Below are 72,089 nucleotides of genomic sequence, written 5' to 3'. Positions count from 1 at the left end.
GTTGCCTTTTAGTTTTGCTGATTGTTTCCTTTGCTGTGCAGATTTTTATTTTGATATAGTCTCTATAGTTTATTTTTGTTTTTGTTTGCATTGCTTCTGGAGACCTATCTAGAAAAAAGTTGTTATATGGCTGGCTGATGTAAGAGAAATTACTGCCTGTGCTTTCTTCTAGGATTTTTATCAGTTCAGGTCTCATATTTAGGTTCTTTTCTTAAAATTTTTTTTTAATGTTTATTTTTGAGAGAGAGAGAGAGAGAGAGAGAGATGGAGTGTGAGCAGGGGAGGGGCAGAGAAAGAGGGAGACACAGAACTCAAAACAGGCTCTAGGCTCTGAGCCGTCAGCACAGAGCCCAGTGAGGGGCTTGGACTCACGAACTGCGAAATCATGACCAGAGCCGAAGTTGGATGCTTAACCGACTGAGCCACCCAGGCGCCCCACATATTTAGGTTCTTAATCCATTTTGATTTTATTTCTGTGTCTTATATAAGAACGTGGTCCAGTTTCATTCTTTCACATATTTCTGACCAGTTTTCCCAAAGCCATTTGTTGAGGACACTGTCTTTTTCCCATTGCATATTCTTGTCTCATTTGTCAAAGATTAATTGACCATAGGGGCGCCTGTGTGGCTCAATCGGTTGAGCCTCCGACTTCAGCTCAGGTCATGATCTCATGGTTCGTGAGTTCTAGCCCCGCATCAGGCTCTGTGCTGACGGCTCCCTGGAGCCTGCTTTGGATTCTGTGTCTCCCTCTCTCTCTGCCCCTCCCCCACTCATATTCTGTCTCTCTCTCTCTCAAAAAAGTAAATAAACATTTAAAAAAGTTTAAAAAAAAAGATTAATTGACCATATAATTACAGGTTTATTTCTGGGCTTTCTGGTCTGTTCTGTTGATCTGTGTGTCTATTTTTGTGCTATTACCATACTGTTTTGATGACTACAGCTTTATAATATAATGTGAAATCTGGAATCATGATACCTACAGCTTTGTTTTTCTTTTTCAAAATTGCTTTTTCTATTCAGGGTCTTTTGTAGTTCCATGAAAAATTTAGGATTGTTTCTTCTAATTCTGTGAAAAATGCTATTTGTATTTTGATAGGGATTACATTAAATCTGTAGATTGCTTTGGATACTATGGACATTTAAAAATATTTGTTCATCCAATCCATGAGCATGGAACATCTTCAGTTTCTTTCCTAAATGTTTTATAGTTTTCAGAATCCAGGTCTTTCACCTCCTTGGTTAAGTTTATTCTTAGGTATGTTATTATTTTTGGTGCAATTAGAAATGAGATTGCTTTCTTAATTTCTTTCTGCTGCTTCATTATTAGTGTATAGAAATGCAAGGATTTCTGTACATTGATTTTGTATCCTGTGACCTTACTAAATTTGTTTATCAGTTCTAGTAGTTATTTGGTGGAGTCTTTGGTTTTCTATTTACAGTGTCATGTCAAAGAGTGAAAGTTTTATTTTTTCCTTACCGATATGGATGAGTTTTATTTCTTTTTGTCATCTGATTGCTGTGGGTAGGACTTCCAGTACTATGTTGAATAAAACTGATGAGAATGGACATCCTTGTCTTATTCCTGACTTGAGGGGAAAAGCTCTCAGTTTTTCACTACTGAGGATGATGTTAGCTGTGAGTTTTTCATATATGGCCTTTATTTAGTTGAGGTATGTTCCCTCTAAACCTACTTTGTTGAGGGTTTTTATCATGAATGGATGTTGTACTTTGTGAAATGCTTTTTTCTCTATCTATTGAAATGATCATATAGTTCTTATTGTTTCTCTTTTTGATGTAAATTGTCACACTGATTGATTTGCAAATATTGAACTACCCTTACTTCCTGGGAATAAATCCCATTTGATCCTGGTGAGTGATTTTTTTAGATGTATTGTTGGATTCAGTTTGCTAATATTTTGTTGAGGATTTTTGCATCTTTGTTCATCAGAAATATTGGCCTCTAGTTCTCTTTTTTGTAGTGTCTTTTCTGGTTTTGGTATCAGAGTAATGCTGGTCTCATAGAATAAATTTGGAAGCTTTCTGTCCTCTTTGAGTTTTTGGAATAATTTGAGAAGAATAGGTATTAACTCTTCTTTAAATGGTTGGTTGAATTCACCTGTGAAGCTGTCTGGTCCTGGAGTTTTGTTTGTTAGTATTACTGATTCAATTCAATTACTGCTGGTAATTGGTCTGTTCAAATTTCCTATTTATTTCTGATTGAGTTTTTGGAAGTTATATGTTTCTAGGAATTTATCCATTTCTTCTAGTTGTCCAATCTTTGTGGCATATAATTTTTCACAATATTCTGTTACAATCCTTTGTATTTCTGTGGTGTCAGTTGTTATTTCTCCTTTTTCATTCCTGATTTGGTTTATTTGAGTCTTCTCAATGTTTTTGTTTTTGATTTTTTTTTACAAGTCTGGCCTAAGGTTTATCAATTCTGTTGATCTTTTCAAAGAATCAGCTCCTAGTTTCATTAATCTATTCTATTCTTTTTTTAGTATCTATTTTGTTTATTTCTGCTCTAATCTTTATTATTTTCTTCCTTCTACTGGTTTGGGGTTTTGTTTGTTCTTTTTGTTAGCTCCTTAAATGTAAGGTTAAGTCGTTTGAGATTTTTCTTGCTTCTTGAGATAGGATGCATTGCTATAAACTTTCCTCTTAGAAACACTTTTGCTGTATCCCAAAGATTTTGGACCATTGTGTTTTCATTTTCATTTGTCTCCATATATTTTTTTTTCCTCTTTGATTTATTGGTTAACCCATTCATTGTTTGGCAGTGTATTATTTAACCTCCATATGTTTCTGTTCTTTCTAGATTTTTTCTTGTGGTTGATTTCTAGGTTCATAATATGTGGTCAGAAAAGATGCATATTTCAATCTTTTTGAGTTTGTTGAGACTTGTTTTGTGGCCTAATATGTGATCTATTCTGGAGAAAGTTCCATGTACACTTAAAAGAATATGCATTCTATTTTAGGATGAAATATTCTGAATATATCTGTTAAGGCCCATCTGGCCCAATGTGTCATTCAAAGCAACCGTTTCCTTGTTGATTTTCTGCTTGGATTATCTGTCCATTGATGTAAGTGGTGTATTATAGCCACCTATTATTATTGTATTACTGTTGATTACTTCCTTTATGTTTGTTATTAACTGTCTTTGTATTTGGGTTCTTCCATGTTGGGTGCATAAATATTTATTCTTATGTCTTCTTGTTGGATTGTTCCCTTTATGATTATATAATGTCCTTATTTGTCTCTTGTTGCAGTCTTTGTTTTAAAGTCTATCTTGTCTGATGTAAGTATTGCCACTTCTGGCTTTCTTTTTACATTTATTTGCATGCTAAATGTTTCTTTATCCCTTCACTTTCAGTCTGCATGTGTCTTTAGGTCTGAATTGAGTCTCTTGTAGGCAACATATAGATGAGTCTTGTGTTTTTATCCATTGCATCATCCTATGTCCTTTGATTGAAGCATTTACTCCATTACATTCAAAGTAATTATTTATAGGTATGTACTTATTGCCATTTTGTTACTTGTTTTGTGGTTGTATTTGTAGTTCTTCTGTGTTGCATATTGGATTTTCTTTGCCTACTTTCAATTCTTGTTTACAAATCCTTTTTACTTACTCATTTCTTTAGAATTTAAAAATTTGTTTCATGTTCACTTTGTATTTCATTAAGGCATTCTGTTGTGCTAATTCACTCCTGTGTTCCTTCTAATTTAGTCTTTGTTTTGAAATAAGTTTTGTTATTTTATTTCTAATTCTTTTTTGAATTATCACTTCATTTTGAATTTCTCTGATCTAAATTATATTGTTCTTTCATTTTGTGTTAATTAATTTCTTTTAGATCGTTTTTGAATCTCTTCTGCAAACATGTCTTTCTTTTATGCAATGCTTTCATTGTTTGTAGGGAAGCTATTCTGTTTTTATTCTCTTTCCTTTAATAATTTCGTATGGGACTTGACATCAATACTTTCCTGTTTTTTAGTTTTTCCAGATTTTTAAAAGGAAGAATGATTCACTCTAGCTTTTATAACTTCAGAAAGCTCTATTTTCTTTCTTTCTTTTTTTTATATACAGTTCAAAAATATTGTGGCTCACTTTTTGAACTCTGTTTCCCTTCCCCACCTTTATATGAACCTTTTTTTTCTTCATCTTTATCATCTCTATTCTATTTTGCTCTGATGTCACTCCCAATAGTTACTACTCAGAATAGGGCCCTGTTCTGGGAGGGACCATGAGGCTCCATTTTGAAGGTTCATGGGGACTAGGCTTCTCCAGCCCTCTGACAGTGGGCTTTTGTGATTACCTTCTGATTGAGTGGGCACTGTCATCCCAGTTTCAGCTGCTGTTTTCCATTTGGCCTTCTATATGCTGCAGTGATTTAGTCCTCTTAGCTATTTGGTGGTTCTCTTATTCTCATATCTGAGAGATACCTGTTGCATGCCTCTTATTCCTCTAGCACAGAGTTGACATCATGCAGATTTTTTTAAATTTTATTATTATTATTATTATTTTTTAAATGTTTATTTATTTTTGAGAGAGAGAGAGAGAGGCAGAGCACGAGCAGGGGAGGGACAGAGAGAGAGAGGGAGACACAGAATCCGAAGCAGGCTCCAGGCTCTAAGCTGTCAGCACAGAGCCCGACGCAGGGCTCAAACCCATGAACTGCAAGATCATGACCTGAGCTGAAGTCAGACGCCTAACTGACTGAGCCACCCAGGTGCACCTGACATCATGCAGATTTATGCCTATTGGTAGTCTGCCTTCCTCTGTGGTCTGCTGGGCAGTGCAGTATCTGGGTTTTGTGTGTGTGTGTGTGTGTGTGTGTGTGTGTGTGTGTGTTTGGTAAATGTTATTTGTGAGCACTATATAGTTGCTCTATTTGTTTGGATGTGGAGATTTGGAAAGATTCAAAAAGCATGCTGCTCAACTTCCCAAAATGAACGATGAATTCCTGAATCATATTGAACATAAAATTTTCCAAAATTTATTGTTTCTCTTAATAAATCTCTTTCAAAAGGAAGTTTCCTTTGATTTTCCAAGCTATCTTTTTTTTAACGGTGTTTTTAAAATATTGTATTTTATTTGGGAGTAGGGACAGCAGGAGAGTGTCACAGAGGGAGAGAGAGAATCTTAAGTGTAGGGCTTAATCCCATAACTCTTGGATCATAACCCGAACCGAAATCAAGAGTCAGATACTTAACCAACTGAGCCACCCATGTGCCCCTTAACAGTGTTAAAAAAACATGGTGGCTTGCGTTTTGAATTCTCCTCCACCTTTATGTAAACATTTTCTTACATATAGACATTATCTTTACATAGATTCCTATGATTTTTAATCATCTCACCCTCCCTCCCTTACTTTTTTTCCCTCTTAAACCAAAACGAAAACTAACAAAAGGGTTGTGCTTTCTGATTATTGGCTTGTATCCAAGAGGAATTGCAGCATAGGGTGTCTGAGCCCCACCTTTATTCCTTACCCTCAGCCACTTTTGTGGACATTGCCCAACTTCCAATTGCTGACACCTGTATTTCATTGCTTACAAGCTTTCCCTGACCACCAGAGTCTGGTTGGTTTCCCTGAGCAGCAGGCTAGAAATGCTAATGCCCCTCTTGGGAGCAGTCTTTAATGACTGATAAGAGCATACGTATATAATTGGACAATGGCCCACTCAACGATGTCCACATCCTAATCCCCTAAATCTACAAATATGTTACCTTTACTTGGCAAAAGTTATTCTGTAGAAGTGACTATGTTCATGATCTTTAGAAGGAAGATTATCCTGAATTATCCAGGTGTGGCCAGTTTTACCACATAATCCTTACAACCGAAAGAAGGAAGTCACAGAGAGCAATTTGTAGATCCTATGCTGCTGGCTTTAAAGATGGAGGAAGGGGACACTAGCCAAGGGATACAGGTCATGTTTAGAAGATGAAAAGGCAAGGAAACAAACTCTCCTCTAGAACCTCCAGATGCAGCCCAGCTGTCTCCATGATTTTAGCCTAGTCTGATCTGTTTTTTACTTTTGACCTTCAGAACTGTAAAATAATAAATTTGTATTATTTTAAGCCACCATGTTTGTTATAGTAGCAATAGGAAACTAATAAAATGGTTAAATGCCCCAACTTCCTCAGTCCTTGAGTGGGATGACTGAGGCATCCATTCATTGTTGGCTTTCAGCGTTCCTGAGGTGAGGATTAAGTATGTTATTCACAGCAATAACTTGCTAGAAAGCACACTACCTATTAGCCTTCTTCTCCTTCCTGTGTTCTTCACTCCCCTACTGTATTGGGAACATCTCAAAATAAACTGCTTGCACTCGAGTCCTTGAATTGGGGTTTGCTTTAGGGGGAACCCATCTAAAATGGAACTTGAGATGGCTTTGGTAAAAGACTGATATAGGTACTTCTTCAAATTCTTCAAGTTTGAATTGAAGGAGTAGAGAGTTCTATATTTATCATAAATTTTCATCAGTTCCAAGATGCAGTAATGCAGAGGCCTTGCAAAGTGGGGTGGAAGCCTGAAACTCAAGTGGTCACAAAACATAGTCCCTATATTTGTTACAAAGCTTTTTTTTTTCTTTCTTTTTTTTTTTTTTTTCCTTTTTGGACATGATCATTGTGTGGTTCCTTAGTACTTAGTGTAAGACTCTGCTTTCTGAGTCTCCAGAAATGACTTCTAGGGCCTCCACTGCCACCAGGGAATGTGAATCTAGAGAAGTTTGAGGCAGATACTGCATATTGGTTCATTCTACACCAGAATTTCTCAATCTTAGCACCATTGACATTTTGAGCTGGATAATTCTTTGTTATGAGTTCTGTCCTGTGCATTGTAGGATGTTGAGCCACATGTCTGGCCTCTACCCACTAGATGCTACTATGTTGGACAATTGAGAATCACAATTGACCCTTGGACAACATGGGTTTGAATTGAGCAGGTTCACTTACACATGTTGGTTTTTTTTGTTTTTTGTTTTTTTTTTTCAATAAATATCTTGGAAAATGTTTTGGAGATTTGCAACAATTTGAAGAACTTCTCAGATGAACCCCATAGCCTAGAAGTATAGAAAAAATTAGGAAAAAGGTATGTCATAAATGCATAGATACTAGTCTAGTTTATTATTTACTACCATAAAATGTACACTTATATACATAAAATACACACAAAATATAGAAAGTTAAAATTTATCAAATCTCACAAACACAAACACTTAATGGACTATATATGGTGGCATGCACAGTTGAGAGAAATGTAAACAACCATAGATCTAGTATTAAATTGTAACTTCATAAAATGTACCATAGTATATACTGTAGTGTTGTAGTAATTTCATAGCCACCTGCTATTGCTACTGCAGTGACCTTGAGTGTCGCCAGTATCCACTTAAAATGCCCTGTGAGATTAATCATCTCTTGTGTGAGCAGTTCCTTTCTACAGCAAATTGTAGATCACAGTAAAAAGTGATCTCTCCTGGCTCTCACTATTAATACTTAAGTTTTGAGAGCGTCAAAAGTTATGTTCAGATTTTGACTGTGTGGGGGAGTCGGGGCCTCTAACCCTCATGTTGTTCAAGGGTCAGCTGTGTAATTTGGATTTATTAACACTGACTAATCAATATTAAAGGGATAAGCAACTGAAAGGTAGTCAGTTACCATTGGCACAGCTCTACCAGACATTAAAATATGAATGCTGCACTTCCAGACCAGTTGGTGAATGGCAACTAGTTGCTATCCTGAGCCCTCAAGTAGTCCCTGCTTACCTGACTTCCTGGGACCCTTCCTTGGGGTCTCTCAATTTGGATCTCCTAATTATTGACCAAGTAAGATCACTGGCACATTTAGGGCCTTCAGAAAGCTTTTCTAGCTCTGTGGCCAGCATGTGATCTGACTGGTACCATACTGGTTATTAAATGTGTATATATTTCATTTCAGGACAACTTCTTCCAAATTATTTCTTTAACCTTACTCCAAACCAAGCTAACTCCATTGTGTTTTGTTTCAAATTACAGTTCACTTCATCTGCATTTTTTTCTCCTCATAAAGCCATATAAATAAGAAGAGGACTCTGCCGTGAAGACAAATGTGAGTGAGCATGAGCGGTGAAGCTCTGAAAAAGCCTTTCACTTTTTTTGGTCAAATTCCCACAGTTAAAATACTGTGACTTTTCCATGTTTCTATCTCTTTTCTCTGCCTGTGTTTTCACTATTTTCTCCATGATTTGGCTGATCTTTACAGTTTCTCCCAAATTGACTAATTTAATCCTGGTATTTTTACTAACTAGCTGTCATGCCTTCCTACCCTCTAAAAAAAAATTTCCCCCTATGAAGATTACTACCCACTGAACAAGAGGAAAGGGGAAGCAAGATAAGAAATTGTATAGTCTATGTTGTTGTAACTCTGAAAAATTAACGTGTTAGACTGGGTTCTCCAAATGCAGGCTCCAAACTGTGCAAGGATTAGATTAGGAGAAATGCCTGTGAGAAAAAGTGGGGAGGTATGAGAGAAAAATGGGGAGATGGGAGAAAGACCACAAAGCAACCCTGATCCATAGTGATGGGGAGCAGGAAGTAGGTTAGGGGGAAGTATCCTAAACTAATATGAACTCTAATGAAGGTTTGGCAAGGCTATAACGGAGTTCTTAAGCCAAAGTCTGTCATTAGAGGAGTCCTGTGTCTCAGAAATGGACCTGCCTTGGTATCTGCATTTTCTTTAGTCACTGGCTAAAAAGCATGGCCTCTTTCACAAAGTGGATGATGGATTTGGGGGCACAGAACCTGGGGCTCCTGGTCCTTTATACTGCTTGTAACTGGAAATCTATAAGGTATGCCACCCTTCTTTTCCATGTAGCCCCCATAATTCCTCCTGAAAGAACAAGTTCATGGCGTCAGACTCTAACATTTTGCGGAGACCTGAAGCTGCAAATACATCAAAGCATGTACACATCCACAAAAGTAAAAGATAAAAAACAATTTGTAAAGCTATGATGCATCCAAAGCTATGGATGCAAACATAGTTGGTTTCATGAGGAAAGCAATGCGATAAACATACACAATAGCACAAAAGTATAGTACAAGTAAGTACTATAAACACATACAAATTTGGTACACACAGGTGCATAGGATATAAGAGAAGTCAACTTTATGTCCGTATCTGAATGGGAAGAAAGAAAGGAAAATGCATTTGTCAGGATCCTAGTTTTGAGTAAGGCACTGTGGTAGGTGGTTTCATGTATAGTAACTTAAAATATATAGTACTATTTAAGCCCCTTATTGAACACTTATAGCAACCCTTCAGTAGGTGTTATTATTCCTGAGGTAATAGATTCAAAGTTAAGTAATTGTCTAAGGCCACACATCTAGTAAATGATAGAACAAGAATACACTTCAAGTCTGCCAGTAGGGAAGTAAGGGGAGAAGGGCATTCTTGGGCATTCTCTGTGTATACATCTGCCTGCCCAAAGCATCTTCAGTCTTCTAAGTTTTGCAGCTGAGGGTATTTTATACCATGTTTTGGGTCAACCTTCTCCACCTCATAGTGTGGGACCAATCCTTTCACCCAAGGGATACTTTAAGGAGCAAAGGAGAAGGGCTCAATATCAAATTGGCCTCTTTGCCCGTCTTGGGGTGTGGATCCTTTTTTTGTATCCCAGCCCTCTAGTTCTACTGTGATAGCACACCTGCTTTGACTCCTTCCAGTCTTATATATGGTTGGAGAGTTTTCTCAATATAGGCCCTTCTTTAGATCTCCTGTCCTCAGGCTTCTAATTCTTTCTGCCCTTTACTTCTGAGGCCTCCTGGCATGACTGATCCATCCTTGTAAATTTGGGGGGGAATTCAGACCATCTTTAATCTGCTGCATTTATTTGCTAATCAAAGCTTTGTTACGATGCTTATTCACAGTCTCAATCTCCATGCAACAGTGACTCCCATTAGCAAATAAACATATTCAAATTGTTCTGCCACCATTGTATTTTGGCTTATTAACACGGGGTTTCCTGGTATCCATCTTGTCCAAATTAAGCCCATCGTTGACTCAGGAATAATTATAGATACAATTTAATGATCACTTTGCATACATTATCGCAGTTCACCAACATGACAGATTGATGTTATTACCATCTGTGTTCTACAGAACATAAAATCAAGATGTGGAACAAATTTGATTTTCTGGAAGCAGACACTGAGATAAATTAGGGATTAGCACCTGTGAAAATAAGAGGGCAGAAGCAAGACTGGGCAGAGGAAGAAGTTAAACTGATATAGGCCTGCCATAACCTTGGCTGACAACCAGCACCTCTGGATCAAGTATGGCCCATCAACATCGCATGGGAGGCTGAAATGGCCAGCCTTTTACACATTTTCCCTGCTCCATCACTAGATGTAGGCTGTCCTGGAAAATCATGACCTTGGACAAGGTGAGTCTCAACCGGGCAGTCCCTAAAGAAGTTTATACCTGGAAGCTGTCTACTGACTGCATTCCCCACAGCTAAGAAAAATGTCTTTGAAGGGGTACCCACGTGGTACATCTGTGTCTACTATAGACTCTAAGAATCTAGGAAATTTATGAAAGGTTCTATAGCTAATAAGTGGCAAAGATTTGGTACCAAGTCTTTTGTGACTCAAAAGTCCATGTATCCCACAAATTCATACTTGGTTTCCAAGTATCCATTCAGATCAGCTAACAGAATCACTTTGGGAGATTTCTTTAAAATAGGGGTATGTGGCCTCAATCCTGTGAGATTCTCATCCAATGGATGTAGATGGGATCTGGGAATCCCACCCACTATATAAAAAATGCCCAGACTGATTCTAAAGTACAGGCACATTTGGAAACCAATGCTATCAAGAATATTGATGAGGAGAGGACAACAAGCAGAAGAATGGAAAAAGTTTTAAATGCTGTACTACTTTTGTGGTAGTGTTGGAAAAATGAATAAGGTTTTACACAGGACTAAAACAAGCTCTGGTCTCTAGCTTAGAGACCCCTCTTCCGGGTTCTCCTTGCCCTGTTTGCCGCACGTGAAAACCCCCACAGATATGGAAGCTGATAACTACAAATTACCATTCCCACTTGCATTTGGTGCTCAGATCTTTGGAGAAATGATCTCCTCTGAGCCCGCTGGTGTTAAATAAATCTCCAATCCACCAAAATCTCCGAGTGTCACTTGGTTTTTCTGCCAGCGTTCCAGCCTGGTTCCGTAACAGTAGAAGCTATGCAGTGTTTTTCAGGGTGCTAAAATTTTTAATTTTTTTTAATGTTTATTTATTTTTGAGAGAGACAGAATGTGAGCAGGAGAGGGGAAGAGAGAGAGAGGGAGACAGAGAATACGATGTCAGTGCTAAGACCTCTCTAGGGTCTGGCATCTGTTTTGTGATTCCTGTTTTTCTGACCCCACCCCTGGGGTAAAAATCTTGGAGAAAGTACAGCTGCTTCATGATTCAAGAAAGCGACTGAATCTGTAAGTGAACTGAAGAATTTGCCCTCTATGTACCTCCTAAGAAGTTTGCAAAATGAATTTTATTTAGTATTTTATTTTAGAGAGAGAGAGCATGGGAGAGGGACAGAAGGAAAGAGAGAGAGAATCTTAAGCAGGCTCCATGTTCAGTGCAGAGCCCAATGCGGGATCCAATCCTATGACCCCGGGATCATGACCTGAGCTGAAATCAAGAATCAGATGCTCAACTGACTGAGCCACCCAAGTGCCACTGTTTGCAAAATGAATTTTAAGAAACCAAATTCTACTTTTATTTTTGTCTTTCACAATAAAATTGGAGATAGACGCATATTTTTTAAATTGTTTCTAAAATACAATACAATTCCTTTTTAAAATGTACTAAATTCTTTAAATTTGCACATTTAAGTAAAAAGGTTTTTTTTAATGTATTTATTTATTTGAAGAGAGAGAGAGTATGTGAGGTAGAGGCAGAGAGAATCCCAAGCAGTCTTTGCACTGTCAGTGCAGAGCCCGATGCAGAGCTTGAACTCACGAACCATAAGATCATGATCTGAGCTGAAACCAAGGGTCGAACACTTAACTGACTGAATGACCCAAGCACCTCCAAGTTAGGGCACCTGGGTTGTTTTAAATAAAAAATTACATGGTTATAATGAAGGGAGGGTCAGGATAGAAACGTAATTACTAGATGAGGTAGAGATGTAAAGCAAAATTGACTTGTAGCTGAGCTAACAAACTTTGAAGCTAGGCTTCTTTCCATTCTTCTTCACTAGAAGGAAGACAGGAGTGAGATTTTGAGGGAGAGTTCTGTCTACAGCGGGTCTATCAGGACCGCAGCAGTGGAGGGGTAAAGGGCAAGTCATGCTGATGGAAGTAACAAAATAGATATCTTAAAAAATATACTAGATGTTGCATAACATCTTTTCCAAATTTTATCTAGTCAACTTGGGCTTTTTTAATATGGAAAAACGTTTTTAAAATAATAGATCATAAAGGATTTATGCTGAGATAAACAAAGCATATATGACCTCTCTGATTTGGGACAATATTCTGAGATCTTTGGCTTATGGTTTATGGCTTTTCACTTCGGGGACCATTTCAAAGACATAATGAGCCTTGCCTCAGCTGTCACCGAAAGTTTGCATTCCACCTTGAGCACCGGAAAAAAAGTTTATAAATGCTGCATAAATATTTCACAGGATGTTTACTTAGTAAGTAATGGATGCTCTAAGACAACAGGTACAGTTGCTGTATGTTAAACTGTGGTGGTTGAAATGCATGAATGTTTCAGTTCCGACACTAAAGACAGATATGAGGAGATTACAGTACTCATTCACTGAGCTCTTTAAAATGAGGAACAGTGGCTCATTCATCTTGGTTTCTCCAACCATCACACAATATCTGTTCAAATTAATATAGCTATTTTTTTTAACTTGTTTAAAACCATTGAAGTTTGGTCTTGTTAGAAAATCACCAGCCTCTGGGAGAAAGACTTACAAGGTCAACTTCTGCCAATGACCAGAGATGTCACAAGTCTCAGTTTCTCATTTGGAATCTCAAATGGGTGAATTTAATTAGCTTCTATAATTAGAAGCACAGCTAACTTGGAGAAAACAGTCCTACCTCCACCCTGAGCTATCTGATCTTAAACTTTTCCATTTCTTCCTCTTATTTCTATTCTGTTTCATCCAGACAATAACCACATGAAGAATGTTGAAAATGGAAGTTTCCTTTAATTGGTATTCAAGATGTCATTTAGCTCGGAACTTTATTATTTAGAGAGAACATGTAGCTAATATTAACGATGGTCTTGTTCCATTGATATCTAACTACAGATTAAAGACACTTGCCCTTCCCTCATCTGTTGAGGAAGTGCTTCCTGTCACTCATATTCTCCATAACCTCAGATAAATCACTGGTGTAATGACAATAAGCATTCTCATCTTGCCATGACATGATGTTTGGGAAGAAAAATCTAAGACCTTTTACATAAAAGAAGTTTCATAATCTAAAGCTATGAAATGGGAAAAGGCATACTTACCATAGGTACTTTTTACCATGAATTCCCTGAACTTAATGTGATTGAAATCTCAACCTAAAGATTGCAACACTATAGACTTCTTTAAAGTTTGATTTTTCATGCCACTGAACATGAGAAAACCTCATGTGTGGGGCAAAAAGGGTGGTAAGCGGAAGGAGAAGTTAAGGACTGAGCTGCTTTGCAGATCATAGTGTTTGAAAGTGAGAAGCCGATTTGACAAGAAGCAAAAACCACACAATAGAGTACCACGTAATCTTTCTGCTCACTTTGTTTTACAAATTTATTCAAGCTCTTCCTACTATCTTCTGCTGCCTCCTTGCTCTTCTGTATTTCACAGATGTCACTGAGGTAGGTAACGTGGTCCAAGCCTGGGGAATTCAAGGAAAGAAGAGAAGTCTACTGGACTTTTTCCATCCCTGATATGCACAGGAAATGAAGAGATCACCTGGCATGCTTGGAATTGAGAAAATGTCCTGGGTGCTCTTCCTAATCCCACATCTGGGCATCTGGAGTATCAACGGTAAGACACTTACTTAAATAATGTCTTGTTTTATTTCCCAGGGGGTGTTGGAGGGAATAATTTTGCTTGCCGATGTTAGCAGGATGTATTATTTATGTCAAGTGGATAATGGTAGATGAAACCGTAGAGTGAGGTTTGCTCAGTGAGCACATTTTAGAACATAAACTCAGTAACATCGTTTTCAAGTCATGGCATGGCTGATTTTCTTAAAAACATGTTCTGATGGGAGGCACTTGGGCAGGTCAGTTGGTTGAGTGTCCGACTCTTAATTTCGGCTCAGGTCATGATCTCACAGTTCATGGGATTGAAACCTGCATTGGGATCTGTGCTGACAGTGTGGAGCCTGCTTGGGATTCTCTCTCTCTCCCTCTCTCTGCCCTTCCTCCACTCACACACCCTCTCTTTCTCTCTCTCTCTCTCTCTCAAAATAAATAAAACTAAAAAAAAAAAAAAAACATGTTCTGATAGTAAGGACAGAGAATTGGGCGGATGTTTAAATAAAGTACAAATTTATCACTATTTCTGGCAAAAATGCTCTGGATACCATCTTGATGGTGACTAAATAGCTGGTCTTTTCCAAACTGAAGCAAGCAGAGTGCTATAGTGTTCCATTGGGTAGGTGTTTGATAGCTGAGGTTATATCTGACTCTGGTTACTCTTGAATAGTGTCACTAAATAAAGTATTATTTGCTTCAGTGGGGTGTGCACCTGGAAGATACTGAAAGAGAAAATGCTCAGAAATCTAGGATTGGAGCATTCTGTCATTGCTTCTATTAGGCTGAAAGAGGATGGTTCCCACTTGGGTGTCATATGATATAGAAAACAGCTTGGGTTCTGCATAGATGGTGTTCTTCTGCAAAGATTTTATGCAGGCAAAAAAGCAATTTCTTCCTCTGGTGAGTTCCTTTGCTCCCTTACACTGATATATATAGGAGCCCATATATTGGAAAGGCTATAAATAGCTAGAGGGTGTTTCTGATGTTCGCAGGTCTGATTGCAAATATCCTGCCTTGTTATCCCTGCAAATACACATACTCACATTAGTTTGTGTGCTGTGGTTTTAAATCAGAAAATATGGTCACTGAAATCCTATAGAACGTCATCTTAAATTCTGGAACAGTGTGGTTTGGAATTTGTCTTCATGATGCAAGGATGGCTCACAACCAGGTGCAAAGTAAAAATTCCCAGTCACCTAAACATTTTCATGTGTGCAAATATTTGGTATTACGTTGATGGGGTGCTTAGATGGCTGGCTGGGTTTTTCACTTTCCATCAGATGCCTAAAATCCCAGTTACAACTGGAGTCAAATATTAAACAGAATTCTGGGGTGCCTGGGTGGCTCAGTCAGTTAAGCATCTGACTTTGGCTCAGGTCATCATCTCACATTTCGTGGGTTCGAGCCCTGCATCGGGCTCTGTGCTGACAGCTCAGAGCCTGGAGCCTGCCTTGGATTCTGTCTCCCTCTCTCTCTGACCTTCCCCTACTCATGCTCTGTTTCTCTCTCTCTCTCTCTCTCTCTCTCTCTCTCTCTCTCAAAAATAAATAAACATTAAAAAACAGAATTCATACCAATTTGAAGAATACATAAACTATCCTGTGTGAAATGGAGTAAAAGAATTTTCAGTGCTATTTCACCCTGGAGGTGGGGTACAACTTTTATTCCTTTCCCAATATGCTTATAAAACCATACATGGGTGTTAGGCCCGAGTTTGTTTACTGGCTCTGCCCATTGCTATGTGACCTTGGTTAAGTTTCTTCTTCTCTCTTATTCTTCATTTCCTCATTTGTAAGATAGAGATAACAATTGTACCTAAATTATGGGCCTATTGTGAAGACTATAAATGCAATAATATGGGTGAAGTGCCTGGTATAAAAAGTGCACATAATAAAAGCTGACAAATGTTAACGGTGTTTTTTGCTAAGCAAAACCAAGCAAACCTCCCTCCCCAAAATTCAGTTAAATGAGAAATAAGCATTAACATTATCATTTAAAATAGTTGAGCTTTTAAAGCTAAACAAAATGAAAAAATGAAATATGTTGCACAATATGTTTAGTCCCAACTATAGTGGATCAAATTATTTGGAAAATTAAACAGAAAGCCTCAGATAAAGTGCCAGCCAGGTATATTATAAAGCAGTTGATAGATTGCAACATGACTTGCATTACATTTAAGATACAGGTTGAGATAAATGTTTGGTGAAATTTGTTCCTCCAGACAGAGCTGAAGGCTCTGTTCCTTAAAACCACATTCATGTTAACCTATATATCTTGGGGGTTTCCTATGTTACACTTAACTACTGCATTCTTTACACTGGCAGAGTTTCAAAAGGCTTAAAAATAATTTTTATAGATTTCTTTCCATCCACTTAAAAGCAATGTGAGATCTGTGTGCCTCTTCCTAGGAATGACTCTGTGTCTGTAATAAGGTTGGAAAAATGTTATGTTCTCTACAAACTTCTTGTTTAAAATTGTTCCTTAAAATTATGCTTGCTTGCTTTTTGTGTTTCTCAAAAAAGTCAGAGGGAACTCTGCCTCTTGGTATCTGGGTATGACTTCTGTCCTGATGAAAGTAATAAAGGTGTCAGCACCTTCCCTTCATGCACAGATGGGCAGATTATACCAAAAAGAACTAGGCTGCAGGTGAAGACGCATCACCATGGAGCAGGTCCAGCTACAAGGCTTTGGACCAAGGATTCTGTCTTCAAGCAGGCAGGAGTAGTGCAATTAATATGTGGGTATTTCTTAGCACTATATATGGTCTGAAATGAAGATAGTAGTAAATCTTTGATTGCTGCTTACTGTGATTAAAAAAAAAAAACTTCTAGTCTAGTACCAGTGGACACTTCTAGTTCCCTTGAGAACGCAGTAGTTAGGGCCACTCTCCACTTGGCTCTTGCCTGTGTCCTTTCTCCTTCATTGTGATAGTTCAGTACGGCCCATGGATCCGTACCCCACATCCCACACAGGGTATACCGCTCCACCACAAACTGGCCATGTCCTTGTGTCTGGGCAGAAACAGGGAAGAAGGTGTCCCGTGCCTGTCTATCATTTTTTAAGTTTCTGTTTTGTAACACGGCGTCTTTTTCAGACTTATTTCTATGGCTCTAGCTATCTGTTCCTATTGAAATGTGTACATGGTATGCTAGAGATAGAACTCTGTCTTCTGCCAAGTGCCCGTGCTTTGTTATTATCAAAATGTCTGCCACAAAATATGATTACCTTTTATGTAAATGTCTAGGAATATATTCTGCAGCTAAAGGACTTTGTGGATTAAGGCGTGAAAAGATGAACTCCTGTGCTGATAAGAGCCTTGAGTAGACTTTCCTAACACTGATAATTCTTTAATTAATAGTTCCTTTATCTGTTGCACTATCAAAATTTTCTCTATTGTCATACTGAAGACAAATGCTGGTTATCTTGCTTCACTGGGGCTTTCCTACTTAATTTTCCTTATTTGTAAGTTTTATCTTAAGAGTTCAGAATTGTTGGGGCTCCTGGGTGGATCAGTTGGTTGAGAATCCAACTTCAGCTGAGGTCATGAGCTCGAGGTTCATGAGTTAGAGCCCTGCATAAGCCTTGCTGCTGTGAGTTCAGAGTCCACTTGGGATCCTCTGTCCCCCTCTCTCTCTGTGCCCCCGCCCCCCGCCCACTGCCATTCACACACTCTCTCTCAAAAGTAAATTTAAAAAAAAAGAGTTCAAAATTATTGAACGCAAAATGTTCACAGGCATTCATAATCAGGCCCAAGACTTAAGTCAGTCTTTTCCTATGTTTCTTGGAAAGGCAGTGGCAGAATGGTTAGGATCAGGGACTTTAGAGCCAGACCATCTGGATTACTGTCCCATCTCTGCCATTTCCTGGTCCTGTAACTATAATCTTTCTGGTTCTGTTTCCCCATCTAAGTGATGAGACAATATTGACACTGATCCAATATAGGAATTTTGTGAGTATTAAGTGAATTAATTCTGTAAAACACTTAGAACATATTAATTTTAACCTTTATATCTTGAGGATTTCCCATGACTTACTTGATGCATCACTAAGTGTTGTGTAAATTCAGCTAATAATGTTGTTTTTTTTTTTTTCCTTTAGTTCAAAATTTAATTAGCTTGATAATTCCCTTAAAGTAGTATTGGGAGACCATCTCTCATTTGGGCTTGAGAAAAGTTGCCTATAAATTCCATATCATCGTCTAAGATCATCCACAGTTACCAATAAATAACAATAAGAGTTTGGTAGTCATGTGACTTGAGTTACATTGTGTCAGCAAGCTGTTCTGTCATATGTAATTTGCTTCACTTTTGTAATATTCCTCACTCCCTTACTTCCAAATAAGCTCAATATTACCCACCTATCCTCTCATGGTTATAGGCTCTGATTTACATGCTTATCTCTGTGGAAGAAATTATTGTGTGCGTGTGTCTTTTTGTACACATGCAGGGCTATCATTTTCATATGCTCAGAATCTAAACATGTATAATTTGAGGTTCACTTTGAACAGAGTCCATGAGAATGTTGGAGGGGTCATCTGGGTCAGTCATAGGGAAACCTCAGGTTTAGCTGGTGTAGCTAACTTCTCCTTTCCTCCTTCCTGTTAGCCATATTTATGTTGTGAGATCAACCTGGAACTCACATATGTCACAAACAGCTCATTGTCCAGAAGTGGCTATAAGGCAGGCTGGGGTATTTTGGTTCTAGCTGAGTGGTCATGGCCCTATTTCATTTTCTTCAACCATATTAAAGAAGGATAATTAATGTTGGGGGACAATTGGCAGTTTCTGCTCACATGGATATTGTTAAGTATCTTCTTGGGTTTTGAAAAAGCCAGTGAATCTCATTGTGATCTCTGTGGTAGGGTGCATTAGGAAGGTGAGGAAGTACCTGGCAAAGAAGTCAAGATGGACGTTCCCTGGGTCTTTGGAGTAACACATAACCCACACTTACTCTGAGCTCACAAGTAACTACATTATCACTGAAGGCAATATATAGAAATACTTTTGTTGGTTTCTGATACAATGACAAAGCTCTCTTTGATACTACTGGACATGGCTTCTAAGGTATGCTCTAGGCTTTTTCTGCACTGATTTTCTTCCAGAAGGCACTGTGATCAAGGTGGAGGGCCTAGCATTTCTGAAGGAAAGGGCCCATCTATATAGCAGGCAGTCAAAGTCTTCCAGAACTATTCTTTAAATTGTCAGTATGAGTCATTGTTCTTTACAGCCCATTAAACTGGCTAAAAACATTTGCTACTCCATTGAGAAGATTGTAGAATTGGCCAACGAACACTGCACTAGATACTCATTCTTGTCAAATAGGGTGGGCAGGACTCTGCAGAAATGGAACACACATGAATCCTTTGGCTGGAGAGACAGTCTGTGACAAAGAGACATTTATCACTTGGTAGAGACGTAATGGGGAAGTACTGAGAGAAATCTTGGAAAAATATCCAAAGTCAAAGGTAGTTTTACTTCCCACTTTTGGCCAAGGCTGGCTTTGCTGGTTAGTATAATCCAGTAGGAGTACATATCTCACACAAAAGGACATTTTCCTATGGGATACACTGCCTTTTCTATGTCTATTATATCTGTTTGCCCAATGTATATACCAGTCATTATGCATTACTGCTGATCCTTGAACACAGTTGGGAATAACTGCTCAGAGCAGAGGCGCTTAGGGCAGGCCTTCTGGTTTCTATCTTGTCTCTGCCACCCATAGGCTTTGCTCAACTGCTGTGTCCCTTCCCTAAACAAATAATAATACCTGGTACTTATCGTTGTTTATTAGAAACCAAGCACAGTGCTAAGAACTCTTCCTGTGTGTTCTCATTTCCTTCCACAACTATCCTGGCAGGTAAGGGCTCGTGCTGTGGAGTTAGCCGGGCCTAGACTCAATCCTGGTCCTGGCTCTGCCTCCCACCAGCTGGTTGTCTTGAGAAAGTGGCTTAGCTTCTCTAATACTTGGTTTCTCCAACTTAAATATAAAGATACTAATTTTAAGGATCAAATGAAACGATATATGCATGGTACCTAAAAGTGAATAGCACATAATAAGAATTCAAAAACATTAGCTATATCCCTATCTTCCTCCCATCTGGAGGATGAGTCTGCAGCACTTTGATAACGCAAAGTGCCATGTGCTTTTGCACAAGCAGCAATGAATGTGAAGCAGTGATTCTGGAGGTGGCTTCCACTATCCGGGTGCTGTCTGACCTGATGATCACTAAAGCTCTCTGTGGGTCCTGTCCTCTCAGGGAGAGGGAATGACACAGGTGCTTTGTAAGTTTTGCTAACTTACAAAGCTATGGCAAATACTAAAATGACTATTTTAAGACAAAACAATTTTAGAATTATCCCAGACTGGATAAAACCAAGAGATATATGGCATAAAGTCTCAAATTGCTCAATAAAACTAGATTGAAGAGATAGACTTCAAATTTTCCTTCAAATAGTCATATCACACAATGAGAAATTCTAGGCCTAGAAGAAATTGCCTCAAAGTGTGCTGAATAAATACCACATGAAAGCAAACTTAAAGAATGTTTTCACATACCAGTATAACAAAAATTTTCAAGAGGAAATAGTAGGGGCATCTGGGTGGCTCAATTGGGTAAGCGTCCAACTTCAGCTCAGGTCATGATCTCGCAGTCTGTTAGTTCAAGCCCCGCTTTGGGCTCTGTGCTAATAGCTCAGAGCATGGAGCCTGTTTCAGATTCTGTGTCTCCCTCTCTCTTGGCCCCTCCCCCACTCATGCTCTGTCTCTCTCTGTCTCTCAAAAATGAATAAATGTTAAAAAATGAAAAAAGAATAAAAATAAAGAGGAAACAATAATGGAGATGATTGTGAAAATTCAATTTTCTCATTTCTTTTGTTTTTTTAAGCAAAGGGAATAAATATGGATTTGTGCTATGCATACTCTTGTTGTGAAGTTAATTCCTTAATTCTTTCCAATTCCCTTTTTGCTATAGAAACTTTATATTATATGAGTTTCTTCCTCTCTCTCTCTCTCTCTCTCTCTCTGTATGTGTGCATGTTTGCATGTGTGTGTTTGGACAGGGAAGAGATGCCTATCCCCATCTGAAGACCAGTATCACACAATAATCACAGAGAAGAAGAAAAATCTGAACTACTATTTCATACTACTTCTATGTCTTTGATCTCTATTACATTGTTGTTTGTCAGGTAGATATATGTGAGTGAGTAGATTTCATCTTGTGGTAGGGACTGAGGCTCGGTCAGTTTTCATTGTACCCCTGAGATCATGTCACAAGGTTTTGCTTAGATTACCGATGTTCTCTTTACAATAGGAGCTCTGTTTTAACATTGCACGCATACAATAAATTTCCCAGGTATTCCTAGAACTTCTGGGGATACCTGACATATGTAGTGGGTGTGTTTACCAGAGAGTTAAAGTAATAAGTATAATCAACACTACGTGATACAACATTAAAATAGTGGCATCTGTATGAGGTGGAACTTCATCTCATGTCACCACATTTGTGATTTTCCGAGGCTATGCCAGCCACCTAGCTTATGATGAGAACTATGCCATGTGGGCTTTCTGGTGCTGTTCATGGGATTTCTTAAGGTGTCCAGGTGGATGTCCTTCAGAATTATTTGATGTGTGATCACATGGCTGCTGTTGCTGTGCATGAATTGGCCTTGACTTTGTTCATTCTGCTGCCTCAGGGGGCCCCTAAGCCCATACCAATTTATAAGGGAAGAAGCATTTGTTTCCCTTCCCTGTGGTCATCAGACCTCCCCTGCCATCCATCACACAGGCCCTCAAAAGTAAGGCAAATTGTACCACCATGACCCTCTGAAGGCTTGTTTTCCTCTTAAATCTGAAGGCTTTTCTCCTTTTGTAGCTCCCACCCCCGCCCTGTGTCCGAAGTTTTTGTTTTTTCGTGTTTGTCTATCACAATATCTTCTGACAGAAACTAAAATCCTGCTTCGTGACACAGAAAATTATTGACGTATTATACTTTTCATAACCATTGTAGTTTTCAAAAATTATTTGCACTTTTATGCTTAACTCTGTCTTATCTCAAATTAAGGCAGCCTGCATTTGTTACAGTCATTCATTTCTTTCAGTACATGTAACCATTTTGAACTTCCCATATGTAAGAATTTTTCCATGGAGAAAGAGTGAATCTTAGTTGGGATTTTCCTCAGGTGATACTTATAATCAAGGTACGTGGTCTTTAAAAATAAATAATTACTTCACATAAAATTCATAATCACAAAACTCTTTTTTTTTTTTTAAGAGCTAACAGATTTATCTACCCTCCCTGGCTCCTGATGATATTCATACCTGCAAATACACTTGCTCAGCTGGAAGGTACTGGCCCGTGTAGTTGTTTGTGGCTGGCACGCCTTTCTGATTGGCTGGATCCAGGTATCTAAATGACCACAGAGTATCACTTGCTAAGTACTTTGAATATCACCCCTGAGTGGACATAAATCAGGCCTTCCCACACTGTATACTTATAAGATCTAATTTTTCTTTAGTGGTTATAACTTAACCACTTTAGGGTATATTGAGATGCATATATTCTTCACCTCAGTGCCTTGTAGGCCACCTTTGTAACAACTCAGAGGTGTCTGCTCTGCACCCTTAGTGCATAGAAAGCATTAGTCAGAGTTGTGAACAGGAAATTTTTCTCTTCCTGAGCTCTCTTTGTTCAGTCTCGGGCTACATCATGCCTTCTTCCTTTCATACGTTTTCTAAGGCCACCTCCTCCTGCAGAGACAGGTAGTAGCTCATCAAGAAAGTTGTGGCCCTGATAGGAAGACAGATGCACACACACATTTAATTATAAAAGAATGCTGCCTGTCACACAGAACAGCCTGAGACATTCGTGGAGTAGGGGGATGTCAAGTGGGCTTGGGTGGCTGGAGGATGGGGGTGCAGTGAGTTCGCATAAGGAAGCAGGGGCCAAATTTCATTTGATGAAGTCTGGACATTTCTTACAGGTGTTGAAGAGTCTCTGGAGGGTTTTAGACACAAATCTTACAACTGGATTTTACTTTCAAGAATACAAACTGTGGGGCACCTGGGTGGTTCAGTCGGTTAAGCGACCGATTCTTGGTTTCATGATCACAGTTTGTGGGTTTGAACCCAGCATCAGGCTCTGTGCTCACACTGCAGACCTGCTTGGACTTCTCTCTCACTCCCTCTCTCTGCTCTCCCCCACCCGTCTTAAGTAAATAAATAAACTTAAAAAAAAAAAAAGAATGCAAACTATGACAATGATGTGGAAAATAAATGGGGTGGGGGAGGGGAACAAGGCCAAGTTTGGACTGTAGGAGACTAGTTGGTGGGCTATGACAATAAATCCACATGAAACAAAATAAAACCCAAATTAAGACAGTGTCATGGAAACAAATTTGAAAGATATTTCGGATGCTGAATCAACTTAACCTTATGACTGATGGAATGGGGCAGGAAGGAGGAAAGAACCAAGAGGGCTCCCAGGTTCATACCATGTCATAGGTAGGTGAAGGTATCATACTGTGATAATAGAAGGTGGGCTAGCTTTGCCCCAGGGTGAGTTTGAGGCCGGAGGGGATTCAACCTCCTCCTTGAAGCCTTTCATGACTGACCCAGCCAGAAGTCTCCCTCCTTGGAAATTTGAAAGCTCTGAGGGATTGTATCTTGTGTAGGATAACCAAAAAAAAAAAAAAAAAAATCTGAAGGGAAAATTGAAGAGCAACGGAAGTCTCTTTTTTCATTACTTTTGCACTAGAAACTGTCACGTTACTAAGTAGTCGTAGACAGGGGTTTGCCCACACCCCTGGGTGTGGGCAGTAAGGGGACATTATCCGTACAGAATTTAAAAACAAATAAAGGTACTTTTAATTATCACCATATACCAGCAATTGTGAACAATATGAGTGATAAAATATTCTTCCCCCTTATAATATCTTTGGTCTAAATTCTGAATAATTACTCTAAATAATATGTATGTAAATTTCAAATTAGCACATTTTTAGGACTTCCCTTTTGATAAACATTGCATTCTACATGAAAGCTAACTCAGAGAACTTCCTCATGGTGGAGTTGGCTCTGGACACATACAAATTCGTGTGTTCATTTCATGAGTAAATTTATAACATTCAGAATTGCTGGAGCTTGCTCTAGGCAGCTTGTGTCTCTGATCCCTGTGACACTACATATTCCTTCATTTCCAGAGTAGATTTTAAATAAACAACAATACCACTGTGATTATGAAACCAAAGAAACAGAATGTGAGCCATTTCATTGCTTTCATCCTATCCAACCACTTTGAATATTTATTTATTTAAAATCTAGAACAGTGAGGGGAGCCTGGATGGCTCAGTCGGTTGAATGTCTCACTCTTGATTTTGGTTCAGGTCATGATCCCAGTTTGGGATCTGATTTTGTCTCAGGTCATGGGATTGAGCCCCGGGTTGGGCTTCTCTTTTTCCTTCTTTCTCTTCCCCTGCCCCACTCATGTTCTCTTTCTTTCTTAAAATTAATTAATTAATTAAATCTAAAACAATGAGTTCCAACTGTGCAGTGTAATTTGTTTCCAGGTATGAACTTTAGTTTCAAAGTTTAAGACTTCATGTTTTATTGATTATTATCTATACAACTTCAATGTATTCTTGTCCTCCAAGTGTTGTTGTACTTATTTTAAAAAAGTTTTTTTAAGTGTTTATTTTTGAGACACATAGAGAAACAGAGCACCAGTGGGGAAAAGGCAAAGAGGGAGACACAGAATCCAAGGCAGGCTCCAGGCTCCAGGCTCCAGGCTCCAAGCTGTCAGCACAGAGCCTGACATGGGGCTCAAACCCGTGAACCAGGAGACCATGACCTGAACCAAAGTTGGTTTCTTAACTGACTGAGCCCCCCAGACGCCCCCTTCAAGTGTTGTTTTAAACTTAAAGAATGAATCAAAATAAAACTTCACATTCAGGGTACAATTGAGTAATTGGTTAAATTGTATCTTTTGTAGAATTTTAGTTTTAATAAAATTCATTTGTTAGTCACTGGAAAATTACTTATATAAACTATATCAGACTGTATCAAAGTTCACACTGTTTATTAAATAAATTTAATTATTTTAAATTTAATTTATTTAAATAAAATTATTAAATAAATAGCTGTGCATTTTTTCTTTTTTTGTATTCTAATATTTTAAAAGTATTTTTTAATTTGCATGATTTTATATATGAAGTTGAATGAATATTTTATTTTTTGGCCATTTTATGGTTTGTTTCATTTCATGATTTCTGAAAACATTTTTCTATATAGAGGAAGAGGTTGTTAAAAATAATGCACTCTCAGGGGCACCTGGGTGGCTCAGTCAGCTAAGTGTCCGACTTTGGCTCAGGTCATGATCTCACAGTTTGTGAGTTCGAGCCCCTCATTGGACACTGTGCTGGCAGCTCAGAACCTGGAGCCTGCTCAGATTCTGTGTCTCCCTCCCCCCTCGCCCCTCGCCTGCTCATGCTCTCTCTCTCTCTCTCTCTCTCTCTCTCCTTCAAAAATAAATTAAAACATTAAAAAAAATTTTTAAATGATGCACTCTGGGCATCAAATATGCTAGGTATACCCTAGTCATGGAATATGCATGCTGTGCTAAACAGTCATGGTTTTCATAAGGATTTTTTAAATGTAAGTCTTCCTAAACCTACAGTTACTTAAAAAGGGATACTTTATCACAGGAAACACTGAGGATGGTAGAAATTTCATTCTTTAACTGCCTATGTTTATTTGAATTATTTTTAGCGTTGAAAATTCCCTATGCATTAGTATGAATGTTTGAGAATAACAGCAGGAACAATTAATGTTAGCTGATACATCCCAAACAAAAACAACTGCAATCTTCACCTCTCTTTAGAAAATAATTGTTTCACAAGACAAGCCCCTTGGGTACAGCTTTTGATTTCCTGAATGCCGTGAAATAGCTATTCATAATTCAGGACAAGCAGCAAAGTGTCCACGTGCCTGTCCGATGGAGACTTGCAATGGTGCCATTTAGCTCTGTGCAGTATTGCTGTGCTACAAACATCTGCTTGAGTCTCAGGGAGATGGGAAGTGTTAATACTTTCTTTGTACAAAAAGTGAATATTCTTGATGACTTTTAGTGCCTGTTGGCAAGTCTTCATTTGTCTATTCATTCCTCCATTCAAGAAAAATCCCTGTGCCAGTCAATGTGACAGTCAGTGATCCTTGTCTGCTGATAAGAGTATGCAGGAACCACTGTGATGTTTCTGTAATCCCAGTGGGAGAGTCAGTGACGTGGTTGGGACCATCAGCTGGCTCTCCTTGCCTACCCTGCTCTGTGCACTCCCCCCAACCACATAACCACATAGGTTGGGACTAGAAGGGATATTCACTTGTGCTACTAGCATTGGGTGAGAGCTGATGGCTAAATGGAAAGATAACGTACTGTAGTAAAAAGAGAGACTTAGAGCTGGTTTTATCACATCGGTCACACACTGAGGGAGATGAAGTTGCGTATGTGTTTGTGTAGGAGAGGATGGTGGGTAAGAATTTTCCTATTTTCATCCTGTTTTACAGAGATTGAGGACCAGAAAGACTGGGTGGCTATCTCACCATCACACAATGTGTTAGTATTTGAACAACCATGTTTGAATAAATATTCCAATTTTTAGCTATTTACATGACTTTTATAAATATCCCAAAAGAATCAGGCTCTGTATTTTCTCATGGTGAATAAGCAAACTTTTAGTGTGTTCTTCCTAACGCTATTGCATTTATTCTGAAACAACCAGTGGTTTCCATGTCACTATTTGAGAAAAGCACGATCGAAGTGAGTTTCGATTCTTTGAATTTGCCATGAGATTCCTGGCTTCTCTGCCTTTGCCCTTCCGTGTGCTCAGTCTTAAAATACCTCCCCTGTCCCATTCACTGCTGATTATCAAAGGGCTATTCATTCACTAAGGTTCAGCTCAAAGTATGTAACCTTTCCATCAAGCCTTATCCCAATAGTCCCAGCTGAAGTTAAGCTTCTGTACACACAAGCGAAGTTACACCTCTTTATAGTGTTATTTCATTCTCTCGTTTGTCAAACATCTTTATTTCCCATTAGAAGGCAAGCCCCTTGAAGGAAGACACCTTGCCTTATTTATTTCTCTCCCCCCTAACAACTAACGTACAAGGACACACAAGCTCTCTCTGAGCCCTTCTTTCAACTCAGATCAATTTGAAGATTAAAAAAATGGAAGATAGTAAATTTATTCTGGGAAAGTGGCATTGTTAGTTAACCTTGTCTCATCAATTAAATGCTAAGCTTCTTGAGGGCAGGAGGGTCTTTGTCTAAAACTACCTTATTGTTTTCCACAATGTTGGCACCAGGTCCTAGGCTCCATACGCTATGACTGATTTATCCAAGTGCATGAAAAGGGAAGTGAGGAGGTTGAGATAATCTATTAACTTTAGCGGGGATGGAGTTCTGGAAATGTGAGTTTCACTTGGCTTTTCAGATTCTGGCCTCTTTGCTTTTTTGTCGTAAGTCTAACCACATCCAGGTGTTATATTGTTAGGCACTTCCTTTTGGTAGATTATCTTACCCTTTCTCTTCAAGTTTTTGAAAACTTCATGCTCATAACTTGGCTTTTAGTTTGCTTTCATTTTTATTTTGAATTTTTGGAAGCAACTGAATTAGTAAGTCTTAAAGTGAACTTGTTTGAGGTGTCAATACATTTATAAATATATAATAAATACTACAAGTTTCTAAATGTTCTCTGCAGGGCCCTTCTCTCAATCTGGTTCCTGGAAACTCAACCAAGTCTCTGAACAGAGGTTGACAAGATGTGAGCAGAAATTACAGTGAGAGGTTTTTTTGGAGGTTAGGAAATAACTAAAAATGAGAATATTTATGCTGGCAAAGGTGTCGAAATAAAGTGGAGCAGTAAGATAAGTAAAGCAGCATGTGCAATGCAGGGCCAAAAGCTGTCTCCCACTTCAACATTGGAGTAGCCCTTAGCCTGCTTTGTCTTTAAAAGAGAATTTAGGTTGGGGCCCCTGGGTGGCTCAGTCAGTGAAGCGTTAGACTTCGGCTCAGGTCACAACCTCACAGTTTGTGAGTTCAAGCCCCGCGTTGGGCTCTGTGCTGACAGTTCTGAGCCTGGAGCCTGCTTCAGATTCTGTGTCTCATTCTCTCTCTGCCCCTCCCCCACTTGTGCTCTGTCTCTCTCTGTCTCTCAAAAATAAATAAATGAAAAAAAAATTTTTTTTAAGAGAGTTTAGGCTATCATCTTGGTTATGCTTATGTCATTTTAACTTGTGAGACAGTACATCTATTCAGAATGGTGCTTGAAGATGAGTGAAATAAATTAGGCAGATGTATGTATTGCTGAGAGAATAGTTCAAAACAGGGAAGGACACTCAAGATAAAAACTATCAGGATGTAGGAAAAGGAACTTAAAGAGAAAACACTCTCAAGACCTTAGCTCTAATGGAAAAATAGAAAGGTATGGACCTCTACAGAGTTCTTAACTAAAAGGAGTCTGGCCTATTTTAGTTATTTTGATTTGCCAACACAGAGAGTCAGTTCAGTAGTGGAATATTCTATGATTTATATACACTCATCATGTAACTGATGCTAAAAATATTAAGTGGTTGTCGTAAACTGGTGCCATTTCTCTTGCTCACGTGCATGAGTCTTTAGAGGGACAATATAATCCAACAATTATCAGAGAATGAATATATATGTTCTAAGTAACTGACATTTGTCCCTTTGGAGGCCAAAACATTTTTTGAAGTGACTATTTCTGATGAAATTCTTTTTAATAAAATGTGTTGAATTCTTTGCTTCAAAAAAATGGATATATTAAACCTAATTGAAAGTTTTGCTGTGGATTCAATCTTCTCATTATGAGCATAGTTATTACTCTGTTATATAACACAATCATTCCCTCTGGCTAATTAGGAAATGATCATGAAGTTATGAGGATTATGTATCAAGTGAGAGGCGTTTGGGATCTTGCCATATTTATTTCGCTTGTTTAGAGAACATTTCTTCATCATGTATCTTGGCTCTAAGTTGCATCCTAGATATTGAGGTTACAAGGTAAATGCTTTCATGACAGGTTAAAGGTAGTAGAACTTGCTCAATAATGTTGATAATTTAAGAAATTATTTTTCTTGGGGCACCTGGGTAGCTCAGTGGGTTAAACGTTCAACTCTTGTTTTTAGCTCAGGTCATGACTCATGGTTTGGGAATTCAAGCCCTCTATTCAAGTCCTGCTTGGGATTCTCTGTCTCCTTCTCTCCCTCTGCCCCTCCCCTCTCACTCTCTATCTCTCTCAAAAAATAAACTTTAAAAAATAATAAAAATAAATTATTTCTCTTGGCTTTAGATTTTATGTACAATTGACAATTACTAACAGAAGGTTTGTAGAAGATAACAGAAAGCCTGTTTCCAAGAAAAAACTCTCCCACCAAAACAAAGGGAGGCAATTTCCTGCAGACCAAAAGAGGTACATTGTGTTCCTCCTCCCACTTTGGAAGACAAAACATTCAGGTTATGTCAGAACATCCTATCTTTCAACAATTATCTTGAGCTGCATGTGTCCTACAAAGAAAAAGGCATGGAAAAAATTACAAGGCAGTACTAAAGCCTTTGAGAAACAAGTAAAGAAAATTTCGAATGCCAGGTACTATAGGGAAATAGTTGTTAACAAAAGTTCCTCTCTCCCACTTATTAGAATATATCAGAGCTAGTAATAGAAAATGTGGTTACTCCTCAAGACACAATAACAGAGTAATGGTTAATGAATTATAGAATAATGGACTCTAGTATGAGTTTGAGTTGTGATTCCCCTAATTATTAGCATATAACACTAGGCAAATTTCACCACATCAATTTCCTTATCTTTAAAATAGTTTTCATAATAATATATATTTTATTGTGAAGATGAAATGAGTTAAGATATTTGATGTGTTTTGAACAGCCCTTGGAATATAATAAAATAATTGAACAGAAATTGTTATTATTTGCTACTATTGAAGTAGCTACCAGATAATAAAATAAAATATTTTATAATAATAGCCAACTTGACAATAAATTATATTTAATAAAATACAAAAATAAAAAAGAATATGGTAAGTACAAAATATAATAATAAAAATATCAGTAATAGTTAAAAAAATTTTTTAATGTTTATTTATTTTTGAGAGAGAGAGACAGATTGCGAGCAGGGGAAGGGCAGAGAGGGAGGGAGACACAGAATCCGAAGCAGGCTCCAGGCTGTGAGCTGTCAGCATAGAACCTGACGCGGGGCTCGAACTCACGGATCGTGAGATCATGACCTGAGCCAAAGTCAGACACTTAACCAACTGAGCCACCCAGGCACCCCTAAAAATATCAGTGATAGTTAAGAAATTGAGGAAGTTATTGAACAATTGAGGAAAATTTTTTTCGACAAATACTTATTATGTGTCTACCATGTACCAGACACTTTGTTACGAGGGGTTAATATACTGAGAATGTTATCTGGGAAAATTGTAAGATCGTATTTGAGAAATCTTTGGCAGAAACTGTTGAGTCGCAAATATCTGGTCCTTCCGGAGCATATTTGATTTTAATTTTGTTTTCATCTTTCAGGGCAAAGATCATGTAATGAACAACTGTATGTAAAGAGATATTCCACATACACTGTGTCAGCAGGGCATCCATTTAATCTGGAGTGCCCTGTGAAATACTGTACTAAGAGGCCTATTGTGACCTGGTGCAAGCTCAAAGGAAAAAACTGTTTACCTCTCGCATATAAACTTCTGGAATACACAACTTGGAAAGAAGGGGAGAATATTTCAGTTTTTAGTCTTCATTTTAATCACCCGTTGGCTAGTGATTCTGGTTCATACCGCTGTTCTGCGAATTTTACATCTGGAGTTATTGAAAGCCATTCAGTAACCATTAATGTGACAGGTGAGTTCTGCACTCCAGGGATATCTGATATTTTTTCAACATGTTTCAAGGAAAAGGAGGACCCAGATTCTCAAGTGATTATGTTAGACACTGAACTCATGTAAATGAGAAGGTTGCCACACTCCTCAGATGGTGATCTGTGTGAGCACGTGTGTATGTAATTTTGAGGTGAGTGAGATAAAAAAGAATAGAGAAAAAAATACAATAAAAGTTCTTGTTCTTGCCTTTAGGGGGTATAGCATTTATCTGATAAATCCAAAAGTAGATCACTGAAATATGGAAAAAATTACAAAGTGAATACCAATAGTAGTAGATAGCTGTCTATTCTTTGTCCTCTTTTCCTTCTATTTTTTCGTCCACTTACCAGTCCTTGGCTTTTGTTGATAACAAATCCTTGAAGTTACATTTGTGGTGCTCAGACAATTATAAGCTTGTTAATAATTCACAGTTTGCACAGAGAGCAAACAGCACACAAATAAACCTGACTCCCTGATGTGCTTTGAGGATGTTCATAGTTTTAGCTGCCTCCCCAGTCCCTCCCAGAGGTCCTCAAGTAGGCTCAAATATCAGGAGAACAGGTTGAAGTTAAAAACCTAGAATAAAAAATGGAAAGCAAAGAGAGAAGTAGAGGAAAAATTTTTTTAAAAAGTTTGATTTACGAAAATCTCACATCACACTCAATGGTAAAAGATTGAAAGCTTTTCCTCTAAGAACAGGAAGAAGACAAGAATGTCTGCTTTTGTCACTTCTATTCAACACTGAACTGGAAGTTCCAGCCAGAGCACTTAGACAAGAAAAAAGAAATAAAAGGCATCCAAATTGAACAAGAAGAAGTGAAACTATCTCTATTCACAGATGATATGATTATATATATAGAAAATCATTAAAAATCCACAAAAGCTACTAGAGTGAATAGATGAATTCAACAAGGTTGTATGATCAACTAAAAAAGTCAGTGGTATTTCTATACGTTACCAATGAACAATCTGAGAAGGAAATTAAAAACAAAAACAATTCTATTTATAATAGCATCAAAAAGAATAAAATACAAATTAATCTAACCTGGGAGACTCAACACTTGTACACTGAACAAAATATGGCTAAAAGACTTAAAATTGTTAATGTGGCAATATTTCCCAAAGTGATCTATGGATTCAATACAATTCCCATCAAAATCCCAACAAACGTTTTTTTCTTTTTCTGCATAGATGAAAAAGCTGATCCTAAAATTCACATAAAGTTGCAACAAATACAAAATAGCTGAAAAAAATCTTGAAAAAGAAGAGCAAAGTTAGAGGACTCACACTCCTTTATTTTAAAATGTACTACAAAACTACAATAATCAAAACAGTGTGGTGCTGACATAGTATAGATATAAAGATCAATAGAATAGAATTGAGAGTCCGTAATAAATCCACGCATCTTTGGTCAATTGACTTTTTTTGTTTTTGATAATTTATCATCAAGTTAGCTAACATAGAGTGTATACAGTGTACTCTTGGCTTCAGGAGTAGATTCCTGTGATTCATCACTTATACAAAACACCCAGTGCTCATCCCAAGTGCCCTCCTCAATGCCCATCACCCATTTTCCCTGCCCCCCACCCCTTTCTACCCTCAGTTTGTTCTCTGTATTTAAAAGTCTCTTATGGTTTGCCTTCCTCTCTGTTTGTAACTATATATTTTTGTTTCTTTCCCTTCCCATATGGTCTTCTGTTAAGTTTCTCAACTTCCACATATGAGTGAAACCATGATATCTGTCTTTCTCTGACTGACTTATTTTACTTAGCATAATACCCTCCAGTTCCATCCAAGTTGTTGCAAATGGCAAGATTTCATTCTTTTTCATTGCCAAGTAGTATTCCATTGTGTATATAAAACACATCTTCTTTATCCATTCATCAGTCAATGGACACTTAGGCTCTTTCCATAATTTGGCTATTGTTGAAAGTGCTGCTATAAACATTGGGGTATATGTGCCCCTATGAATTAGCACTCCTGTATCCTTTGGATAAACTCCTAGTAGTGCTATTTCTGGGTCATAGGGTAATCAATCTTTAATTTTTTGAGGAACCTCCACACTGTTTTCCAGAGTGGCTGCACCAGTTTGCATTCCCCAACAGTGCAAGAGTGTTGCCCTTTCTCCACATCTTCACCACATCTGTTGTTCCATGAGTTTTTAATTTTAGCCACTCTGACCAATCTGAGGTGGTATCTCATTGTAGTTTTGATTTGTATTTCCCTGATTATGAATGATAGTGAGCATCTTTTCATGGGTCTCTTAGCCATTTGGATGTCTTCTTTTGGCCAATTGACTTTTAACAAGACTTCCAAACCCATTCAATGGAAAAATGATAGTTTCTTCAGTAAATAGTGCTGAGGCAATTGGATATACATACACAGAAAAATGAATTTGGACCTCTACCTCATACAACATGTAAAAATAAGTAAAAATGGATCAGATATTTAATATAAGAACTAAAACAATAGAATCTATGTTTGTATAAAATTTTAATACTATTTTTCCTTAGAGGAAAACACAAGAGTAGATCTTCATGATCTTGGATTTGTCAATATTATTTTGCTACAGCATCAAAAGCATATATACATAAATACATAAATAAATAAATTATACTTCATAAAAATTAAAAACTTTTGTACATCAAAGGACACTATAAAGAGAATGAAAAGACAACATATGGAATGTGAGAAAATATTTGCAAATCATATATCTGATAAGGGACTAGAACCCAGAATATATAAAGAAGTCTTACAACTCAACAACAGATAGGCAACTCAATTAAAATGGGCAAAAGACTGAATAGACATTCCTTCAAAGAAAATATATAAATGGCCAATAAGCACATGAAGAAATGCTCAATGTCATTAGTTATTAGAGGAACGCAAATCAAAATCACGATGAGACACCACTCACAGACACTAGGATTACTAGAATTTTTTTTTAATGGAAAATAACAAGTGATAGCAAAGATGTGGACAAATTGAACTCCTTGTACTGTGCTGGTGGGAATGTAAAATGTTGCAGTTGCTTTGGAAAAGGTCTGGCAACCTTTCTTCAAAAGGTTAAACATAGTTTCCACAAGACCCAGCAATATCCAAGTGAAATGAAAGTATATGTCCACATTAAAACTTGTACATGAATGCTTATAGCCATACTATTCACAAAAGTCAAAAAGTCGAAACAATCCAAATGTTCGTCAAACTGATAAAGGAAATGTGTTATATTCATACAGTGGAATATTATTCAGGCAAAAAAGGAATGAAGTACTGATATGTTACAAAACAGTTGAACTTCAAAAACATTGTGCTAAGTAAAAGAAGCCAGATAAAAAAGATTACATATTATAATCTTGATTCTGTCTGCATGAAATACGAAGAACAGAAAAATCTGTGGAGATAGAAAGTGACTAATGGCTGCCAGAGGCTGGCAGAAAGGGTTAATGGGAGTAACTACTTAATGTGTATGGAATTTCCTTTGGGGATGATGAAAATGTTCTGAAACTAGATAGTGCACAACACTAGAGAGTTGTACAACATTACACTAAGTTGTATGCTTTAAAATATTAAAATAATAATATTTATGTTAAATTGACCATGAAGATTACTGCAAAGAGAAATTTCAAAGAGTTCTGGTGCAATAGTAATGTCTGAAATCTAGATGCAGACGTATGCAGTCACTTCCTCTATGGACACCATTCATTTGAATGCATACACTTTGTGTTTGTAAAAATTAATTTATTACTATACATGCACACTTTGGAGTCCATCTTTTAACTCCCTTAAAGTAACCCAATGAAGGAATCCACTTAAATTCCTTAAAAATCTTTTAAGTTATTTTAAGACCTCTGAAAGCAGCCTGGTAAAGGAATGCACAACAATCTAGTGCTGGTTACAACCTCTATCATCAAGCACAGAAGTGTAGAAGGGATTTAAGGCAGAGTTGGAGACCCTGCTTTTGCAAATTTGTTATCAAACTCAGTGCTAATTGCCTGTGACTATACGTGCATTGGCTTATAAACCTCTTTGGAATGGAAGCTGTGTCTTAAACATCTTTGCTTCTCTACAAATAGATGGCACAGTGTGTAGCACATAGTAGGTGTTCAATAAATATTTCTTTATAATTCTTAAATGAATTAAATAACATCATCTATGCAAAGTTAAACAATTGCCTTTAACAACCTGGAGAAGCTTATACTATAGATTATGGAATGAATCCTTTCTGGAGAAAATTGCACATTCACATAATGAGGTAAAATATTGAATTTTTTAAGAAGTAGTACTTTTTTAACTGGCAAAATAAATGATAAAAATAAGCAAAACTTGCAAAACATTACTTCCAGGATATTAATGATACTATGAAATAGTAATTCAGTGCTATTAGATTATTTATATAATGTATATTAATATAATGTATAATAAAATTAAATGCAGTGGCATTGAGTCCACCCTCCTTGGAAGAGGGACTGTCTTGTGTAATTCTGTCTTCTTTTGTGGGAATTAACCCCCTTCTGTGCAAGAGGGAGGAATTCAGCCAAGGTCAGAGGCAACCCAAAAATGACTTATGACATGGAAGTGTCCCAGGGGTATTACTGTGTCTCCTCTGTCCCATTTTGGGGTCATTCCACAGCCACTACAGATGGCTGCCCAGTTTGTAAAGTGCATAAAGGTTCCTGTTCTAGGAAAAAGTCGGAGCTGAAATTAGGATCAACAATCTGTCTCCCTTGGGGAGGAAGGGGCCAAAGGGAAGAGAGGCAGCTTCTCTCTTGAACCCTGTGCCTGTGGGGCGGGGGTGGGGGGGGGGGTGGGGGTGGCGATGTGCTTATTAGGATCACACTGGGGATGAGCAAGAAAGATGGAGATGTGAGAAGGAAAAGTTACCTAGAAGACAGGAAGGGCTTTTTAAATTTCCCTTTGGAGATTCCTATTCTAATTTGTACTCTCCAGAATTTCTTATCACTTTTGAATCAGTGCTCCTGCCCTAAGGGGAGGTCCCCAGGACTTTGCTTTGGCCGTCTACTCTTGTCTAGCAGCAACCTTCACTCTGGAATTGCTTCCTTCCTGTAGCTTCATGAGCATCTCAAACTTTCATTATCTTCCTTCCAAATCTTCCAATCAGCCATATGGACTCTTTGTCTTTAGTGTTTCCTGTTTTAGTCCATTTCAGCCAAACATCTTCCTAATACACTTCACTTGCCTAATAAATGTCTTCCATAATGCCGCTCCTTTAGTGAGTCCCCGCAGAGCATCTGCGGTGCTTCCCATGTTGGGCTCACATTTAACCAACATTCAAGGCCTTCCACAGTCCACCCACACCTACCTTCCTTGATTGCTTCTGGACTCCACCATGAACCTCTACTCCAGCCCCACAGCCTTACCTGCCATCATCGCATGTCTTCACCCTATGCTGCTCTCTCCACTCATAGGGCAACCACTCATCTGCCTCCACTTACCACAATTCTGGCCTTCCTGTCAAGCCCAGCCCATTTCCCACATTCTTAAGGAAGCTTTCCATGTTCACCCTAGGGGAAGTGATTTCTCTTTTCTAGCAAATTTTATGCCATTTAAGGTCTGTGCCTCTCATTTATCAGACATTTCCTTGCACTGTAGTAATGTATGGAAATGTTCTTTATCCCATGAAGAATTATAATGTCTGGAAAGCAGGAACTGTGTCATATTTTTCTGGGTCATCCTTGCTTCCTTCACAAAAGTCAAATGAATTATTTCAGAATTGGCTTTGAAATGGGTGTGAATTTGCCTTTTATGAAGTGATGAAAGCAAACATAATAGGGAAAGAGTTCAAGAAAAATTCCTTTTCCTTCTGTATGTGGGAGTACTCAGTGAGCTGAGTACTGAAGGAGAAAAATATACTATGAAATTATATTTAAAAACAATGCTTTGCATAAAAATGATGTGGAGGTGTGACACAAAAAATATTTCTCCCCTTCAAATATCTTTCTTTGGCGCTATTGGGAATTTTCCTGTTTTGCATCTGACTCTCTTTCTTTGTCCAAGTTAAGAATTGGTCCATGTAAGAACAGGGCTGTGGCAGAGTCAGGGCTTGGACGCTGCTGGGAAAGCAGTATTCTCCCAGAATGAGGAAAAGTGCTTTGCAAAGCAAAGCCCCAGAAGAAAAGGTGACAGAGCTGGGGAACAATCCCTGGAATGCACATGGGCCTGTACATCCTCCCCAACCTCCCTTGGTCAGTCCGTGATTAGGAACTTCACAAAGTCAAGTGGTCATTCTCTTAGCAGAAAAGTGAGAGTGGTATGAGTAGGCAGGAAGTGAAAGGCACAATCTCTGTTTCAGAGTGAGTAGTCAGCATGGCCTCCAAAGCATCCTTTCCTTGTGGCCCTCCACACTCACTTGGAGCACCTGCTGAATGAGCATCCTGTTTTTCCAAGTGCCGGAAGATGTCATACAGGCTGTATTCTGTCCTTATACTTAAGTAATAGGGAAAAGGGAATCAACGCAGACAGATGACGTTTGTGTTGTATTTAGGGTAATTTTTCAAGCCTCAAAATAAATCTAGGGACTTAACTTTGTGTCCGTGATCTTTGAGGTGGTGATTTGCACATCATGCAAACTCCTTTGAGCTGGGTTACTGGGTTCGGTTAGTGTGCAAATGCAGGAGTCCTCTCAGACTAACTCTGACTCTAGACACACACAAGTATTGTTTTTGCAACCAGTTTCAATTCTTTATCTTGCTTTTCTATTTCAGAACAGACTCAAAATAATTCAGAATACCCTCTAATAAGTAAGTATCAAACTAGTCAAATAAAAATAAGGAAATAAGATTGTTTCATGGTTGAAGAAAGGATAAAAGTTGGATTTTCCTAATGGAGTGAATTTTTTTTTGTATTAGGTTTTCTATGTGGGAACCCTTGTCCCTATTTCTATTCATACCCTCCCCCCAGACAGCTGTCTGTTGTTGGTAATGACTTGGCTGCTGTCCTAACCTAAGCAGCAGCTGCAGCATGGATAATGAAGACTTTGTTACCACTCTGTTGTTATCTAAGCACTATTTGCCCAGCTTCAGTAGCTCCTGACCACCTTTACCTTGAACCAAGCATATGAGGAAGGAGGTAGATAACTATGTTAATATATTTAGAAATAAAAATTTGCTGCATAAAATACTTAACATATATACAAAATTAATGCTGTGTGATGCATTCTGATTTTTTTATATCCTGTTGTGATTCTTATTTTTAATGTTTTTTGTGGTCTATTAAATTGTTTCGCGATCCGTCGATTAGTTGCAAACTATCATGGACAAACAGAACATTAACGCATGTTAACATTGATCATAGCAATGAGTATAAGCTGTATGCCCAGCAGAGCATATTTGGAGATAACAAGGCTATCTGTAGATAACAAAATTATATAGTATATGGAGATACCAAAGAGTTACGAGACAACAAAAAGACCTTTGTGTTAAAGAAACTGGAATTTAGTATCAAAAACATGTTGGCTTGGGTCCCAACTACAACTCACTAGCTATCTGACCTTGGGTAAGAGTCTTGGAACAATAACCCTTTTATCAAGGCATGGAACTAGATAAAAATAACAGTTTCCTTACTTTTCTTTAGTGGTGAATATAAGAGTTAAGTAAGACAATGTCAATGAAAGGGCTTGGTGAAGTGCTTTCTGAGAGCTGTTATGGGTATTCTTTTAGAGGGGATCAATCCTAGCAGAATTACAAATTCTTACAAAAGATGAATTTTAACCCAGAGCCACCCACATATGCTCATCAATAAAGCAAGAGGTGGGTGAGAACACTGAGGCCAGGGGTTCTGTGGGAATGCATCCCGGAAGGGAAATAGAGGCATCAGCTGGAAATCTCCTTCATTCAAGTTCTGATGATGCAGGAGGTATTACTGATCCTATTATATCTGAAATTTCCTAACTGTCTTTAGCATTGACTCACATTTCAGATACAACTGGTGCCTCAGGACCACCCTCTCAGGAAGTGACGGCGGACAAACGATGGATGCTTTATAGTTTGCTTCCTTTGGGGGCATTGCCTCTGCTCATTACCTGTTTGTGCCTGTTCTTCTGCCTTAGAAGGCACCAAGGTGGGTTCTACCTTCCATCTGCTGCTTATATGCTACACATTTGGGGGTCAGTTACTAGGGCTGATTGATTTTTAGTTGGTTCTTGTTTTCTTTCCCATATTCTGCAAGGAGCCATGGATAATGATTTCCTCAGGGACAACATCCTTCCACCAAAAAGACAAATGGATTAATTCAGGTCCCCTTCAGTCATAGAGAGGCATGTTCTCCACAGCACAGTGCTCCAGGCAGGGCCTGTGCTAAAGAGGGCATGTGGCTGGGACTGACCCATTCCACTTGTGTCTGTCTTAAGTTTATGTGACAAGCAGCTCTTCTAAACTTTAAGGGTAGTGAAAGGGAGGTTGACATAATCTCTCAGGCCAACAAGTCTGCTTTGAGTTAGTTTGTCTCATCCTCTTTTTCAGAGCCACACCACATCATACCACTCATACACGCCCTTGCCTAAATGAAGACTGTGTTTCCCAGAAGGAAATTCCTATGTCTGTACTTTCTTTTGCCACCACAAACACAGGCCTGAACTGAACTCTCACCCAAAAGTAATGCATTTGAAAAAATGTGGGTTTGGCTAGGACAAGAGAGGTGTGAAATCTTGGAAACAATTCCCTTCTGCTTGTTTAAGAATTCCTTTGGTGTCGGGAGCAAACACTTAAACATAGTAAGAAAGAGATGTGTAGAGAATTCTGATGCAGCTCTGTTCCAAAACATCCCTGTTCTCTCTCTCTTTACTTTTCCCGCTCTGCCATCTCCTCCCATCCCAGCTCCCACATGGGCAGCCTCAGGGTAGCTACAGAAACAGAGCTAGACAGAGCAACCCTTTTCTCTGCCACAAGAGAAAGCTTTGTCTGGGCAAAAGTACTTTTGGTGTTTTGTGGTAAGGACTTCCGGAGCCTAGAACATTCTCAGAATACTGAAGGAATCCTCTGTAACCCCCACTTCACATGTGCAACTCCAAGTCTCTTTCGATAGTCCCTCCCTAGCTTTCACCATCTTTCTTGAGGCTGCTTTAGAAAACTTTAGAAAAAGAGGCAGGAATAAATGCTTTGATCTACTGTATCTGAAGTGAACTGGGCCATAGGAGATCCTGGCCTTTGTGGGTGAGGGGACAGCAGTGGGTCTGGCATCAGGTATAGAATGTCCCCAGAACAGGATTTCCAGCCTGTTTAAAGTGATACAGTACATCCTGCCCCTTCCTCTTGGATATGCCATAGGACTCTCCGGAGTCAGAAGGGAAGAGCCAGTGAATGTACACAAACCGAAGTGTATGTGCCTTGTTGGTTCTAGCAAATAAACACGCCAAAACAAATAACAACGCTGCCACTGGCCTGGGAGGCATCCCACCTCTGCCCCAGAATTTCAACCTAGCAATCTGATTCCAGAACACATATTCTTACCACAACCTTAACTTACAGGGAATTGGGAAAGAATTTGGTGTTGTTCTTTACTCTTCTTGGTTTCTTATTTGTCTTTTTGAATTCCAGCAGAAAAAAAGGAGCCTTCTGACACAGCAGCAAGGGAAATTAACCTGGTATGTTCCATGCATCTGTTAAAACAAATGCAATCTATGTTATACCATCTTAATCTTGATATAATATTTTAAATTTAATAAGTCTATGTAACATTTACCCTGTCCCAGGAACTGTTCTAAATGCTATATATAGACTTACTTCTAAAAATGCGTTTATTTTTTTAATGTTTATTTATTGGAGAGAGAGAGAGAGAGCAGAGGAGGGGCAGAGAGAGAGGGAGACACAGAATCTGAAACAGGCTCCAGGCTCTGAGCTGTCAGCACAGAGCCCGACACGGGGCTCGAACTCAACAAACTGTGAGATCATGACTTGAGCCGAAGTCGGACACTTAACCGACTGAGCCACCCAGGCATCCCTAAAAATGTGTTTATTTTACATTAATCTCCATCTGCAGCAAAGATTCTTCAGAATTCACAAGTCTCACAATAAGTGGCCTTTTGGAAGGGCATTAGTGGCAGGGTAGACCTGAAGCAGAAAAGTCAGAGAGTAGCTTGTACAGCCTTGGCTTGCTGTTGGCCTGTTATGTGACTTCAGGCTATTTAAGTATTCTCACAAAAACACCTTACAGTCTTTTGGTAGAGAATTGAGAGTTAATGAAAGAATGAACCATAAATAATCTCATAAATGACAGGTGATTTCTTCACAGACTCCCAGCAGCTAAAGAAACATGACCCTAAGTCTAGTTATTATGCAAAAACTCTCATAATGTGTGTGGGCTCATCAAGGAAGAGACCTCTCAGACAAAGCCAAGGGCATTTTGGAAGCAGTGTCGTTTCCCTACAAGTTCTTGGAATCTAAACATAGGCTTTTTATTTGGGGCTCAATGTTGTGTAAATATTGGAACTCAAAAAAAATGGAAGATGAGGCAATACATTTCTGAAAAAATTTTTATGAGGGTCTTCAGTTAAAAACAAATAATTGTAAATGAGGTACTGCAAAGGAACGTGTCTGTGTGTGTGTGTGTAGTGTGTGTGTGTGTGTGTGTGTGTGTGTGTGCATGTTTCACTGTGGAAGGGTAGAGATAAAGTTGTAGTAACCTTCTCAAAAGTTCCAGAAATACCAAAGGCAGATACAGCCAATAATTTTATGTATAATATTAAATGACACTCAGCATTCCTCACCAGGTTGCCCAATTTTAAATCAAACCAAATACATTCAACTTTGTAAACTCGTATTAAGTTTTTAGTAAGCAGCAGTAGGCATCACTATGTTGGGTGCTGAAGTTTTGTTTTTTCAAGTAGGAAAATTTTCTTAAATGTTGTTTTCTTTCTTCCTATAGTGAACAACAACGAACTACATTCTGTTACAATCAGGACTGAGATCTATGAAACTATCTAAAACAATAATCTAAATAGTTTCTTGCTTAGATAAAGCCCAGCTTGGTTAAAATGTAGTCATATGTCTTCCTGTGTAGGCTGAACAAATTATTTATGATCTGAAGTTGAATTGAACGGGCTTCTCTATGTGTGCAATTATTTAGGAATTTTGTTTTAAGATGCCTGTGTCTTTTGCAGGAACTCACAGCTTTGGCCCATTTCAGTTGGCCAACATTTCAGAAAATATAGTGATGCCATATTAGATCTTTGAGATTAAAGATTTCTTAGGAAGGGACTTGTATTGAAATCAGTGGAATAGAAATCCAACGGAGAGAAAGGAACTGGTAAAATTATGGCAGGTACATATAAAAGCCGAAATTCTCATCTTATTCCACAACGGTCCCTGGAGTATATAAAAATAGTTAAAATACTGAAAACCCGGAACTGTGTATTTTTTTACAGTGCTTTGTAAACTGTAAAATGGCATTACAAATATAGAGTAGGATAGTGGCTTTGGCGTTTGTCATCTCTATCCACAGACAGAGCCTTGTGGCCTCCACCCACTTTCCTGAGGTCCTACAGGATGGGCTCAGCCACAGGACACCGTGTTTTATTTTATCTCATTCATTCTAACCAAGTTTTCCACAGAAACCAGCCATCTTTTGGGAAGGGAGCCAGGTAACTGAGTTGACAGACTTTTATACAAATGTAAAAGTACAACAGGGATCTTGTTTCTATATTGAGGACTTATGGCTATTTATTAGGTCACATGACTGTTTTCTTCTTCAAAGCTTCTTTGGAGAAATTACCCAGGTTCCTTCGAATGGGGGTTGGGACACTTTTCAGCTGAGCTAAGAGACTGAGGGGGTTAAAGCTATTCCTGCCTCATTCAATCATCCTGCCTTAGAGCTATTTCCTGGGCCGCCACCTCATTGAAGGGTAGCGATGTACTCAGCATCTAATGCTTAGTTTCTCGGGATAGGGCCAGACGTGCACGTGTGGTAGAATTCTGCCAGGAAGGGGTAGGATATGGGTTACTTCACATACAAAATAAGGACGATAAAGGACCAGACAGGCATGTAGACTGTCAAAGACTGTGGATCTGATACCTTCACGGAGTTAGACCAAACTTCATGTATGTAAATTGACTGGCAAAATTGTGATTAAAAATTGAATTAACAACTCTTAGAGTTAAAATAATATCTTCATTTTTACTGGTAATGTCCTTGAATAGTTAGGAGTGGGTAACAAATAACTGAAAAGAGTGAGAAGCATCAGGACACATTTTATTTTAGTTTTTGTAAGTTCACCTCTTTTCCCATTTTTTTTCTTAATTTTTAAAAATATTTATTTATTTTTGAGAGAGAGAAAGCACGAGTAGGGGAGGGGCAGAGAGAGGGGGAACAGAGGATCCGAAGCAGGCTCTACGCTGACAGCAGAAAGCCTGATGTGGGGCTCGAACTCACAAACAGTGAGATCATGAGCCCAAGTTGGATGCTTAACCGATTGAGCCACCCAGGTGTCCCTCTTGTTTTTTTTTTTAAGTTCACCTCTTTCTCAGAAGCTTTAAGATATTTGAATTATTTGGAAGTATAATAATTTTCTTGTGATAATCCAAATATTGTAAAATTTTTCCTGCAGTTAGGCCCTCCTTTTCCAAAATTGAAAGCAATTTCTAATTCCAGGTTTTAAATCATAATAATGTATCTTGGATAACTCATCATATTTATTCTTCCTGACCCCTTAGAGGGCATCTGTTCTATTTTATTTTTAATCATTTACTTCTAAGCTGTGTTAATGCTATCCATTATCTTATAAGCTGTCTGAAGTTTCTTGTGGGATATTTATGCTTTTCTTATTAATTTGGGCTGAGAGATTGAAAAGTATTCTGTTGGGGCACTTGGGTGGCTCATTTGGTTAAACATGTAGCTCTTGATTTTGGCTCAGGTCATGATCTCATGGTTCATGGGATGGAGCCCCATTTTGGGCTCTGTGCTGACAGTGCTAAGCCTGCTTGGGGTTCTCTCTCCCTCTCTCTACCCGTCCCCAGCTCATGCTCTGTCTCTCTCTAAATAAATAAATAAAACTTAAAGAAAAGTGTTCTGTGATGTTCCTAAGACTTTCATCTTTTAACAAATAAGAATATGCTAAAAATGTGGATGTCAGCAGCAAATGTGAGGAAGAATAAATTATTTCTGGTGATGTGTTGACTCCATTTAGCATATACTAATAGTTTGCTAATTGTATGCACTACCACATCCTTAAATGGTAGTTAAAACAATCTTTTTTCTCTTATAGGTTGATATTCCCCAGCCCTTTCGGAGTGAGGAAACTGAAGTGGGAACCGGGCAAAATCCCCAAACACTGCTATCAGAAACTGGTACTTATGATAATGACCCCTGGTTCAGGGTCCAGGAAGAGTCTGAAGTTTATTCTAACCCATGTCTGGAGGAAAACAAGCAGGGCATTGTTTACGCTTCTTTGAACCATTCTGTCATTGGAATAAACCCAAGACAATCAAGGAATGTGAAAGAAACACCTACAGAATATGCGGCCATATGTGTGAGGAGTTAAATTCGATCTTGATCTCCAACTGGTGATCACTGAAAGATATGCATGTCAACACCATTACCAAGCCCAACAAAAGGTTAAATAACATTCCTTGACCTGAGAAGCTTCACTTTAAGGAGGTTCATGTTGGTGCTCGGGTCTTAAGGGTTCATAGGACAAATGACTAAAATTTCTCCCCCCAAATTCTGAGGGAACTTTTTATATGACACCCTTGAACAACAACACAAAAACCTTTCCCTCCAAGACTAAGTGATATTATGAGTAGCAGAGTGGCAGAATATTTAAACGTAGCTACATTTTACCCAATGTACAAAGCTAATATATTTTTTGGAGGATAGGAGACACATGTAAGTAAGAGAGGTTTGTGTTATCTGGATCAGTTCACTACACTCTCTTGACAAAGAAAGGATGTCCCAATTTGACTAACTAACCATCAACACAGTCATGATAGTATGTTTATTTCTGGTCATTCTTCCATGATGAGAAATATTCCTCTGTCCCTCTAATACTGTTTTGTTTTTTTTTTAATGTAAAGAGGTAACTTTAGACTTGATATAAGAAAAAGAATGGAAAGCATAAATGGTTCAGTAAAGTTGTGGGCTACACCGACTACTGTAGAGCAGATGCTCCCCATACCTGACACGCAAATGGTTTTACATTGTTGAGCAAATATAGGTAGTAATGGAGCAATTAATGTGTGGTGCATTTATAAACAAAGTTGTGACTCAGTGGTTAGGTCACATGGACTAATGTATATGAATGTGATATAATGCTGCTGAATTAATATACTCGTGGGTGTTTAAATAAACATAAAAATAAGCATCATCGAGCAAATGCAGATTAATGACTTAAACTGCTTCATAGTTGATCTGATAGCAAATGAAAAGAACTATTAATGGAATGGAGAGGGGTGCCTGGGTGGCTCAGTCGGTTGAGCGCCCAACTGCAGCTCAGGTCATGGTCTTGCGGTTCATGAGTTCGGGCCCCACGTCAGGCTCTGTGCTAACAAACAGCTCAGAGCCTGGAGCCTCCTTCAGATTCTGTGTGTGTGTGTCTCTCTCCCCCTCCCCTGCTCATGCTCTGCCTCTCTCTGTCTCTCAAAAATAAATAAATGTTAAAAACAAAAATGGAATGGAGAAAAGTCTTGAATATTTAGTTGGCCACCCCAGGTCACCATACTTTCACTAAGCACATCTGTATCTTGCTGTTCTTCTTACTCCTTTCTAGGGAAGTCAGGGCAAATCATCCAGAGTGAAGTGGTATAGCTTCATAACAATTCATTAAAAATTTTGTAGGTCCAGCCACTTGAGTAGAGCAAAAAGAGATGGGTTCAAACTTTCTGAATTTCCAGAGTACTTGAGTCTAATCATGTCAAATATAGCCTACAACTTCATTCAACAGCATGAGTCTATTAGACTTCTCAGGTGCTGCTACTGAAGAATGCAGTAGACCTCTTACAAAGTGGACAGCAAAGGTTGGGATCCATTTGCACAAATATGTGAGCTGCTGCACAAATGAATGCGGGATGTGTGTGTGTGTGTAAGGGAGGATAGATGACTTACAGAAGTGGTAAAAAAGACAAACTGACAAAACTGACATTCCATTTCAGTTTCCTAAAAAGTTTAAAATACTACAGCAAATGGATCATTAAAGAAAATGTATGAAAGAAATGTATGAAGTTGCGGAGACAGGAGTATGACATCCCATACAATTTTTTATGCCATGAAGATAAAACTGGGATTCTGTGGTGGAGCTTTCCTCATGTAACACTGGCATTAAGATTTTGCCCATTAGATTGAGATTGTGAGTCACTGTTATCTAGCCAGTATGATATGGCTATACCCGAAATTTTGAGCAATCAGTTCCAGGTAGGCTCTTTCAGCCAAGCTGCATTTATGGGCAATTACGTACAAAAGATATATTAGAATAACTGTTTGTGGTATTCTTAAATATAGAAACAGGAAGTATGGGGAGGATACATTTAGCTGTCCTTATCAGATAAACACACAATGCTGAACAGTTCCTTCATAATTTTTTTAAAATTTAAACAAAATATGTCTGTGTATTATTGAGGATATTCTTAGCATGTCTTATAGTAAAAATAATGTTGGTAAAGATTTCACTTCTATAAATGATTTATTCTTACATTTGTACCATGCTGCCAAAATTCCAAATCATTCATGTTTTTATTCCTTCTTAATAAAAGCTATCAGAGTTATACATGTATTTCCCCCAACAAATCTACTCAGTATTATTTACATGGTGTATTTAATTAAGGAGATATGAGAAAAAGAATATGTATATAATTTAATGATTTTTCATGAATTTTTTTTGACAATTCAGGAGTATTTATTATTAATAGATACAAGCGTTTTATTTCTTTTTTTTAATTTCTTATGCAGATTTTCTTTTCTTTTTATTTTTTTCAATATATGAAATTTATTGTCAAATTGGTTTCCATACAACACCCAGTGCTCATCCCAAAAGGTGCCCTCTTCAATACCCATCACCCACCCTCCCCTCCCTCCCACCCCCCATCAACCCTCAGTTTGTTCTGTTTTTAAGAGTCTCTTATGCTTTGGCTCTCTCCCACTCTAACCTCTTTTTTTTTTCCTTCCCCTCCCCCATGGGTTTCTGTTAAGTTTCTCAGGATCCACATAAGAGTGAAAACAGATTTTTCATGAATTTTAAGCTTGTTGATCGTTACCTATAAGAAAGTAAAGTTATTAAAATTTATTTAGAATCAATTTGGTATTGGCTTTTGTACTAAAAACATGTGTGGACATGAAGTAGAAAGTGATTCTCAAACTTTATGGTACAAAAAACAGCCTGAAAAGCTTGATAAACTGTAAACTACCAACTGCTAGCACTAAGAAGTTCAGGAGATCCAGAATACGGTTCTACAATTTTCACAATGAAAGGCATCCCAGATAATTTAATGCAGGTTTCCCAGTGTAGAGGCTAGTTTGGTATATGTGGTTTATTTGATCAGTTTTGCCTACCAGTGAAGACTTTCTAGGCCCCAGAATTGATTCTCTGGCCAGATTATCTCCCCTCCTCTCCCCTCCTTGCCCCTCTTCTCCCCTCCCCTCCTCTTCTCTTGTTTCCCTCCTCTTCTCTCTGTCTCTCAATTTATTTTAGGTTCAGTAAAGTTGAGTGGAAAGTACAGGGAATTCCCATGTATTCCCTGCCCCTGTGCATGCACAGCCTCCTTCATCATCAACATCTTGCACCAGAGTGGTACATGGTACATCTGTTACAATCAGTGAACAAACATTGACACATCATTATCAACCAAAGTCCATTGTTTACATTAGGATTCATTCTTGGTGTTTTAACTCTATTGGTTTTTACAAATGTATGGTGACATGTATCCTTTATTATAGTAATGTACATAATAGTCTCACTTCCCTAAAAATCTTCTGTGCCCTTTCTATTTATCCTTCCCTCCCCCAATCTCCTGACAACCACTGATCCTTTTACTGTCTCCACAGTTTTGCTCTTTCCAGAATGTCATACAGTTGGAACCATATGTAATCATTGACTTCTTTCACTTAATAATATGCACTTAAGATTCTTCCATGTCTATTTGTGTATTGATACCACATTTATTTCTATTTTTTATTTTTTAATGTTTATTTATTTTGAGAGAGAGAGAAAGAGTAAGAGAGAGAGAGAGGGAGAGAGAGAGATTGCACAAGTGGGAGAGGGACAGAGAGAGAGGGAGAGAGAGAATCCCAAGCGGGCTCTACACTGACAGTAGAGCCAGATGCTGGGCTCAGTCTGAGGAATGATGAGATCATGACCTGAGCTGAAATCAGTTGCTTAACCGACTGAGCCACCCGGGTGCCTCATTGATAGCTCATTTGTTTTTTTTTTTTAGCACTGAATAGTATTCTATTGTCTGGAGGTAGTACAGTTTATTTATCCAATCACTTACATTTTGGTTGTTTCCAAACGTTGGCAATTATGAATAAAGCTGCTACAGTCATTCCTATGCAGGTTTTTGCATAGATAGACATCAGTTTTTAACTCATTTGAGCAAATACCGTATGATTGCAGGATGGTAAGAGTATGTTTAGTTTTGTAAGAAACTGTCAAAATGCCTTCCAAAGTGGCTGTACCATTCTGCGTTCCCACTAGCAATGAAGGAGAGTTCCTGTTGCTCTACATCATCACTGGCATCTGGTGTTATCACTGTTCTGGATTTTATCCATTTTAATAGGTGTGTCATAATATCTCTTTGTCCTAATTTGCAATTTCCTATTAACAACATATGATGTTGATCATCTTTTTATAGTCTTATTTGCTATCCGTGTATCTTCTTGGCAAGGTATCTATTCAAATCTTTTACACATGTTTTAAATTGGGTTGCTTGTCTGCTTATTGTTGAGTTTTAAGAGTTATTTGCATAGTTTGGAGAACAATGTTTTATGAAATACAGCTTTTGCAACTGTTTCTGCCAGGTTGTGGATTGTCTTCTCATTCTATTAATGGTCATATCATTTATTTGCTTTTTTAAAATATTTTTTAACTTAAAGAGACATAGCAAGTAAGGGAGAGGGACAGGGGGTAAGAGAGAGAATCTTAAACAGGCTCTATACTCAACACACAGCCCAACTTGGGGGTGGATCCCCTGACCTGAGTCATGACCAGATCATGACCTGAGCTGAAATAAAGGGTCAAACACTCAACAACTGAGCCACCCAGGCACCCCAGAACATTTATTTGTTAAATTTGTTGCCATATTAGACTCTGGGCTTCTTATGGGTGAGATTAGGTTACATTTCTTTTTAGTTTCTTATCCCAGTGTTTGGCACACAGTAGAATTAAATAGTGTTTAAGGAATGGATGATATTGTTTGTGAAGTGAGTTGTCTAATTCCTTGCTACTCAAAGGATGGTCTTCAAGTCGGTAGCATGGACATCCTCTGGGAACTGTTAAAAATGTAGAATTTCAGTTTTCACCTACTAAATAAGAATCTGCATTTTTCACAAGATCACTCAGCCTTTATGAAGCTTAGCCTTGTGAAGCTTAGCCTTTATGAACCCACATGTCCCCACCAGGAGTCAGGTGTGGCAGGAAGCCAAGTCACATTCATGATAGACTCATTTGGAAAGTTCTATTTTAGGCAGAAACAGGAAGGGCCTCACCACCCAGCCCAGAAAGTAAAAATGGCAAGTGAGAAAGAAAACATTACTACTTTATAGAATGTTTGCGCTAAATTTGAGAAGACAGGAACTGAAAATCCTATGTTAGAAATCAAATTACAAGTTCAAAAGCAAGTTCTGGGGATTGATCTTTAAAATCAAACTCTATTCTGAAGTTAGTCAGGGTAAACGTTCCATGGGAATCGCTTTATCTGCAAGCAATCTATGATCACAGACTAGGCACCTAGTTTGTTAGGTGACTTGGTTGAGAAAGATTCCATTACTGCTCATCACTGTTTATAGCATAGATGAAGAGATAGAAACCAAACAAAAAAGATATTCTAATAGTTGAATTGTTCTCAGCGCTCTGTGTCTACAGGTCCTTGACTGCCTAAAACATAAAGAAGTCAGACTGGGGGATAAGACTAATATTAATAGGAATGGTAAATTGGTGAGCATGGCTTGGGTCCAAAGACAACATAAGTTTCCTACCAATTCTACCCCTAAATCCTGCTTGACTTTGGGACTTATTTATAGGAAAAGTTAGATCTGAATAGAGATACCCAACCAGCCAAGTGGGAGATGTCAGTTTGCCTCAAACCTCCCTAAATGCAAATGAATGAGAGTCAGGGATGTGATAACAGCCTCCTTCGCCTTTAATGCAAGGACTTCTTCCCAAGGTTAATGTGGTTAACAGAGCCAGGGGCTCTGCCCATCTCTCCAGTCAGTGAAATCAATCGTTTTTCCGTGCGGGAAGTCTGCAAGAAGGTAGATCGGTGAAACACCGATTTCAGAAGTTGAAGTAAGAATGTGAGGAAAGCAAAAGAATGATTTTTTTTTTAAATTTTGGTAAGTACTTAGTGGGTGTTAAATTACTAGAGGAAGTGACAAGATACGAGCCAAATTTTAGTTGTAATTGTCATCTAAATAGCATATAGGTAGTTACAAAGTGCTTTCCTATATATTATACCAAACAGTTTATGCCAAACAGAGAGCTCTATTGCAACTGTTTTCTCTTTATGCTTCTTTACACTTCTTGATATGTAACTAAAATCCTGATATAGCCATACATTTTATTTTGAGTTTAGACAATATCATTATAAACTTATCCAAGTCTTAAAGCTTAACAATTGATAAACAATTTTTATTTGGGTTTTTTTAAAATAAAAGGAGGGTCAAGACTGGCTAGAATTTCATCAGGTTAGAAACTTTCAACTCTCTTCAGCTACCTTACAATGGCTAAAAACGTTAATAACTCCACACCGGATAACGACAGATTGAATTGTTTTTCAGACTTCTAGGAATTTGTGTTTTCTTTGAGTGATACTCTATGTAGAGATTGAATAATATAGGATCTCAATCTCAACTTTTATTTGAGTGATATTAATATTTAGTATGTCTCTCAAGTTAAGAAGTGCAAATTAAATAATATAATGAATCTCTTCCAAGGAAGTAACCTGAGTAGAATTGGATCCATAGTGGAGCTATAGCCCATAGGTTGACTGCTATATTAAATTGAGTCTTGTGCCTGGGGCTTTCTATGGTCCATAACCAAGCATAATAATCACTAGACAATATTTTACCTCTTATGATTTTTTTTTAAAAAAGTTTAATGTTTATTTATTTTTGAGGGGGGGTGCAGAGAGAGAGGGAGATACAGAATCCAAAGCAGGTTCCAGGTTCTGAGCAGTGAGCACAGAGCCCAATGCGGGGCTGAAAGTCAGGAACCTTGAGATCATGACCTGAGCTGAAGTTGGACGCTTAACTGACTGAGCCACGCAGGCGCCCCACCTCTAATTGTTTATCATAACAGATATATACTATTCATTGAGTGCTTGTCTATGTGTAAAGCATTGTTCTAAGCTTTTAAGTGTATGACTTGCTCAATTCATACAATCACCTTATGAAGTAGGTAGCTGTCGTGTTCATTCTACTGATCAGGAAACTGAGGCACATAATGGTCAACTAACATGTCCAATTTTACAGAGCTAATAAGTGGTAGAATCTGAATTATAACCTAGTTATCTGATTCCAGAACCCATGTTCTTACTGCAACATCAGCTTAAGGAGCAATGGAGAAGGATTTGAGCTGTTCTGGACTCATTCTATAATGCCTTAGATCTATCTGCTGATGCTGACCCAAAAATGTTGGACTCATCCCTGCAATCCATGTATAACACTATGTAACCCAGTGATGCTTTTGGTTCCCAGTTCCCAGTTCTGGGCCATTGAGAGAAGAAAGGAATTGTACCAGGCAAGGACCTGAAATTACACTGGAGAGAATAATACATATGCTGATGTCAAGGACAGATCATAAAATGGCCATCAGGGTAAGTATGTATAGGAGGATACAAAAATGGTCAGGGTATAATGAAGATACTGTAATGAGATTAAGCATGGGGTAGGAGACTCGCACAGGGCTCAGCAGCATGAATGCAACTGGATCTGAGCCAATTGCACTTGAATGCAGGAGTCTCTAACATTGGTCTTACTCAAGCCTGATGTCACAGTGTGATGCACTTAAAACTGAAGATAAAGACAAGTATGCAGACCTGTGTGAAACTGAGGGATTAGTGAATCTTAAGGATGCTAGCATCAGTGATGAGAGATATGGGGCTTGGGCAGACTTGACATTTCTCATCATTGCTCCATCTCTCCTCCCCGTGAGAAGTATCAATGTGTTGGAAAAACCAATTAGACAAACAGTGATGAAGCCAAGAGAAAAATAAGGCCCAGAGTCTCAGGAGTAAAATCATTGGACCAAAATTTCGGTGAAGGTAAGTCTCACTGCTCCTGAGTTATAAAAGCACCCTAGTGGTCTTGGGGGAAATCAAGTGTCCCATTTGCTAAAACCCACATATCACAAAATGTCCTAGTTTTAACCTCTTTTAACTGGCAACTCTTTTCAAATTATGCTGACCTTGTGGTATATGATTCTCCAAGTGGCCAGAACAATGTTAGGATTCTTTTGTCTGTAAAATGCACTGCCCTATTCTGCATTACAAGTATCCCCAGTGCCTTACCACATCCCAGAAACATCAGAAAAATGGTATGGGTAGTGGAGGTAACATATCTACACATATCCTCACACACACATATACATATACCTATACACAGGCATATAAATATATATGCATATGTAATTTTACTTAAAAAATTAAAACAAAAATTAATTTATCATTTATTAATTTAATTTGTATGGCTACCCCTTGGTGGAAGAAAAGAGCAGTGTGGAATAGTCAAGGATGGAAATGAGACTTTCAGTACATGTATCTTGGTATAGAGTTTTAACTTTGGAGTCATGAAAATTAGTTGCATAGTTAAATAATAACAATACATAAAGAAAAAAGTAATCCCCCCAAACTGAAAACAAACTCAACTGGGGCACCTGGATGGCTCAGTTGGTTAAGCATCCAACTCTTGATTTCTGCCCAGGTCATGATCTCATGGTCATGGGATTGATCCCTGCTGTCAGCGCAGAGCCTGCTTGGGATTCTCCCTCTCCCTCTCTCTCTCTCTGCCCCTCCTCCACTCATGTGCGCACATGCTCCCTTTTTCAAAAATAAATGAACTTAAAAAAAATCCCGGAAAATTACTTTTAAAAATAAATAAATAAGCCAAACTGAATCAAGCTTAACTGTATCTCAGGTCAATAACCATGTATACAGAATAATTATGTTAAATGACCTTAATCAGTGTTTTAACTATACATCCTGCAGAGATTATATTATAGGAACAAAAAAACATATATTTTAATCTGCATTTGGCATTTTTCACAGTTACCCTGATGTTATTATTTTAAAAATAAACATGTAGATAATATAGGATAAAGCAAATACATAACTATGTTAATATATTTAGAAATAAAGCTTTCTTGTACAACAAAATATAACAAAATATCAAACTTAAAGATGTTCAGAATCCTGAAATCCAAGTTTCCAGTTGAAAGTCTAAGCATACATTCATGATATTTTTTTCTCTTAAAAACTGTCTCTAAATTTGACTATTGAAATGACATAAGAAATAAGTAGTAAATGTAAAACACATTTGAAATCCTATTTTTAATTTCTTTAAAAGATAATTGTTTAAAGAAAAATAATAATGTAATGTAAATTGTATAGAATATGTAGGAGTAAAATATGGGGTAGTAGCAGCCCAAAGAATGGGAAAGTGGTAAATGGAAGTATAATAATACATCATGATATAGTGTGATAAGTTAAGGATGCAAATTGAAATCCATAGAGCAATCACTAAATTTTTTAAAAAAAATTCTAGCTAAAGAACCAATTAAGGAGATACAAATATAGTATAAATACTCAATAGAAATCAGGAAAGAAGGGAAATGGACAGAAAACATATGGGGCAAATAAAAACAAATACTAAGGTTACACACTTAAACCTAACTGTATAATTGTATTAAATATAAATGAACTATGGATTCCAATTAATAGAAACTTTCAAATTGAAAAACAAGACTGTACTATATGCTGTTATATCAGATATACTTTAAGTAAAAATACATAAGCTAAAAGTAAAAGGGTAGAAGAAGATATCACACAAACATCAATCATAATAAAGCTGAAAAGGCTGTATGATTGTTGAATGTACAACTGAAGACAAAGAGTTTGTCAGAGATAAAGGACACTTCACAGTGTTCCTTTCCCCTCAAGGAAAAGAACAATACTAAATGTGTTTGAACTTATTAGTAGAGCTTCAAAACACATGAAACAAAACCTGACAGATTTAGGGCAGTAGTTGAAAAATCTGCAACCTTAAATATCAGTTGAGAACCCCTGGAAGAGCCTACAGATCAATGGAATAGAAGAGAAAGCACATAGGTAGAAAATAAATGAAGTCCTTATGCATGAAAATAAAGACTAAGATGTCATTGGCCTTTCTGTATCCCTAGCACTAGGAAAGGCATTGTGGGTCTGCTAGGTTGTCAGATTTGGAATATATTTAATAGACATCGGGAGAGCCATTGAATGGTTTGTGAACATGACATTTACTTCAATCTTCTGAGAATTGCTATGGTCTGAATATTTCTGTCCCTCCAAAATCCTAAGTTAAAACCCTCACTGCAAAGGTAATATTAATAGGTGGGGCTTTGGGAAAGTGATTAGATCATGAGGGTGGAGGCTTCATGAATGACAGTAATAACTTACAAGAGAGACCTCAGAGAAATCTACAGCTTTTCCCACCATACGAGGATACAATGGGTAGTCTGCACCCTGAAAAAAGTCTTCACCTGACTATGCTGGCACCCTGATCTTTCTTCCAGCTTCCAGAACTGTGAGAAATAAATGTTCATTGCTTATAAACCACCCAGTTTATGGGATTTTGTTATAGCAGCTTGACTACACCAAAACAAGGACATTTCATATAAGATAAAACTCCTAGCCCCATTAAAATGTACATATTCAACAACAGGAAGTGACAGATGACCCTCTGTCTCATTAAACCATTTAAACAGGGAAGTGAAAATGATCAGTTAAAAGAGTTGTGTTTTGTAAGCCTGAATAGGAAATAAACTCACTCTGATTGATGTATTTGATTTAGGCTGCTCTAGGAGCCTCGCCAGAGCCTTCTACTGGGCTTTCACATTAATATCTATCCCAATATTCAGCTGTGGGATGGTAGAAGAAGGTGCCATCCATCTGTACCTTTAGTGTTCCTGCTGGGCACATGGGGGAAGGGAATGGTTGGTTTCATCTGAATCTGATAGCTAAATATGTCAGAGTGATGTTTAAGTGAAGGATTGGACTTCAGACAAAACTTAATGTCTGAACCTAAAGGAGGAGTCTCAGAAATTGGTCTTGGTTCCGCCTGATGGAAATGTCTTGGGGTTGCTTTATATCCCAAATTGTTTATATATGGTGAGTGCGTAGGGGGATAAGCTGGAGACCTCAGAGAAGTCAGACAGGAGAGGGTAGCAGGAGGGTCTTTGGCCTACTCCTGGCTTACAGCTCCAACAACAGCAGATTCCTTCTCCATCTTTGTAGATTTCTCACCCAGAATGGGCATAATCTCCACAGCTGTATGCTACTATAGGGCTATTTGGGGGCCTGAGAGGCAGGAAGACTATTACTTTGTCCCATGGGTAATGTAACCATCTCTGGGTAATTTATAAGCCAATTAAAAGAATTCAATGCTCTTTTAGTGGTAGTTTTCTCTTCTGCACTATGTCTTCCTGGTTTTTGGATGTCGATTTAGATTTGTTTCTCCGGCAGCTGAAATATTTCTTCCAATATTTTTTTCCAGTAAGGTAAATAAATGGTGTAGTTTTTGATTCCATCTACATCTGAGAGTATATTTCTCTTGCCACATATATATATGGTAACGTGGCATTCTTGGATAACTTCCCCACCACCCCTCCCAACCCCAGAATGATGCAGGTACTGTTTTATTTGGTTCTGACATTGAATATTATGGAAACAAAGTCTGTTGTAAATATAATTTTTTCCATGTTAGGTAACTTGCTTGTCTTTCTTTTTTCTGACTAGACAGTTACAGAGATTATTTTTCTATCCTTGAAATTCTGAATATCAAATAGCATATATCCAAATGTGTGTCTTCCTTGATTCGTCTCTACTTCTGAAATCTCAACTAAAGTGTATTTTTCTTCTTGGATCTCTCCTCCATTTTCTTTACCTTTTAGCTAATAATGTTTAGTTCTTTTTATCTTTCTTTGAGCTATGGATAATTACTTCCACCTTTTTTTTTTTTAAGAGAAAGGAGAGAGAGAAAGAGAAAGGGAGAGAGAGAATGAGTAGGCAAAGGGCAGTGGGAGAGGGAGAGCATCTTAAACAGGCTCCACAGCCAGTGCTGAGCTCAATTTGGGACTTGATAGTGAGATCAAGAGTTGGATGCTTAACCAACTGAGCCACCCAGGTACCCCAGTTCCACTTTTTTTTTTTTTTTACTTCATTGATGTGGCTATCCTGGTCACTGTCTTTGCTTTTTATTTTTTTTTATTTTTCTTAAATTTTAAGTTGAACTTTTGTAGAAGTAAAACATTCATAAAGGGGAGGAAAGCAAAAATGATAAGTACAAAGATTGTTGAATTTGAATTGAATAAGTTTATGCAATCAGCACATTTTCAGAGCAAGAGACAGAACATGGCCAGCACAGCAGAAGCTCCACTAATGCTTTCTCCAAGCCATGCCTCTGCTCTCCAATGAAACTATCCTGACTTCTAACACCATATATTAGCTTTAATGCTTTTGAACTTGACATAAATAGAATCACACAGTATATAAATTTAAGTTTAACGGCAAGAACTGTAAAAGGTCTGAGATTTTACCTTACTTGCAAGCTGACAAGTTAACCTGCCACAATTTCATGGGTTCTGGGAGAAGACATGAGATCCTTGGACCAGAGAAAAGGATGTTTTCATTCATGGCACAGCAAACAACATGAGCATCAGCCTATTTGTGTCCATTGCCCTTGCCCCTCAAGTCCCACAAGGATGATGCAGATATGCCCAGATGGATGCCTGCACAAACAGTGGGTTGCAGGACAGGAACTCCAAACTTAAGTAACCTGATCTTTTAACTGGTTAGTAAGCATGCCTGCCATTTGAACTGGAGGCAGACATTATCTCTTTCTTCCAAGGCTGTTTGCTATACAAATATCCTGGAATAAAGGACCTTGAGAAAGAATTAGAAAAATCTACTCCTTTTTATCAAAGCTAGACTATCTCCCATGAGAGAAAAAGCTTTAGAAAGTTTCCTTTTGACAGCTCTGTTGACTGAGAAAAAGTTCAATGCACTAAAAAAATGGTCACAACAAATAAAAATGACTGAAGTGAATTTAAATTCTACTTTTTCCCGAGTGGTCTTTTTGGCTCTGCTGTGCTACACAGCCTGAGACACAGGTCCTAGAGCATCAGAGGGCCCACTGGATTTTCAGGCCCCAGAGGAATAGGAGGATTAAGCTGTGAGGTCGCAGGGACCTGAAGTCACATGTGGTCTGGTTCAGCTTTCAAAGCAGTCAAACCCAAAAACCCCAAACCGCAGCAGGATAATTGCAAGTTTAATAGTTTGATTTTTATTTTGTAAAAATGTAAAAGGCTCAGTTGGTTGAGCATCAGAGTCTTGATTTTGGCTCAGGTCATGATCCCAGGGTCATGGGATCAAACCCCTTGTCAATCTTCACACTGAGCATGGAGCCTGCTTAAGATTCTCTCTCTCCATCTCCCTTTGCCCCTCTCCCCCACTCATTCTCTAAACAGAAACAAAATTTAGCTGTAGTTACTTAATTGATTCTACAGCTGCTCTTATTGAATTGTGACAGAATTACATTTTATAAAATACTGTTTTTGAATGTAGTTAATTTAAATATAATCCTCATGAATATGTTTCCTTTTCATTGCATCTGCTAGAATTAACTATTTCTATCTATTATGTTTTGATTAGATTAATATATACTTCAACAAATTTTGATCAGCTTTAAAAATAACACACAAAGAATTTATAAAAACACAAATATCACCACTCCCAAACCTATTACTATTTTTATTAGTTAATTAATTGCATTCATAGATTAATTTAAGAGGGCTGACATTGTTACAATTTCATTTCTTGTTTTATAATTTTGATTTAATCTTTGTAACTTTGTTTCTGATATTCTTTGCTATTTAAAATGGGTTCTAGGGGCGCCTGGGTGGCTCAGTCGGTTGAGCATCCGACTTCAGCTCAGGTCATGGTCTCGCAGCTCATCAGTTTGAGCCCCGCGTCGGGCTCTGTGCTGACAGCTCAGAGCCTGGAGCCTGTTTCAGATTCGTCTCCCTCTCTCTCTGTCCCAACCCACTCGCATTCTGTCTCTGTCTCTCTCAAAAATAAATAAACATTAAAAAAAAATTTTTAAAAATAAATAAAATGGTTTCTAAATTCTAGAAGTAAATTGGCTCTGCTGTGCTACACAGCCTGAGACACAGGTCCTAGAGCATCAGAGGGCCCACTGGATTTTCAGGCCCCAGAGGAATAGGAGGATTAAGCTGTGAGGTCTCAGGGACCTGAAGTCACATGTGGTCTGGTTCAGCTTTCAAAGCAGTCATTTTTTAATTACATAGGATTAAACCTTTAATTATACATATCACTATACCATAAAATCCTCACCATTATGCATATTATCTCCAATGTAATTGTTCACTAACTAAGCATCAAGAAACCAGCAACTCCTTGACCCTTCTCCACAATCCTATAACAAAAAGTGGTATCTGGTTTGTCCTTCAGAAACTTCTCATTTAAAGTTCCCTACTTTTTTCTCTTAACTATGACATAATCCTAGACTAATGACAATCAGCATATGATCACATTTAACTGTAATGGCTTTCATTTGATATGTTTAAACTTAGGGTGGGCAATCACAGCTATGGCTGTCAAAGGCCTTAACAGTTAAACAGCTGTTGCTAGACTTTAATTAAACTTTTGCTATTAGCAGCATTTGCTGTAAGATATTATTTAATGCCTAGTGAACACAAGAATTTTGTGTATAAATTTTATCCAATAATACACATGCACACATATCATTATTCCCGCTCGTATATAATACAAACACATGAAAATACACATGTAATAATAATCTTAGATATAATGTTACACTTACATGTACACATTTACACATGTATACACTCACATACACAAGTTAATACACATATGCCCTTATAAATATATATACATGCACATATAATAATAAACAAGTAGATAATTATAAATTTAATTATTAGTATACTTTAAAAATACATTTATATTTATAAATTTAATTACCAACCGGATTTTTCCAGGCTGTCAAATCTTTAAGATAGTATTCACAAATTAAAAATGAAAGGCATAATAAGACATGTTTTCCTGACACTTCAATATTACAATTTACATCCCAAATATGACTATTACTTGCTAGCACTTGATAATCTTAGGGAGTTATATAAGTAATATAATACTTCTTTTCCATGACAGTTATTCAAATTTCATCATTAAATTTTTTTTTTCTATTTCGATAGCTTGGACTTCTTTTCCAAAACATTTTTGAATGCATATAGATTAAGTTTTTTATTTTATCAGTGTTGCCATAGCACTCCTGAAAGCCCTCATAAGAAGGATTTTTCACAATTTAAAAAAATGAGTTATATAGTTTAATCTGAATGTAAGTGCTGAAAATGCTGTTTTATACCCATAAACACAGAGCCTGGTCTTGGCCCTTTTATTAGTAACCTTATGACTTTTCAATGCCCATCGCCTTTAAAAATACCTTTGGGTTTACAAAAGATCAGATGGAGCTGGCCTCATACCCTCACTGAAGTGGTTTACCACACCTAGCTCAACCACACCCCCATGGCGTACTGTGGTGGTAAATTCTGGGCTAGACTTTGATAAAGTTAAATTAATATATCAGGTTTACTAATAGTAGGAATATCAAGCAATATATTTACAATGTCTGAATAATGAAAATACATTAATTATTTCCATCGCTCTCCTAGAGGTTTAATGCTGGTACAAATATATGAATACTCAAGACACTATTTCACCTTCCAATAGTAGATATGACTCAACATTTTTTGAGAGATGGGATTTTGTGATTTATATGTAATAGGAACAACATTTCCAGTTATTCCTTAAATAATTAAAAATAATTAAATTCATATACTACAATTAACATTTACGTATATATGTGAATATATCTATTATACGTACCATTTTAGACTAGAAGTTGCCATTTAATATTGACATTTTGAGGATTTCATTCACATTAATTTATTGGTAAGATTATATTTGTCTTGTTTAGTAGAGCTATGATGTTGTCATGGTTAATTTTATGTGTCAATTTGACTGGGCCACAGGGCTCTTAGATATTTGGTGAAACATTATTCTGGGTGTTTCTGTGAGGGTGGTTTTGAATGAGGTTAACACTTAGACTGAGTAAAGACTTGTAGACTGAGTAAAGCAGTTTGCCCTCCTCAGTGAGGGTGGGCCTCATCCAATCAGTTGAAGGCCTGATTCTCCCTTAGGTAGGAGGGAATTCTTTCTGAAGGCCTTCAGACTGAGACATTGGCTTTTTTCCTCCCTTCAGATTCAAACTGAAATACTGACTCTTCCTGGGTCTCGAAGTTGCCACCTTCATACTAGAACGATGGCTTTGGCTCTCCCATTTCTTAGGCCTTCAGACCCAGACTGGACTCATCTGGACTCGTGGATCTATAGTTGACTCTGTGACTTACCAGTCTCTGTACTTATGTGAGCTTATTCCTTACGCTAAATAATAAGTAAATAACATAAATAAATATTAAATCTAGATTATATCTAAATAGATATCTTATACAGATATATAGATATATGTAGTATATATATCTTATAAGATAGTATATATTATATATATTATACATATATGTAATATCCTATTGGTTCTATTGCTCTGGAGAACCCTGACTAATAGCAAGCTTCCAATTAGTTATTTTCAGTCTAATGTGGAAGAATAAACTTACAAATGGCATCACTACTACTCATGAAATATTAACTTTCATATTAATTATTGTATTATGATATGACAATTAAATGCATATACAGAAAAACCAGTCTGAATATAGACTTGTTGAGAATCTACACATTTATTTCCAACAAAATTTTTCCCAGTAGCTATCACCCTCCAGCCCTTTAACCCAGAGCTGCCTCTTTATTATCACTATCTTGAGTATACTGAATATATGATCTACAAATTGTGCTTGCCCTGCCATTTGTTCTTATAATATTAAGAGCTTGTTCCTCAAAAGACTCAAATGAATAAAGTAGTGTAACAATATGCAAATAATACTGACTCATTAGATTATGACTCATTCATTCCTTCATGCCAATGCACCCCCCACACCATTTAAATGAACTTCTCACTAGTTTCATTGTGGCTGTACTGTGACTTTTCATTTACCAGTCCCAAATAATATCTTCACTATTAAATTTAGAGTGCATAGCATTATCTCTATATAACTTTGCTTACCCTAAACAAATATTTAACATCATTGGTTTTAATACCACTCATTTTATTAGCATTTGTAGCTTGAGATTCCAATGTAGGTTTGGCATTCTTAGTAATAGTGTCAAATACATACAGTCTCATATGCCCAATATACTATTCTACTTCAATGTTAATTATTTTTATGCCCACACTCATATTACTAACAATAAATGATCTGTCAAAAAACTTAAGTTTTATATTAACTATAATTTATATAGCCTCATAGTTAGCTTAAATAGCCTTTATTTAAAAATTATTTGAAAAAAATAAAAATAAAAATTATTTGAAATAAGTCTCTATTTCTCATAGATTTTAAGTTTTATCTCCAATCTCCTTCTCAATAGTTAATCTAGTCTATTAAAAACTTGAAAACAAAAACTTTTATCTCAATGCTATTTATATTACAGATATTTTTCATCATAACCAACATAGCCATAAGCTCATTTTATATTAAATTCTTCTAGCAATTTAACTTTATTACGATTAATTATAATAACATCAATAAAACCAGCTGAAGTTGGCCTCCATTCATGATTTCCTTTCTTCATAGATGATCTAATTCCTGTTAGAGCATTATTCTCAACTAAGCATAATAGTAAGAGCTTTCCTACTAGTTGGATTTTTACCCTACACTGCAAAACAAAGCTATTGTCCAAGCCATGACATCATTCTCACTCCCATAGCAATACAATTTCCTGCTGTCTATGCTTTATCATAAATTGGCATAAAAATTATGACTTTCTCAACTTCCAGTCATTTGGGACTAGTGATAGTACAATAAGAATTAACCACTGACATTTAGCGTTTTTATATATCTGCATTAAAGCACTCTTCATGACTGTTACTCGTATATTCAGGATTCGTTATTCACAACTTAAATTATGAACAAGATATCTCATTAAAAAGAGGGCTTTCAGGGGCGCCTGGGTGGCTCGGTCGGTTAAGCGTCCGACTTCGGCTCAGGTCATGATCTCACAGTTCGTGAGTTCGAGACCCGCGTCGGGCTCTGTGCTGACAGCTCAGAGCCTGGAGCCTGCTTCACATGCTGTGTCTCCCTTTCTCTCTGCCCCTTCCCTGCTCATACTGTGTCTCTCTCTGTATCAAAAATAAATAAAAACATAAAAAAAAAAAAAGAGGGCTTTCAGATGAGTTACTTACCAGGTCATTATTAATTGGAAGTTTAGTGTTAATAAGAACACTATTCCTTGCACATTTGTATTCTAAATATTTAACCTGGAAGCCACAAGCACATATTAACATCTGTACCCAATTACTCACTTTAATTGCCATACCTGTTTACCGCATTCTGTTTATAGAGTGGACCCACTCCGTGTAAATAGTCTATTTACACTGGACCCAAAATTATAAAATTTGGAAATTAAGAAAAAAAAATTTCAACAGTATTCTCTTCCTTGACAAATCATGCAAGTTAGTAAGTTAAAATTTTAGACTAGATAATTGATTCTAGAAATAACACAAATACTTGGCATTGTGGAAAAGTGAACTGTATGTTCTGTTTCTATTAAAGGAGATCTGGGTAAATCAGGCTAACACACTCCTACTGAGAAGAATGAGAAAAAACTTGGCAAACTATTTAAAAATAACCTTTTTGACAGCATTAGAGAAACTGTGCAAGTCAGTCACAATTTCCAATGTTACTTTTATTAGAACCACGCATTACTTTATAAACCAAATCATATAGCAGAAGCATTTTTGCAGTGTTCTTATTCAAAATATTATTCTAACATTGGCCAATCCACACCCACAACCATCTGAGATTACTTAAACATCCCCTGCTTTGAACATTCTTGGTTTCACATTCAGAGCTCCAAAATAGATTCTCTTACCTACTTGGATATCTTCCAATGATTATACACCAACTTTCATACTTAGTGCAAAACAGTTAAAAACTGATCACACACAAAACATGGTTTAAGGTATTCAAATAAGTCTCAGTTTTTTTTTTTTTAATTTTTTTAACGTTTATTTATTTTTGAGACAGAGAGAGACAGAGCATGAATGGGGGAGGGTCAGAGAGAGGGAGGCACAGAATCTGAAACGGGCTCCAGGCTCTGAGCTGTCAGCACAGAGCCCAACGCGGGGCTCGAACTCACGGACCGTGAGATCATGACCTGAGCCGAAGTCGGACGCTTAACCGACTGAGCCACCCAGGCGCCCCTCAGTTTTAATAAGATCCTCTACATACACATTTGCTACTGAAAATTGAACTAGCACATCAAAGAATTGTTATTACAATTCCAATTTTTGAAAACTGGAAAATCTAGGAGAGAGATCCAACATGACAGAGAAGTAGGGGGATCCAAAGTGCCCTCATCCCTCAAACACAATAGTATTGAGGCCAAAGGACTTTGAACTCCAAGAGTCTGGGTGACAAAGTGACAGAGACACCTCCAGGGACCTACTGAGATGACCTGGCAGGCCATAGGTGTGTGATTGTGAACTGGGAGAGATAAAATGGGTGGTGGAGGAATGGAAGGGAAGGATCCCCTTCTGCGGAAAGATAAAGGGAAGAGAAAGAGAGGTTAGGGGAAGTATAGGATTGTATCTGGACAAGAGAGAAATCACAGACCAGGTTAGAGAAAGATACAATCTCTAACTGCAGGGCTTTCTTCGGTCTGGGGCTGGCTGCCCTGTTCCCGCACCAGGGGAGGAGGGGAGCCAGCCCTGGGCTTGGTGACTAGTTCAGAGGCACAATCTACAGTAGGAGAAAACAATCCCCTCCCTGGAGTGCTGTGGGAAGAAGGTATATAACCTTTCAAAGGACAAAGACTGCCTGCGCCTGCCAGCCAGAGACAATATATCTGGCAGTGCAGAGTGTCACTTCCCTGAAACTGGTAGCACTTCCTCAAAACTGGGGCACATGGGGTGGGACTGTTTAAGACATCAGGGTTTAATTTTTTTTTTAATGTTTATTATTTTTGAGTGAGACAGAGACAGAGAGCAAGCAAGAAAACGGGCAGAGAGAGAGGGAGACACAGAATCAGAGGCAGGCTCCAGACTCTGAGCTGTCAGCACAGAGCCTAACACAGGGCTCACAGGGCTCAAACCCATAGACCGGGACATCATGACCTGAGCTGAAGTTGGCCCCTTAACCGACTGAGCCACCCAGGCAAAGAATAAGCCAAACTTTCCCTTTTCTCAGACAACATGATACTCCTCATGTAAAACCCAAAAGCCTCCATCAAAAGACTGCTGGAACTGATACATGAATTTAGCAAAGTCACAGGGTAAAAAATCAATGTACAGAAATCGGTTGCATTTCTATACACAATAATGAAGCAACAGAAAGAGAAATCAAGAAACTGATCCCATTTACAAATGCATCAAGAACCATAAAATTGCTAGGAATAAACCTAACCAAAGATGTAAAAGATCTGTATACTGAAAATTTATGGAAAGGTTATGAAGGAAATTGAAGAAGACACAAAGAAATGGAAAAACATTCCATGCTCTTGGATTGGAAGAATAAATATTGTCAAAATGTCAATACTACCCAAAGCAATCTACACATCCAATGCAATCCCAATCAAAATTGCACTGGCATTTTTCTCAAAACTAGAACAAACAATCCTAAAATTTGTATGGAACCACAATAGACCCCAAATAGCCAAAGCAATCTTGAAAAAGAAAACCAAAGCAGGAAGCATCACAATCCTGGACTTCAAGCTGTACTACAAAGCTATAATCATCAAGACAGTATGGTACTGGCACAAGAACATTTAGATCAATGGAACCAAATAGAGAACCCAGAAAAGGACCTCCAAATGTATGGCCAACTAATCTTTGACAAAGCAGGAAAGAGTATCCAATGGAAAAAAGTCTCTTCAGCAAAGGTGCTGGGAGAACTGGACAGTGATGTGCAGAAGAATGAAACCAGACCACTTTCTTACACCATTCACAAAAATAAACTCGAAATGGATGAAAGACCTAAATGTGAGATAGGAAGCCATCAATACCCTAGAGTAGAAATCAGGAAACAACATCTTTGACCTCAGTTGCAGCAATTTCTTACTCAACACATTTCCAAAGGCAAGAAAATTAAAGCAAAAATGAACTATTGGACCTCATCAAGATAAAAATCTTTTGCACTGCAAAGGAAACAATCGACAAAACTAAAAGGCAACTGATGAAATGGGAAAAGATACTTGCAAATGACATACCAGAAAAAGGGTTAGTGTCCAAATCTGTAAAGAACTTACCAAACTCCACACCCAAAAAATGAATAATCCAGCGAAGAAATGGACAGAAGACATGAGACAGAAGACATGTCTTCTTCCAAAGAAGACATCCAGATGGCCAATAGACACATGAAAAGATGCTCAATGTCACCCATCATTAGGGAAATACACATCAAAACCACACTGAGAGACCACCTCACACTGGTCAGAGTGGCTAAATGAACAAATGAGGAAACTACAGATGTTGACGAGGATGTGGAGAAACGGGAACCCTCTTGCACTGTTGGTGGGAATGCAAACTGGTGCAGCCACTCTGGAAAACAGTGTGGAGTTTCCTCAAAAAATTACAAATAGAACTACTCCATGACACAGTACTAGCACTACTAGGAATTTATCCAAGGGATACAGGAGTGCTGATGCATAGGGGCACATGTACCCCAATGTTTATAGCGGCACTCTCAACAATAGCCAAATTATGGAAAGAGCCTAAAAGTCCATCAACTGATGAATGGGTAACGAAGATGTGGTTTGTATATACAATGGAATACTACTTGGCAATAAGAAAGAATGAAATCTTGCCATTTGCAGCAACATGGATGGAACTGGAAGGTATTATGCTGAGTGAAATAAGTCAGTCAGAGAAAGACAAATATCATATGTTTTCACTCATATGTGGATCTTGAGAAAATTAACAGAAGACCATGGGGGAAGGGAAGGGGATAAAAGTTACAGAGAGGGAGGAAGGCAAACCATAGGAGACTCTTAAATACAGACAAAAAACTAAGGGTTGTTGGGGACTGGGGGAGAGGGGAAAATGGGTGATGGACATTGAGGAAGGTACTTGTTGGGATAAGCACTTGGTGTGGTATGTAAGCAATGAACTAAGGGAATCTACCCCAAAAACCAAGAGCACACTTTACACACACTGCATGTTAGCCAATTTGAGAATAAATTATATTGTTAAAAAAAAAAACCAAAAAAACAAAAAACGGAAAATCTAGCTTATGCACCTTGCCCTAATCAATCCAGTTCCGTAATTACAAATGATACTTGAAAGTACTTAATGAATTTTATTCCCGCATTTTCCCAATTCTGGTCTTTTGGATTCTCGGTGATCATAGTAATGTAAAAAAATACCAAACACTGACAAACCACTTGACTTGAAAATACTGGTAATTAATCACCACACCCACGCATTAGAAACCGAACAGCATAATCACCAAATGAAGCAGATTTCTTCACCATCAAAAACTACCCAAGTTTCTAAATCCTCTAAATCATGCTACAGTATGGTTTTAATCTCTCATAATGATTGAATTACTTAAATAAGAAATCTCTAAAATTAAACTTAAAAACACAGTTCTCCAAATAGCTCTGCTTCAGCCATAAAGCATTTGGAAACTCTTCAGCAGCCATAAAGGAATATAACTAAGCAATCCAAGCATTGTACATGAGTATACGTGCATAGCTCTTAACTTGAAACAAATCCCCAAATTTATTACAGTATCTCATCCAAGTTTATCACTCCTAATTAACACAGGATACCATAAAGCAGGAGTTTGAAGAAAAAACCCCTAATAACAAGAATAACATTTAATAAAAATATGAGATAGTCTTGGATTTTAACCATAGCCAATAATATGAAAAACTATGGTTGCTCTTCCAGAGATAATAGTGACTAAAATAGTAACTCTAAGAGCTAACAGTGGCCAAAATCTTAAGTTGTCCAGATTCTGAATCATTAACTGTTCTTTAATTGACTCCCATGGTCCATATAAAATTTTAGCTTGATGAAACATAGACTGTCTTCCAGGAGTAGACTTAATATAATAAATCTTACAGGATTCTGCTTAGTTAAGTGTTCTTACAAAAACAATAATAGAATTCTGACAGTGATATCAATAAATATGGCAGAATGAGAGGTTCTTGACACTATTTTTCCCTTCACAAAAACAAACAAACAAAAATAAAATAAAATGAAATCCGCTCCCCCCCAGAAAACCAAATAGCAACTATCCACAGACAAGAATACTTTTGTGAAAATCTCAGAACCTGGAAGTGAGGCTTTTTCTTTCTGTCCTTTCTTTCTTTCCTTTTTTTCTTTCCTTTCTTCTTTTCTCTTTCTTTCTTTCTTTCTTTCTTTCTTTCTTTTTCTTCTTCTTCTTCTTCTTCTTCTTCTTCTTCTTCTTCTTCTTCTTCTTCTTCCTCTTTTTAATGTCTTGATGGAGGGAGTTGGAATTTGTCTGGTGGAAGTTCAGGTTAAGGGGAAGAATAACCAAAGATGTGAAGCAAGAGAGCTCAGAGAATGTTCACAGTTCATTATTTACGTTGTTTTGGTGGACAGTTTAGTGTAATAGAAATGCTCATTTTCCTAAATCATTTATTTTCTTTATATATTTTAAAAGAACTCCAAACCCTTAAACCAATGCTGCCTGCTCAAAATGAACTCTTGGGATGGGAAAAACGTTGAAATTATACACCAAAAAATTTTTCTGACTACTTCCCTTGTGTTACCTGTACTGTGAGCTTTATCTTGTGACTCATGTATTGGCAATTTCAGATGAGTTGATTTTGCTTTTCCTTGCTATGACCTTAACGTCAGCATTCTTAAAACACAACTCCCCAAATAGTTATTGCAGAGGGGGCAAAAGTACAAAACATGCTGGGGCGCCTCAGTGGCTCCGTCGATTAAGCATTCAACTCTTGATTTTGGCTCAGGTAATGATCTCATGGCTTTGTGGGTTCAAGCTCTGCATTGGACCCTGTGCTGACAGTGCAGAGCCTGCTAGGGATTTTCTCTCACTCTGTCTCTCTGCCCTTCCCCCCATTCATCTCTCTCAAAATGAATACACTTAAAAAGCTAAATTTAAACTATCTCCGTCTCTTTCAAAATAAATAAACTTAAAAAAATATATAGAACATTATACTTTCCAACTAATTCAGGGGAGGATGTGATTGATGTGTGAAATACATTGAACCAGGAAAATTTAAGAATAGAAAATTTAAGAATAGCCTGGTGAATAAATGCACAAGGCTCAGCATAGGAGAAGTTATACTATGAAATATAAGAGAAGAAAAGGAGCTGAATACTCTAGAAGTTTGTAAAGGATTGGGCAATATGATGATTAATTTCATGTGTCAATTTCTCTAGGCCAAAGTACCAAAATATTTGGTCAAATGTTGTTTTAGAAGTTTCCATGAAGGGGGCGCCTGGGTGGCTCGGTTGGTTAAGCGTCCGACTTCGGCTCAGGTCATGATCTCACGGTCCGTGAGTTCGAGCCCCGCGTTGGGCTCTGTGCCGACAGCTCGGAGCCTGGAGCCTGTTTCACATTCTGTGTCTCCCTTTCTCTCTACCCCTCCCCTGTTCATGCCCTGTCTCAAAAATAAATAAACGTTAAAAAAAAAAATAAAAAAAAAAAAAGAATTTTCCGTGAAGGTATTTTCTAAATGAGATCAATATTTATACTTTTAAATGTTTATTTACTTTTGAGAGTGAGAGAGAAAGAGAGAAAGAATGAGTGGAGGAGGGGCAGAGAAAGAGAGGGAGAAAAAGAATCCCAAGTAGGCTCTGTGCTGTCAGCAAAGAGCCCCATGTGGGACTTTATCTCGCGAAGTGTGAGATCATGACTTGAGCCAAAATCAAGAGTTGGATGCTTAACTGACAAAGCCACCCAGACACCCCAAGATCAATATTTAAATCAGTAGATTTTGAGCTAAGCACATTGTCCTCCATAATTTGAGGGTGGGCCTCATCCAATCAGTTGAAGGCCTTGATAGAAAAAGACTGACCTTCCCAGAAGAAGGATTCCAATACCAGATGGCCTTTGGACTAGAACTACAACATCAGCTCCTCCCTGGGTCTCCAGCCTGTCAGCTCCCCCTGTAGATTTTGGACTTGCCAGCCTTCATATGTAAGCTAATTCCTTAAAATCAATCAATCAATCAATCTCTCTCTCTCTCTCTCTCCCCATATATATATATATATATATATATATATATATATACACACACACACATACATATATATATGCTTATAATATATAACAATAATATATATATAATATATATAACAAATGTATAGATTGAAGATCAGTTTTCTCATCTTTATAAAGAAATAAAGAAATGCTACCCATAAATTTATTCCAAAATCACATCTCGTGGTGAGCATAGTGTAATGTAAAGAGAAATTGAATCACTATGTTGTACACCCGAAACTAATGTAACATTGTGTGGCAACCATACTCAAATAAAAAACATTACAAAAAAAGATCACCTCTGATTGGGCACAGGTAATGGTTTTCAAAAGGAATGCCTGCTAAAAATTTCAAATTGTATACAATTTTTTAATGACAAGTTTCCTGCCATCAAAATTTTGTAAATTCTGCCCTAACTGGTAAGCTCCATACTTATCAGTATTCTTACCCCTACTGAACCTGTATGTATCCACATGTCTGAAGGGAACCCCAGTGCAGTCTATTTCATTTCACAAAGCATACTATCAACTTCACTAATGTTACATGTACATCTGTCACTTCATCAACAACATTTCTAAACTGTTTTCTGTTTCCTCTTTAATACATTTTTAGAGTTTTCAAGTCAATTATCTCAAGTCAAATAGGTGGAATAGGGCATGTGTATTGATGGCATTGTTACCTCATATGTACTGTTTTCTGTTTCCTCTTTAATACATTTTTAAAGTTTTCAAGTCAATTATCTCAAGTCAAATAGGTGGAATAGGGCATGTGTATTGATGGCATTGTTACGTCTTCCCAATTGCATTTACCGGCAGTTATACAAATTCCCAAACTCTGGAAGTGTGGACTGCCAATGACTCACAGCTACCTATCCACCCACTTCCTTGGATGATGGTTGTCACCTCTCTGGGAGACTGCCAACTCCCTCACCATAGCCTATAAGCAATCAGTGACTAGTTCATACTAGGTATGATAGATCAACCCCTTATCTCAAAGGGGAACAACTCTGTGGTGCAACTTATGCTCCAGCGCACCCCCACCCCCAAGGAACCAACCCAGGCTATTTTGTACCTGAAGTCACATCCTGATTACCTCTCTCTACTTCCCTCTTCTGCTTCACATTCTGTCTTAGAGATTCGTTCTGAAGACTACTCCCTCAATAAAACTTGTCTATAAAAATCCATTTTTGAAGCTCCCCTCCTAGAAAATCTAATCTAATCCAACTAATCTCATAAATGGTGGTTATGTACTTCATTTGTCTTAGAGAGATGTAAGCTAGGCAGGGGAGCAGGTGATGAATGGTGCTTGGGAAGGAAATGATTAAACAGTGGGTCTGCAACCCATATTGCTTTACTGGTGAACTCCCAAGAAAGAAAGAAGATAGGCAGGGAAAATCCCCTGATAAACCTGGGAGACCAAGAAGGTGACCCCAAAGGCCTGAAGGTAAAATTGGGAGGACATGCAGATGCCACAGATGAAGAGAACTAAGACGGGGGAATGTTTCCCATTGAAAAAATGTGGCTGGAGAGTCATTTGGTCATCATCACCTTAACCTGAATATGTAAATGGGATGATATTATACATGAATGAAGCCTGATGTCCTCAACCTTTGCCCAATTTTAATTGGCCATGCCACATGAGAATCTTTGGAATTATCTTAGCCCTCCTTTCTAGTAAATATTCATAAATGCAGAATTCCAGGAAGCATCAAAAAATAACTGCTCTGATGGAAATAATTGAAGTGGGAGTTTTGATTCCTACTAGCTCCCTTAAGAGTCCTGTCTGGCCCCAGTACATAAGGCAGATGTCTCCCAGAGGTTAACAGTAGACTGTGGAGGATGAAAAGAAACTGATTTCACTGATAGCTTTAGCAATATCCGATATGGTAAAGACTATGTAGAAAAGCTAAAGGAGATTAGGAGGCCATTTTAGGTCTTCCTGGTGATTTCTTTTCTGAAACAATTTCTGAGTCCAGCTAAGTAAGTACATTGGTATTCCCATGGAATGAAACCCAGTATGCATTTACTGTTTGGGCACAGCAAATTTGAATGTGATGACATAATGTCACAATCTAATGAGATGAGATTAGGCCTGATCACCATTAAGAACAAGGGAAAGTACCACACTCCAGACATTCCTGAAAGGATGCTCAGGAGGAGGCCTAAGGGCCTTTGGAATATTATGATAAGAAAATGGGGGCCAATAACTGCTGCTAAAATTCAAGGCCCAGCCCAATCTGGGGATCATGTGCGCTGGAAAAACTAGAAACATTCCTCAAACTGTGAGAAGTGAATTATCTCTTGGAGAT

The 72,089-nt window shown here is 37.8% G+C and overlaps 1 protein-coding gene and 1 long non-coding RNA gene across 5 annotated transcripts; both read left to right on the top strand.

Annotated features, from left to right (window-relative positions):
- Nucleotides 1-5,736: 5,736 nt before the first annotated feature.
- On the top strand, nucleotides 5,737-10,700 carry LOC144617413 (uncharacterized). Its single transcript, XR_013557907.1, has 3 exons — nucleotides 5,737-7,091; nucleotides 8,017-8,089; nucleotides 10,139-10,700. It is a non-coding gene; the product is annotated as an uncharacterized LOC144617413 (long non-coding RNA).
- Nucleotides 10,701-13,352: 2,652 nt separating this feature from the next.
- Nucleotides 13,353-46,690, top strand: BTLA (B and T lymphocyte associated). Of its 4 annotated transcripts, none has more exons than XM_060640014.3 (6): nucleotides 13,353-14,023; nucleotides 30,626-30,949; nucleotides 37,689-37,724; nucleotides 38,884-39,042; nucleotides 40,521-40,564; nucleotides 44,180-46,690. In XM_060640014.3, the coding sequence occupies exons 1-6, from the start codon at nucleotides 13,936-13,938 to the stop codon at nucleotides 44,453-44,455; spliced, it is 927 nt and encodes a 308-aa protein (XP_060495997.1). In that variant the 5' UTR covers nucleotides 13,353-13,935; the 3' UTR covers nucleotides 44,456-46,690. The 4 variants fall into 4 exon arrangements, with proteins under 4 accessions (XP_060495997.1, XP_060495993.1, XP_060496000.1 ...); XM_060640010.3 differs by having other exon boundaries at nucleotides 13,359-14,023; nucleotides 40,518-40,564; nucleotides 44,180-46,689; XM_060640016.3 differs by having other exon boundaries at nucleotides 13,524-14,023; nucleotides 38,902-39,042; nucleotides 40,518-40,564; nucleotides 44,180-46,688.
- The last annotated feature ends 25,399 nt before the right edge of the window (nucleotides 46,691-72,089 follow it).

Source organism: Panthera onca, chromosome C2, assembly GCF_046562875.1.
Source record: "Panthera onca isolate mPanOnc1 chromosome C2, mPanOnc1 haplotype 2, whole genome shotgun sequence".
Lineage (NCBI taxonomy): Eukaryota > Metazoa > Chordata > Mammalia > Carnivora > Felidae > Panthera > Panthera onca.
The sequence above is the reverse complement of the archived record's forward strand: the minus strand, read 5'-3'. Positions and strand labels throughout refer to the sequence as shown.

What these genes read in the sequence shown, in the direction of transcription:
- BTLA (XM_060640010.3), top strand. Translation starts at nt 13,936, where the DNA reads ATGAAGAGATCACCTGGCATGCTTGGAATTGAGAAAATGTCCTGGGTG. An exon ending in CTGCCTTAGAAGGCACCAAG is followed by an intron (nt 39,043 to 40,517) that starts GTGGGTTCTACC and finishes TTTGAATTCCAG; the next exon opens with CAGAAAAAAAGGAGCCTTCT. An exon ending in CAGCAAGGGAAATTAACCTG is followed by an intron (nt 40,565 to 44,179) that starts GTATGTTCCATG and finishes TTTCTCTTATAG; the next exon opens with GTTGATATTCCCCAGCCCTT.